Genomic DNA, 71,866 nt, shown 5'->3' on the forward strand with positions numbered 1-71,866 from the left:
CAGAGCACATCTGGTCCATGCATACAGCCACACTGAAGCCACCTGGCTCTCCCCTTACCCTCTCATATTTGGGAGAGAGGCTAGATTCCCAGTGGTCCTTTGTTTTGGTCATATGGGGCAAGTCACAAGACCTGTTTACAGCAGGTAACTCAATTAAAGGATCAACTCAATGCAGCATGGAAATTGGCCACCAGCTGTGAAGAGAAACCAGCCAAACAAGATCCATTCTGGCCTGTGGGTATGAGACTGTGAGATGTTACTTGGTGCTAGGATGCTCCTGAGAAATTTAGGAGTACCTGGGGAACACAAGTTGCTTGACAAGTGGAAACGAGACCCATGTGCAGTGGAGTGGAAGTTACTAGGAGTTCTAGTTCATTGAGTGAAGTCTGAAAACGGTCATTGGGGGGTGTACGGGTTTTACACAGACATCTACGAGCCATGGATGGATGGTCAGATTCTCTAAGGAGTCAGCGAGTCTGGTAACTTGTACCTGGCAAAGTGGGCCTGCCCCTGTATCAGACACAACTATTATACTAGCTCCTGCTGAAGATACCAGTCCTGATTCCAAGTCAGAGAGCATTTATCCCACACAATTATTTGACACTCCATCTGACACTTTTACACCTCCTCCTACTGCAGACGAGGAGTGCCCTATGCCACATTCTCCGGTGCCACATTCCCCCGAGCTAGAGCAACTAAAAGAAGAGGCCACTGAGGAGCCTCTAAGAAAGCATACAGTGCTGCTTCTAAAGCTGTGTCTGAAGACAAACGAAATGAAGTTGGATCCTGTGTGGGGCTCAGAGCCTAAGGGCACAAACTTAGAAGCTAGCTCCTTTGCACAAACATGGTCAAAGAGGGAGATAAGACCTGTAAAAACCTGATGTATGACTCATCCGGTGAATCTAGTGATTATCCTCACTGAGTGGTACACTGCTTAATGACTGCTTTAAGGAGCTGTGCTTTAATTGTGTGTGATATGAACCCAGCGGAAATGTAACTGTTAAGTCTGAACAGTGTCAAGAGTTATGATTAACACCCTCCTAAGTTTGTACCCTCAAACTTCCTTTTGGGAGGTGTGTGGGGGTTTACAGTAACTTTTCTCACTTCTTTCTTTATCCTCCTCTCATGTTCACTGGTGGCTGAGACAGGTGCCCTGACTAGGTGTTGGACCATGTTCTGATGCCCCAGGAGTACTTTCAGAGCAGCATGCTGCTCACCACAGGCCAGGCTCAGAAAGTCTGCCCCGTAGAGAGGACATGCGGGTGGATTCAGAGTAAAACACATGCTGGCTATGGAATATGAATGATCCAATTAACCACAGCAGGTTTCTCAGAACCTGCTGGATTTCAGGTTGCTTAAACTAAATTAGACACGCGACTCCGTATACATGCATACATTTTATTAATCCACATCAGTTTGAAAGCTAAACGGGAAATACAGAGAACTGAGTAAAGATAGGCTATGGCAGAGTTTGCATAGTATAAATTAACGGTTTAACAGGGGATGGTAATACTTTTCACAAAGTAATAGATCAAATCAAAGTCAGGTCCCCCATGACAAGCTGCCACCCAGCGAGGGGACCGGTGCTCCCAAGGGACATGGGATCCTTCAGACAGGCCTGTATACATTTGCCAGCTGGGCTTTTCTCCCTCACAGTGTCTGGGGCTGTGAGTAGTGGGAAAATAGCCACTGTTCCAGCCAGGCCAGCCTTACTCCACTGCCTGCAGACACCACACAACATGCATGAGAACCAGGATTCTGATGGGCTTCCCAGGCCATACACCCATGGCCCCTCCTCCCGCTCTCACCCTGCCCCCTTTGGGGTATGGTGCATGCCCAGAGCCATAGGATTGGAACTGTTCCTGTGATCTATGAGCACAGGAATTGCTGAAGTGCCTGGCCTTCTAGTGGGCCATGCCAGGGGGAGGTAGCTTGTGCCCCCGACAAAACACACAGGCGTTAAGGCCAGGCACAGACATATTCATCCTGATTTAGAGCTGCTTCTAATTGCTCTGGCAAATCCCAGCAGGGCTAACCCAAGGGACTGGTAAGCCTCCCTCTAGTTCAGTATAAATTCAGATGGCAGTCTAATCATCTGTTAAACAATGGGAAGGCCTTGGGTTTACAATCCAGCAGCATTCACCCACGCTTCTGTCTCTTGGCCAAGAAGTGACATCAGCAATGCCGTGTTCTTGGAGAAGCCCCAGCTGCCATCGCTCGTGGCAGGCAGATGTCACTCCAGCCACCTTTTGCCTGGAGTGCTAGGTGTGGAGCTGGTGGGAGGACTGTTCCAGTCTCCTCATTCATAACCACTTATTCATTGGCCCCTGGGGTGCAGCCTGCCAGGGACACCTCAGGCCATGATGGTGCAGATCAAGTCTCTGCAGGCATGCATCACACAGATACCTAAGTCTCTAACGTCAGCTACCGAGTCACCACTTATGTAAGAGGAAAGATGTGTATAAAAGTGTCTGTTACTCATAAAGTTGGCCTGGCATCAGATACACACTCTGCTCAGCCTGATGGCTCCCCATGCCCAATGGCCAGACTGGCAGAACTTCCTTTCAGGTCCAGGCAGGATCATGGTGTCAGGCATCCCTGAGGGACCTCAAAGGGAAAGAGTCAGAGAGGTGCTTATCTGTGCCAAGGCTTTGTTGTTAGCCGCTCCCACTCGCCTGTCCTGCCCAGGTGTTTGCAGCTGTGAGAAGTGGCTGCTGGAGGCACCAGCCTTCTTTGACTTACTGGTGATGGACCATCCATTGACTGGCTCCTTTTTCAGAACGGTGATGTGGACCAATCAGGGTGCAATCCTCACTCTTTACGAAGAGATGAAGGCAACCAACCAGAATACCAGCTGAGCTTCATGTGTCACCTTTTAATAGTCTAATGAGAAAACGGGGTATCACTTTTGTGGCTGTAGCTGCACATGCTCGTGTCTCGGGACATCATGGTTCTGCTAGTCTCCTGAAACCCGGAATTTGGCATGTGGCCTGTTTCAGTAGAGTGACCTCCTTGGCAAACCGCACAAGTCTTTGTTCCATCTGACACTGCTGCTCTTCTTCTTTGCAAAGTCCATCTGAAACCTCTGTTCTCCAGCAGACTTCACTTAGTTCAATGCCAGCAGCATGGGACAGCTGCGTAAATCTCTAATCTCTCTAGTGGTACCTGTTTGTCATCCTTATTTATCCTTAGTTAACTTATGTGTGGGAATTGCTTAGTCCATGTACTTCTAATCAAGCAGAAGCAGGCCTCCATGGCCATCCATCCATCTCCTAGTGACACACTTGGGCTGGGTTTACCTTGAGGAACCTCACATCAAATTGGCTTGTCAACATATAAATTAAGTGTTTTACCTGGTCTTTGAGGTTACCCAGATGCCTCTGATACCTCTGTTCATTATATCTTACGCATGTTCATTAATCAACATTGCATATGTAAAATACATAGACACAATCAGGATACTTTGTATTTACATTCTCCTAGCAACAGCTGATCCCTGCCACTCCAGGGGCTCTGATTCAAGCTCCCATCACCTTTCTATAGTTATGCCAAAAGTTTTCTGCCGTTGCCTCTTGTCAGTGAATTGTTTCCTGCCCAAAGGGCTTGGCTGAGCTGGTGCCTTCCTCTCCTGACTCCTGTGTCCTGGCATATATCACCATCTTACAGCTTCCCGCTGGTCACATTTCCACTCACTGGAAAGGAGCCATCCCACCTTCATAAAGACACCATTTCTGCATGGCAGAGACATTGTTTCTCAGGCAGAAAACCTCTCTTGAGAACTCCTCTTGCTGTGCTGAGCTCAGACTGATGACCACCTTTCAAGCAGATAATGTTGTCACAGATCTGTTGGGTGGTCCCTTCCTGGCCAGCCACTATGACTGTGGTGAGGGACCTCTGTGCTCTGGATTTCCAAGGGGGTTTCAAGCTTCTGGCGCCTGAATGGAGTCCAGCCAGTGCCCCACTCTTGGGATCCCTAGGCATACTCCCAGAGTATTTGGTCCTGCCATGAGGGCAGGGGACTGGACTCGTTGACCTCTCGAGGTCCCTTCCAGTCCTAGAGTCTATGAGTCTATGAGCTCAGAGCCAGGGCTGGATTAACTTTTTGTGAGCCTGGCACCAAACATATTTGTGTGCCCCCCTGGGGGATAATTGTAAAAGGGGCCGGGGTAAAAGCACAGTGGGGCAGGAGCTAGGGTTGGTCTCTGGAGCAAGGGAGGGGTTGGGGTAAACTTCAAGTGCAGCAGGGCTGGGGAGGGGGTAACCAGGATCCCCCCTGCCCCTGCCCACACAGAGTGGGTACCTACCTGGTTCTAGCCCTGTCGTGGTATAATTCCCCACTCTGAACCTTAGTGTCCAAAAGATGGGGTACCAGCATGAATTCCTCTAAGCTCAATTACCAGCTTAGTACTTGTAGCGCTGCCACCAGCCAGGAATTCCAGTGCCTGGTACACTCTGGTCCCCACAAAACCTTGCCTGGGGACCCCCAAGACCCAGTCCCTCTGGATCTTAACACAAGGAAAGTAAACCCTTTCCCCCCGTTGCCTCTCCCAGATTTCCCCTCCCTGGGTTACCCTGGAAGATCACTGTGATTCAAACTCCTTGAATCTTAAACAGAGAGGAAAATCCACCTTCCCCCCTCCTTCTCTCTCCCCCTCCCAGACTCTCCCTGAGAGAGAAAGTAATCCTAACACAGAGAGAAATTAAGCTTTCTCTCCCCCTTCCCTCCTTTCTCCCCACCAATTCCCTGGTGAATCCAGAACCCGTCCCCTGGGGTCTCACACCAGAAAAAAAAACAACAATCAGGTTCTTAAACAAGAAAAGCTTTTAATTAAAGAAAGAAAAAACAGTAAAAATTATCTTTGTAAATTTAAAATGGAATAGGTACAGGGTCTTTCAGCTATAGACACTGGGAATACCCTCCCAGCCTAAGTATACAAGTACAAATTAAAATCCTTTCAGCAAAATACAAATTTGAACTCCTCCCAGCCAAATACACACTTGCAAATAAAGAAAACAAACATAAGCCTAACTCGCCTTATCACCTAGTACTTACTATTTTGAATCTATAAGAACCTGTATCAGGGAGATTGGAGAGAAACCTGGTTGCACGTCTGGTCACTCTCAGAACCCAGAGAGAACAACCACCAAACACTAACAGCACACACAAAAACTTCCCTCCCTCAAGATTTGAAAGTATCCTGTCCCCTGATTGGTCCTCTGGTCAGGTGACAGCCAGGCTCACTGAGCTTGTTAACCCTTTACAGGCAAAAGAGACATGAAGTACTTCTGTTCTATTAACTCTTAACTATTCGTTTATGACAAGCCCATTCTCTTTGTTTCTCTCTGCACTGAGCTGCCCCTCCTCCCACAGCAGCAGGACAGGTTCTCTTCCAGCTCTCTAGGGTGGGTGTTGGGAGTGGGAGGAGCAGGAGGCTAATGTGGTTATTCCTATAACCGGACATTTAGTTTCCAGTCAGCACTGCTAACCGGACACTCAGGTCCCATTTTCTACTGGAGTTTCCAGTCTAAAACTGGTACCTGGCAGCAGGGCTGCCAGAAAAGCCTGAGAGGGGAGAGGGACAAGCAATCATTTTTAAAAGTAAGAGGGCTAAGCCTTAAGGGGAGGGGCAAGTGGTGGGTGGGCTAGGGAGTGGAGAGGAGCTAATGGGCAGGGCCATGTCTGCTGTACTGCCCAGGTAGGTTGGAGACTGTGGGGATCAGCTGACACAGTATCCAGGGCTGGTGCAAGGATATTTTGCACCCTAGGTGAAACTTCCACCTTGCGCCCCCCCCCTGCTCCTGAGCATCGCTTATTGTAAATGTTCAAAAATGAATACAGTGGAGTCACATCTTACGCAGGGATTAGGTTCCAAGGTCAGCACGTCAGAGGAAAATCACGTATAGTGAAAATTACCATAAACTACAGTACACACAGTATACATAGTATACACTGTCTACACTAGAACAGGGGTCCTCAACCTACGGCACGTGTGCCAAAGGTGGCATGCAAGCTGATTTTTTTTTTAATGGCAGGCTGCGGGGCCTGGCCACCACTGAGCCTGCTGCAGGCCTGGGGTTCCGTTCACTCAGCTGCCAGCCAGGGTCCCAGCCGGCGACTCCACTCAGCCTCCTGCCGTTCACCCAGGCCAGCAGGAAGCTGAGCAGGACCGGTGACCGAGACCCTGGCTGACAAGGGGCCGGTAGCCAGAACCCCAGATTGCCAGCAGACTGAGCAGAGCCAGTGGCCAGGACCCCAGACTGGCAGTGGGCTCAGCTGCTCAGCCCGCTGCCAGTCTGGGGTTCCATCCAAAGGCTCCTGCCAGCCGGGGTCCCAGCTGCAAGCCCCACTCAGCCTGCTCATAGACTCATAGATTCATAGACTTTAAGGTCAGAAGTGACCATTATGATCATCTAGTCTGACCTCCTGCACAATGCAGGCCACAGAATCTCACCCATTCACTTCTATAACAAACCGCTAACCTATGTCTGAGTTACTGAAGTCCTCAAATTGTGGTTTGAAGACTTCAAGCTACAGAGAATCCTCCAGCAGGTGACCCGTGTCCCATGCTGCAGAGGAAGGTGAAAAACCTCCAGGGCCTCTGCCAATCTGCTCTGGAGGAAAATTCCTTCTCGACCCCAAATATGGCAAACAGTTAAACCCTGGGCATGTGGATAAGGCTCACCAGCCAGCACCCAGGAAAGAATTCTCTGTAGTAACTCAGATCCCACCTCATCTAACATCACATCACAGACCACTGGGCATACTTACCTGCTGATAATCAAAGATCAATTGCCAAAATTAGGCTATCCCATCATATCATCCCCTCCATAAACTTATCAAGCTTAGTCTTGAAGCCAGATATGTCTTTTGCCCCCACTGCTCCCCTTGGAAGGCTGTTCCAGAACTTCACTCCTCTGATGGTTAGAAACCTTCATCTAATTTCAAGTCTAAACTTCCTAGTGTCCAATTTATATCCATTTGTTCTTGTGTCCACATTGGTACTAAGCTTAAATAATTCCTCTCCCTCCCTAATATTAATCCCTCTGATATATTTATAAAGAGCAATCATATCCCCCCTCAACCTTCTTTTGGTTAAGCTAAACAAGCCAAGCTCTTTGAGTCTCCTTTCATAAGACAGGTTTTCCATTCCTCAGATCATCCTAGTAGCTTGTCTCTGAACCTGTTCCAGTTTGAATTCATCCTTCTTAAACATGGGAGACCAGAACTGCACACAGTGTTCCAGATGAGGTCTCACCAGTGCCTTATATAATGGTACTAACACCTCCTTATCTTTGCTGGAAATACCTCGCCTGATGCATCCTAAAACTGCATTAGCTTTTTTTAACGGCCATATCACACTGGCGGCTCATAGTCATCCTGTGATCAACCAATACTCCGAGGTCCTTCTCCTCCTCCGTTACTTCTAACTGATGTGTCCCCAATTTATAACCAAAATTCTTGTTATTAATCCCTAAATGCATGACCTTGCACTTTTCACTATTAAATTTCATCCTATTACTATTACCCCAGTTTACAAGGTCATCCAGACCTTCCTGTATGATATCCCAATCCTCTGTGTTAGCAATACCTCCCAGCTGCCAGCCATGGTTCCAGCTGCCGGATCCGCTCAGCCTCCTGGCGGCCTGGGTGAATGGAAACCCTGTCAGGGCAGGGGGCTGGGGGTATGTGAGGGGGTGCAGGGGGCTGGCGAAGTGGGGGAGGGTGCAGGTGTTAGGGTGGGTAGGAGGCTGGGGGGGTGGGTTGGGGTCATGAGGGTGATCACACAGGGGGCTGGAGGGGGTACGCCCCAATTCCAGCCCCTTCCCCAAGGCCTCACCCCGCCTCTTTTCCTCCTCCTCTCCGGAGCGGCGTGCTGAGGTTTCTCCTTCTCGCTCCTGTCAGCAAGGCTGATCCAGCTGATCTGCGGCGGCAAGGGGGGGGGGAGGAGGGAATGTAGCATGCTGGAGAAAGAGGTGAGGGAGAGGCCTCACCCAGCCTCTTTTCCTTCTCCTCCCCGGTGTGGCATGCTGCGACTCCCCCTCCCTGCTCCTGCCGGCAAGGTTGATCCAGCTGATCGGCAGCAGGCAGGCAGACGGGGGGTAAGGGGGATGTAGCACGCTGGGCAAAGGGGCAGGGCAGGAGCCAGGATGACTGCAGATGCTGCCACGGAGCCCCAGCAGTGGCAGAGTCAAGCTTCTCTGACCCCACAGGAGAGAGCAGGGGGTGGAGAAGAGTGCACCGGGGCCCCTTTCAACCATGGGCCTGGCGCCATGGCACCAGTGGCACCATTGTAAATCCGGTATTGCGCAGAGCATCTGTTCGGCTACCAGCTCCAAGTGTTGAAACCCGCTGTCATGATCAAGGTCAGCTCCCAGACTGCTGCACTGGGCAGCACAGCATGGGGAGGAGATGAACAGCCCTCTGTGGAGAAAGGAGTGGTTCAGGATTATTTAGTAAAGCTGGACAAGCACAAGTCCATGGGGCCAGCTGTGCTGCATCCAAGAGTGCTAAAGGAGTTGGCGGATGTGATTGCAGAGCCATTGGCCATTATCCCTGAAAATTCATGGCAATTGGAGGAGGTCCCGGATGACTGGAAGGCGAACACAGTGCCCATCTTTAAAAAAGCGAAGAAGGAGGATCCGGGGAACTATAGGCCGGTCAGCCTCACCTCAGTCCCTGGAAAAGTTTTGGAGTAGGCCCTCAAGGCATCAATTCTGAAGCACTTAGAGGAGAGGAAAGTGATCAGGAACAGTCAGCATGGATTCATCAAGGCCAAGTCGTGCCTGACTAACCTAATTGCCTTCTATGAGGCGATAACTGGCTCTGTGGATGAGGGGAAAGCAGTGGACGTGTTATTCCTTGACTTTAGCAAAGTCTCCCACAGTATTCTTGGCAGTAAGTTAAAGAAGTATGGGCTGGATGAATGGACAGAAAACTGGCTAGATTGTCAAGCTCAACGGGTGGTAATCAATGGCTCCATGTCTAGTTGGCAGCCGGTATCAAGCGGAGTGCCCCAAGGGTCAGTCCTCGGGCCAATTTTGTTCAATATCTTCATTAATGATCTGGAGATGGCGTGGACTGCATCCTCAGCAACTTTCCAGATGACACTAAACTGGGAGGAGCCCTTGTTACCAAGAAGGCTAATGGCATTTTGGGCTGTATAAGTAAGGGCATTGCCAGCAGAATGAGGGATGAGATCATTCCCCTCTATTCGACATTGGTGAGGCCTCATCTGGAGTATTGTGTCTAGTTTTGGGCCACACACTACAAGAAAGATGTGGAAAAATTGGAAAGAGTCCAGTGGAAGGCAACAAAAATGATTAGGGGGCTGGAGCACATGACTTATGAGGAGAGGCTGAGGGAACTGGGCTTGTCTGCAGAAGAGAAGAATGAGGGGGGATTTGATAGCTGCTTTCAACTACCTGAAAGGGGGTTCCAAAGAGGACGGATCTAGACTGTTCTCAGTGGTAGCAGATGACAGAACAAGGAGTAATGGTCTTAAGTTGCAGTGAGGGAGGCTTAGGTTGAATATTAGGAAAAACTTTTTCACTCAGAGGGTGATGAAGCTCTGGAATGGATTACCTAGGGAGGTAGTGGAATGTCCTTCCGTAGAGGTTTTTAAGGTCAGGCTTGACAAAGCCCTGTCTGGGATGATTTCATTGGGGATTGGTCCTGCTTTGAGCAGGGGGTTGGACTAGATGACCTTCTGAGATCCCTTCCAACCCTGATATTCTATAATTCTAAGGCCCTCTAGGTGCAGTGCTGACCCTGACCCCCAGCACTCAAACACCCCCCTTTCCCAGAGGTGCGAAGCTGCTCGTTTCCAGTTTACTGGCTTGAGCACGTGGTAGTTGTGAAAGCAGCAGAGAATCCTGTGGCACCTTATAGACTAGCAGACGTTTTGGAGCATGAGCTTTTGTGGGTGAATACCCACTTGGTTGGATGCCTGTAGTGAAAATTTCCAGGGGCAGGTATATATATGCAAGCAAGAAGCAAGCTAGAGATAACAAGGTTAGTTCAGTCAGGGAGGATGAAGCCCTGTTCTAGCAGTTGAGGTGTGAAAACCAAGGCAGGAGAAACTGGTTTTGTAGTTGGCAAGCCATTCACAGTCTTTGTTTAATCCTGAGCTGATGGTGTCAAATTTGCAGATGAACTGAAGCTCAGCAGTTTCCCTTCAAAGTCTGGTCCTGAAATTTTTTGCTGCAGGATGGCCACCTTAAGATCTGCTATTGTGTGGCCAGGGAGGTTGAAGTGTTCTCCTACAGGTTTTTGTATATTGCCATTCCTAATATCTGATTTGCATCCTTTTATCCTTTTCCGTAGAGACTGTCCAGTTTGGCTAATGTACATAGCAGAGGGGCATTGCTGGCATACGATGGCATATATTACATTAGTGGACATACAGGTGAATGAACCGGAATGAGTCTCCTTTCCATGGGTCCAGATGATGAAGATGTCATCAATGTAGCGTAGGTAGAGAAGGGTGTGAGTGGATGAGAGCTGAGGAAGCGTTGTTCCAGGTCGGCCATAAAAATATTTGCATATTGTGGGACCATGGGGGTGCCCATGGTGGTGCCACTGATCTGGAGATATAGATTGTCATCGAATTTGAAATAATTGTGTGTGAGGATAAAGGCACAGAGCTCAGCAGCCAGTTGTGCTGTGGCATCATCAGGGATACTGTTCCTAACAGCTTGTATTCCATCTGTGTGAGGAATGTTTGTGTAGAGAGCCTCTACATCCATGGTGGCTAGGATGGTGTTTTCTGGAAGGTCACCAATGCCTTGTAGTTTCCTCAGGAAATCAGTGGTGTCACAGAGGTAGCTGGGAGTGCCGGTGGCATAGGGTCACGCCAATCGTGTGCTTGGGGCGGCATGCCACCAGGGGCGCTCTGCTGGTTGCCGGGAGGGCGGCAGGCAGGCAGTCTTTGGCAGCATGCCTGCGAGGGTCTGCTGGTCCCGCAGCTTCGGTGGAGCCGTGGGACCAGTGGACCCTCCACAGGCACGCCTGTGGGAGGTCCAACAGAGCCATGGGACCGGCAGACCGCCACCCCGCGGCATGCCGCTGTGCTTGTGGCTGTGAAATGTCTAGAGCCGCCCCTGGACAGAACCTCCAATTTGTCACAAGCGCCATTACTAATAATCAAATGATGGCAATAATGTGGGTGTGGTTCTCATCACCCGAGCACCCTGGGACGTCTTGCTCTGGCTGGCTAGTTTGTCTGATGTTTTCAAAGGATCCCCTGACCCAGGCTTTCTCTTTCCCCAGAACATCAGGACATCCCAGCGGCCTGCATGTGTCTTTTCCTGGTTTATGTGTAGCAGGCAGTGTTAAGATAGCTGTTGAATATGCAGACAGTCAGGGATCCATCCCCCATTTATCAATGGCCTGCTACCCCTCTAATCTCCGCCTAGGGTTGCCAATTTTGGTTGGATGTATTAAAGATTAATTTTTAATTCCTGGAGACTTCAGGACAACCCTGCAGGGTTGGCAACCATATGGACTGTGGGCATATGCTTGCTTCTCCCTTATCTTATCTTATCTTATCTGGCCTGGAGTTTTCTCCCCCAGGTCCATTCTCTGTGCTAGGCTCTCCACTCTCTCCGCTCGGGACACTACATTGGTCATTTCCTTGCATCCTCTGTCCGAGAGGCCTTGTTGCCTGCAGAGGGTCCTAATAATTTGTGTTGCCACAGGGCCTAGGCACCCCAGCCAAGGACCAGGATCCCATTGTGCCAGGCACTGTACAAACACAGGGCAAACAGACAGTCTCTGCTTCAGAGAGCCTACAGTCTAAGGGTATGTCCACAGTACAAAATTAGGTCGATTTAATAGAAGTCAATTTTTTAGAAATCGATTTGATAGTCGATTGTGTGTGTCCCCACTAAGCTCATTAAGTTGGCGGTGTGTGTCCACAGTACCGAGGCTCAGGGCCGGTGCAACCATTTAGGTGACCTAGGCGGTTGCCTAGGGTGCCGGGATTTGGGAGGCACCATTTTCTTTGGCAGTGACTGCGGCGGCCAGATCTTCGGCCGCCCCAGTCGCTGCCGGCATTTAGGTGGAGGGAGCTGGGGCAGGGGAGCGTGGGGAGGGCTGCCTCCAGCAAGTAAGGGAGGGGCGGCACGCAGGGGAACTCCCCGCCCGAGCTCACCCCCCGCCCTGCCTCATCCCAGAACACGCTGTGGCGCTGCAAGCCTAGAAGGTGGGAGAAATGAAGCAGTCGAGGCGGCGTACTCGTGGAGGAGGTGGGGCAGGGGTGAGCTGCTTCATTTTTCCCGCCTCCCAGGCTTGTGGCGACTAAGCTGATTGGCGCCGCAAGCCTGGGAGGCGGGAGAAGTGAAGCAGCCATGTTGTGCTTGGGGAGGAGGTGGGGCAGGGGTGAGCTGCTTCACTTCTTCCGCCTCCCAGGCTTGCGGCGCCAATCAGCTTAAGCGCCACAAGCCTGGGAGGCAGGAGAAGTGAAGCAGCAATGGAGTGCTTGTTCTTGTGCGCGGAGCAGGGGTGAGCTGGGGTGGGGGTGTGCCTCAGGGCGGAGGGTGGGGAGTAGCAAGCTGCCGCAAGGGGAGCACCTCAGGGCGGAGGGGGGAGAGCTGCCATGGGGGGGGCACCTCAGGGCTCAGGCGGGAAGCCTCAGGGTGGGAGCATGGGGGGGCACAAGGTGGAAGTTTCGCCTAGGGTGTGAAACATCCTTGCACCGGCCTTGCTGAGGCTAGCGTCGACTTTAGGAGCATTGCACTGTGGTAGCTATCCCACAGTTCCCGCAGACTCGGCTGCCCATTGGAATTCCGGGTCAGGGCCACCCAGGGGGGGCAATTTGCCCCAGGCACCAGGCCCCGCAGGGGCTCCCACGAGAATATAGTATTCTACAGTATTGCAACTTTTTTTATGGAAGGGCCCCCCGAAATTCATAGATTCATAGATTCTAGAACTGGAAGGGACCTCAAGAGGTCATCAAATCCAGTCCCCTGCCCACATAGCAGGACCAAATACTGTCTAGACCATCCCTGATAGACATTTATCTAACCTACTCTTAAATATCTCCAGTGCCATCACAACCTCCCTAGGCAATTTATTCCAGTGTTTAACCACACTGACAGTTAGGAACTTTTTCCTAATGTCCAACCTAAACCTCCCTTGCCGCAATTTAAGCCCATTGCTTCTTGTTCTATCCTTAGAGGCTAAGGTGAACAAGTTTTCTCCTTCCTCCTTATGACACCCTTTTAGATACCTGAAAACTGCTATCATGTTCCCTCTTAGTCTTCTCTTTTCCAAACTAAACAAAACCAATTCTTTCAGCCTTCCTTCATAGGTTATGTTCTTAAGACCTTCAATCATTCTTTTTGCTCTTTTCTGGACCCTCTCCAATTTCTCCACATCTTTCTTGAAATGCGGTGCCCAGAAATGGACACAATATTCCAGTTGAGGCCTAACCAGCGCAGAGTAGAGCGGAAGAATGAAGTCTCATGTCTTGTTTACAACACACCTGTTAATGCATCCCAGAATCACGTTTGCTTTTTTTGCAACAGCATCACACTGTTGACTCATATTTAGCTTGTGGTCCACTATAACCCCTAGATCCCTTTCTGCCGTACTCCTTCCTAGACAGTCTCTTCCCATTTTCTTTGTGTGAAACTGATTGTTCCTTCCTAAGTGGAGCACTGTGCATTTGTCTTTGTTAAACTTCATCCTGTTTACCTCAGACCATTTCTCCAGTTTTCCAGATCATTTTGAATTATGACCCTGCCCAAAGCAGCTGCAATCCCTCCCAGTTTGGTATCATCTGCAAACTTAATAAACGTACTTTCTATGCCAATATCTAAGTAGTTGATGAAGATATTGAACAGAGCCAGGCCCAAAACAGACCCCTGTGGAACCCCACTTGTTATACCTTTTCAGCAGGATTGGGAACCATTAATAACTACTCTCTGAGTACGGTTATCCAGCCAGTTATGCACCCACCTTATAGTAGCCCCATCTAAATTGTATTTGCCTAGTTTATCGATAAGAATATCATGCGAGACTGTATCAAATGCCTTACTAAAGTCTAGGTATACCACATCCACTGCTTCTCCCTTATCCACAAGACGTGTTATCCTATCAAAGAAAGCTATCAGACTGGTTTGACATGATTTGTTCTTTGACACAAAATTGCTTTGCCCCAGCCCCCTGAATCCTCTGGGCAGTCCTGTTCTGGGTTGAGCTCCCAGTGCCTGATGGGGCTAAAACATTGTCGCGGATGGTTCTGGGCACATGTTGTCAGGCCCCCTCCCTCCATGAAAGCAATGGCAAAAAATCCTTTCTCACCTGTTTTCCTGGGTTACCCATGCAGAAGACATACCACGGCAAGTATGGAGCCCACTCAGATGACTGTGGCAGTTATGAGTACTGTAAACACCACGTGCATTATCCTGGAGTATATGCAGCACCAGAACCTGCAAAAGTAGGCGAGGAGGCAACGGCAGCGTATTGACGAGTGTGATGAGGATATGGACACAGACTTACCTCAAAGCATGGGCCCTGACAATTTGGACATCATGGTGGTAATGGGGCAGGTTCATGCTGTAGAATGCCGATTCTGGGCCTAGAAAACAAGCATAGACTTGTTGGACTGCATAGTGTTGCAGGCCTGGGATCATTCCTAGTGGCTGCGAAACTTTTGCATGTGTAAGGGCACTTTTATGGAACTTTGTGACTTGCTTTTCCCTGCCCTCAAGTGCAAGAATACCAAGATGAAAGCAGCCCTCACAGTTCACAAGCAAGTGGCGATAGCCCTCTGGAAGCTTGCAACGCCAGACAGTTACTGGTCAGTCGAGAATCAGTTTGGAATGGGCAAATCTACTGTGATCAAGCAGCCAATGTGATCACTGAGCTGCTGCTATCAAGTGTAGTGACCCTGGGAAATGTGCAGGTCATGGTGGATGGCTTTGCTGCAATAGGATTCCCTAACTGTGGTGGGACAATAGACAGAATGCATATCTCTATCTTGGGACTGGACCAACAAGGCAGCCAGTACATCAAACCAAAAGAGGTACTCTTCAATGGTGCTGCAAGAACTAGTGGATCACAAGAGACATTTCACCAACATCAGATGGCTGGGAAAGGTACATCATGCTTGCATCTTAGAATATCAGGGTTGGAAGAGACCTCAGGAGGTCATCTAGTCCAACCCTCTGCTCAAAGCAGGACCAATCCCCAGACAGATTTTTGCCCCAGCTCCCTAAACAGCCCCCTGAAGGATTGAACTCACCTTCCTGGGTTTAGCAGGCTAATGCTCAAACCACTGAGCTATCTCTTCAGGAACTCTGGTCTGTTTGAACAGCTGGAGAAAAAAGGACTTACATTCCAGACCAGAAAATAACCATTGGGGATGTTGAAATGTCTGTAGTTATCCTTGGGGACCCAGCCTACCCCTTAATGCCATGGCTCATGAAGCCATACACAGGCACTTTGGACAGTAGTCAGGAGCTGTTCAACTATAGGCTGAGCAAGTGCAGAATGGTGGCAGAATGTGCATTTGGACATTTAAAAGTGCACTGATGCAGTTTACTGACTCGGTTAGACCTCAGCAAAACCAATATTTCCAATGTTATTACTGCTTGCTGTGTGCTCCACAATATCTGTGAGAGTAAGGGGGAAATATTTACGGCGGGATGGGAGGTTGAGGCAAACCGCCTGACCACTGATTACACACAGTCAGACACCAGGGCGGTTAGAAGAGCACAGCAGGGCACACCGCATCAGAGAAGCTTTGTACTCCCAAAGCTTTGTACTCCCAGTTTCATGACTGGCCAGACTACAGTGTGACAGTTCTCTTTGCTTCTCCTTGATGAAAACCCGCCTCCTTGGTTCACTCTACTTCCCTGTAAGCCAACCGCCCGCCCCTCCCCCCGTTGATCACTGCTTGCAGAGGCAATAAAGTCATCGTTTCAAATTCATGCATTCTTTATTAATTCGTCACACAAATGGGGAAATAACTGCAAAGGTAGCCTGGGAGGGGTGGGGGAGGAGGGAAGGACTAGGCCACACTGCACTTCAAAACTTATTTATTGAATGCCATCTTTCTGTTGCTTGGGCAGCTCTCTGGGGTGGAGCGGTTGGGTGCCTGGAGGCCCCTCCACCGCATTCTTGGGTTTCTGGGTGAGAAGGCTATGGAACTTGGGAAGGAGGGTGATTGGTTACACAAGGGCTGCAGTGGTGGTCTGTGCTCCTGCTGCCTTTCCTGCACCTCAACAATATGCTGAAGAATATCAGTTTGATCTTCTAGTAGCCTCAGCATTGCATCCTGGCTCCTCTCATCATGCTGATGCCACCTATCATCTTGATCCCGCCACATGTCCTCACGTTCATTTAGGGCTTTCCTGCACTCTAACAGTGTCTGCCTCCATGCATTCTGCTGGGCTCCTTCAGTGAGGGAGGACTGCATGAGCTCAGAGAACATTTCATCGCAAGTGCGTTTTTTTTACCTTCTAATCTTTGCTAGCCTCTCGGATGGAGATGATATGGGGAGCATTAAAACATTTGCAGTTGTGGGATGGAAAAAAAGGGACAGTAGTCTTTAAAAAGACACATTTTAGAGAACAATGGGTAGACACTTTCACGGTGAACCAAGCTGTTAACATTACATACCAAGCACCCACTGGCTATTTAAAGGGTTGGCTATTTAAAAAGGAGGGGCTGTGGTTTTTGGGTTAATGTGCAGCAAAAACCCAGCTAACCTCCCAACACACACACACCACCAATCCTCTGGGATGATTGCTTCACCCCACCACGTGGCTAACAGGCTTTGGGAGTACATCCAGGAGCGCTTCATTGAGATGTCCCTGGAGGAGTTCTGCTCCATCCCCATACACGTTAACAAACTTTTCCAGTAGCTATACTGGCCGTGAATGCATCCCAAGTCTTCAGGGCAAATTAATAATTAAACACGCTTGCTTTTAAACCATGGATTATATTTACAAAGATACACTCACCAGAGGTCCCTTCTCTGCTCTCTAGGTCCGGGAGCCCGCCTTTGGTGGGTTGGGAGGGTACTAGATACAGGGTGAAAAAGAGTTCCCAGCTGTTGGGGAAAATGGTTTTTCTGCTTGCTTGCTGTGCGCTATCATCATCTTCCTAGTCCCCAAAATCCACATCCCTGTTGTGTGTGAATCCATTGATGGAGTCCGTGCACAGGGCTAGGGTAGTTGTAGGGGCACTGCCTAGAATTGCATGCAGCTCTTCATAGAAGTGGCATGTCTGGGGCTCTTATGTGGAGCAGGTGTTCGCCTCTCTGGCTCTTTGGTAGGCTTGCCTGAGCGTCTTAAGTTTCGCAGCACTGCTGCAGGTTCCTGGTATAGCCTCTGTCCCAGGGGCGGCTCCAGGCATCAGCAGCCAAGCAGGTGCCTGGGGCTGCAAGCCACAGGGGGTACTCTGCTGGTCACTGGGAGGGCGGCAGGCAGGTTGCCTTCAGTGGCATGCCTGGTGAGGGTCCAGCTGGTCCTGCGGCTTCAACGGACCTCCCACAGGCGAGACGCCGAATCCGCGGGACGAAGGACCTCCAGCAGGCAAGCCACCAAAAGCAGCCTACCTGCCATGCTTGAGGCAGCAAAATACCTAGAGCCGCCCCTACTGCCTATGCTATCTACTCACTGGGAGTTTTATCACTGACTTCAGAGGAAGCAGAGATGCCACATCACTGAGTCCGAGAATTCTGGACAGGGAGGTGAAGGGCCAAACTGAGACGCCTAAACTTAGGTGCCTAAATCCATATCTATCTATCCAGCAGTACAAGAGGATAGATAGATAACGTGTCTACTGGCATGGATAAAGTAGGTTTAATAAAAAGATTTGCTCAAGACGCTATTTCCGGACTCAGTAAATGAAGGCTGCAAGTCCTGTGGCCCTGCTCCCCCAGCCAGAGCCCCGCTACCCCACAGCCCCACTCCCCCGGCCGCAGTCCCGTAACCCCACGGCCCCGCTCCTCCGGCCAGAACGTGGCAAGTCCCGCAGCCCCGCTCTCCTGGCCGGAGCCCCGCAACACCGCGGCCCTGCTCCCGCGGCCCGAGCACGGCAAGTCCCACAGCCCTGCTCTCCTGGCCGGAGCCCCTTAACCCCGTGGCCCCGCTCCTCCCACCGGAGCTCGGCAAGTCCCGCGGCCCCGCTCCGCCAGTGGGAGCATGACAAGTCCCGCGCCCCCTCTCCCCCAGCAGGAGCCCCGCAACCTCGCAGCCCCGCTCCCCCGGCCCTAGCGTGGCAAGTCCCACGGCTCCGCTCCCCCGGCTGGAGCGCGGCAAGTGCCGCGGCCCCGCTACCCTGGCCAAAGCACGGCAATCCAAAGTGCCGCCGAAGACTGGGAGCGCCGCCCATCAAATGTCTCCCATTGCACTTGGCACACGGTTCATTGTGATGTGGGGATCAGTAGAATCAGAACATTCAAACCTCGTTACCACCTGGGAATACTAGTTCTTTGCTACGTTCAACCTCCTCTGTCTGCTGCTGTAGGTACACCACAGGGCTCCATCCCAAGAGTCAAGGTATCTCTCCAGACACACCCCAAATCCCCCCAGTTAGCTAGGCGGGGTCTCTGCGGGGATACATTCATGCTCCCATTCCAACAGACTGGATTAGGTGTGTTTGAAAGTTTGGCAGGATGGGACAACTGGTCCCCACCCGGCTGAGTGCTAGTGATAATTCTGGAGCAGGTGTATAGCAGTTAGGGAGTGTATTGGAAATCAGAGCAGAGTCTCATGAGATTGCTGCAGGGTGGCTAGCAAGATGAAGCAGAGGCTTAGGCTGTGTTTTGGCAGATGATGGAGATCAGGAAGGGACCTATGTGAGGGGCGAATTGCCCCACCTACACCAGCTGTAGCAACCCCTGCCTCTGAAACAACTAGTGCTGGCCCATGATGGACTTTGATCCAGGCCTGGCAATGCCTATGTTCCCTCGCCTGCTCTGGACACTTATACAGTGGCCAGGGGTGGCTCCAGGCATCATCACACCAAGCACGTGCCTGGGGCGGCAAGCCATGGAGGGCGCTCTGCAGGTCGCCGAGAAGGCGGCAGGCAGGTTGCCTTCAGCGGCATGCCTGGGGAGGGTCCGCTGGTCCCGTGGCTTTGACGGACCTCCTGCAGGCGTGCCGCCGAATCTGCTGGACAGAGGACCTCCAGTAGGCAAGCCGCCGAAGGCAGCCTGCTTGCTGTCCTTGGGGCAGCAAAATACCTAGTGCCGCCCCTGCTCTGTCCTTCATGCCCTTGGAGATTTTTTCAAATGTTTTGTCATTTCATCTTTTGGAATGGAGTTCGGATAGCATAGATTCGTCTCCCCATTAAGCAATCAGATCCAGTACCTCCCAGCTGGAGCTCTTTTGCGATTCTGGGACTCCATGGTCACCTGTGCTAATGAGCTCTGCATGGTCACCTATACTGATCAGCTCGCCACGCTGGCCAAACAAGAAGTGAAATTCAAAAGTTTGCAGGCCTTTTCCTGTCTACCTGGCCAGTGCATCTGAGTTGAGAGTGCTGTCCAGAGCGATCACAATGGAGCACTCTGGGATAGCTCCCAGAGGCCAATACCATCAAGTTGTGTCCACACTACCCCAAATTCAACCCAGTAGGGTTGATTTCAGCGCTAATCCCCTCATTGGGGAGGAGTACAGACATTGATTTTAAGAGCACTTTAAGTCGACAAAAATGGCTTCATCGTGTGGATGGGTGCAGGGTTAAATCTATCTAACGCTGCTAAATTCGACCTAAACTCATAGGCCTGGTCCACACTAGACAGTTAAATCGATTTAAACAGCGTTAAATCGATTTAAGTCTGTACCTGTCCACACTACAAGACACTTTAAATCGATTTTAAGGGCTCTTAAAATCGATTTCTGTACTCCTCCCCAACGAGAGGAGTAACCCTAAAATCGATATTACTATATCGATTTTAGGGTTAGTGTGGACGGAAATCGAAGTTATTGGTCTCATTCCTTTAATGTAGCTACCCAGAATGCACCGCTCCGGAAATCGATGGTAGCCTAGGACCATGGACGCACACCACCGAATTAATGTGCCCTAGTGTGGACGCATAAAATCGATTTTATAATATCAGTTTTATAAAACCGGTTTTAGTAATTTCGATTTTATGCTGTAGTGTAGACGTAGCCATAGTGTAGACCAGGGCTAAGGGCTTGTCCACACTACAGGCACATCTGACAGCAACGGAGTTGTTCCACATCACTGTAGTGACTCAACCTCTGAGAGGTAGTAGCTAGAGTGACGGAAGAATCCTTCTGCCAACCTAGCCATGGCCATACTGGAGGTCCGGTCAGGGTAGCTCTGGAACGCAGGGGTGTACATTATTCACCCTCTGAGTGATGGAGTTAGGTCAATCTAATTTTTCAAGTGTAGACCAGGGCTAAGACAAGAGACACTTGCCAGACACAGCCAGCCAGATGGGGCCATCCAGGGGAACAATGAGACCATGTTGGTGAATGTGACTGGTCTCAGCAGCTCAACTGCTGGCATGTCATGTGCAGGCATCCCGGCTCAGGAAAGTGAGGAGAGCTGTGAAGGCAGCTAACGAGGTGGCTTTGTGGCTGGGTATGGGTAGCTCCTCACAGGTGCTGCGGAGCCATCAGAGAAAGCACTAAAAGGCTTGTTTTAGAATGTAACAAGGGGCAATGAAGGTGGCAGCACAGGCCAATCAGAGGCGGAGGCAAGATGTCCATAGTGAATGGCACTTGTGTGGGGTGAGGCCATGATGGGCCTTGGAGGTGAAAACAAGCAGCTGGCGCAGAGCCAGTGGAGAGAAATTACCCCTGGGCCCTCCCGCTCATTCACCATTGGCTGGACCCCCCATCCCAATCCCAGAAAATCCCTGGTGTCACCACGGCAGCTCTCATGTTGCCAGGGAGTTGGCTGAAATGTGGAGGAGGAGCCATGTGACTTCCCTGTTCTCCCAACAGCAAGGGCCCAATCCCATCTTGGGGAACCCTGCAGCTGGCAGCAGCTCTCTCCTGGCACCAGAGGGAATCTCCCTGGCTGCTCTGTCTCAGCGGGGCCTCTCCCAGGTGGCTTCCCAGAGTGTCTGCCATGCTTGAGGTTGGGGCCTGGTCTCCAGCAGGGACTGGGTGCTCACAGATCATGCAGCCCCACACTGCTCAGGACGAGTCTCAGTTGGGGAAGGAAGTGGTCAGATAATCTGGCATGTCTTTACCACCTCCACCATGTACCCAGAGATGGGGAAAGTCATCAATAGACCTAGATTAAAAGAGTGAGCAACAAAGTATGCAGTGCTGTCCATTCATGAATGCACAGGACCACGGGTGAGTTAAAGAAGTGAGGACATTCAAGCAACAAGGTGCAAGGGGGAATATATTTTATTGAACCAACTGCAGTTTGTGTCAGCATGAAAGCCTGTCTCTCTCACCAGCTGCAACTGGTCCAATAAAAGCTACTCCCTCCCCGAGCTGGTCTCTCTAACATCCTGGGACAGACACAGCTACAGTGGCATGACATTCAAGCAGTTACTTTAGCAGCAGGTAAGGGGGTTCTTGAGGCCTGGACGCTAGCGGGTCCAAGCAAAGGACAAGACATCCTTGAAGTTATAGAAATGTAGGGCTGGGCAGGGACCTCAGGTCCAGCCCCCAGCACTGAGCCAGGACCAAGTAAACCCAGATCATCCCTCAAAGGGATTTATCCAACCTGTTCTTGAAAGCCTCTAGTGATAGGGACTCTACAGCCTCCCAGGGCTCCTGTTCTCGTGCTTACCTATCCTGAGAGTTAGTTTTTCCTAATGCCTAACTTAAACCTTGCTGCAAATTAAGCCCGTTACTCCTTGTCCTATCCTCAGTGGGTGTGGAGATCAATTGATCACTGTCCTCTTTAGGACAATCTTACAATATTTTTACATATTTCATTTCCCACTTCAGCCTTCTCTTCTCTAGATTATACCTGACTAGTTCTTTCAATCTAACCTCATAGGGATGTTCTCAAAATCTCTTATCTCCTTGTCATAAACAGATAGTTAAGGGTTAATGTCTCTTTTACCTGTAAAGGGTTAAGAAGCTCAGTCAACCTGGCTGACACCTCACCAGAGGACCAATAGGGGGACAAGATACTTTCAAATCTTGGTGGAGGGAAGTCTTTTGTTTGTGCTCTTTGTGTTGTTGTGGTTCGCTCTTGGGACTAAGAGGGACCAGATGTCCATCCAGGCTCTCCAAATCTTTCTGAATCAGTCTCTCATGTTTCAGACTTGTAAGTAATTAGCCAGGCAAGGCGTGTTAGTCTTATTTTTGTTTCCTCAACTTGTAAATGTTTCTTTTTGCTGGATGGATTTTACCGCTGTTTGCTGTAACTTTGAACCTAAGGCTAGGGGGGGACCCTCTGGTCTATAGGAATCTGATTACCTTGTAAAGCATTTTCCATCCTGATTTTACAGAGATAATTTTTACCTTTTCTTTCTTTAATTAAAAGCTTTCTTTTTAAGAACCTGATTGATTTTTCCTTGTTTTAAGATCCAAGGGGATTGGATCTGGACTCACCAGGAATTGGTGGGGGAAAGAAGGGGGATAGTTAATTTCCTCTTGTGTTAAGATCCAAGGGGATTGGATCTGGACTCACCAGGGATTGGTGGGGGAAAGGAGGGGTATAGTTAATTTCCTCTTGTGTTAAGATCCAAGGGGATTGGATCTGGACTCACCAGGGATTAGTGGGGGGAAAGGAGGGGGATGATAAATTTCTCCTTGTTTTAAGATCCAAGGGGTTTGGATCTGTGTTCACCAGGGAACTGGTGAAGTCCCTCAAGACAACCCAGGGAGGGGACGAAGTTTTGGGGGAACAGAGAGTGCCCCAGACACTGGAATTCTGGGTGGTGGCAGTATACCAGAGCTAAGCTAGTAATTAGACTTAGAAGTGTCCATGCAGGTCCCCACATCTGTATCCTAAAGTTCAGAGTGGGGAAAGAAACTTTGACACTCCTGGACTCTCTCAAATTTGTCCACATCTTTCTTAAAGTGTGGTGCCCAAAACTGGACACAGTGCTCCCGCTGAGGCCTCACCAATGCTGACAGTGAGCTCCTGTGTCTTACATACGACCCTCTGTTAATACACCCCAGAATGACATCTGCCCTTTCCCCAATAGCATCACACTGCTGACTCATATTCAATCTGTGATCCATTAGAACCTCTACGTCCTTTGCAGCAGTGCTACCACCTAAGTTCCCTGTAAGATGTGTGGCTGTGCAGCTGCTCAGCAGCCTATTTAGCGCCATGCAGGCACTCAGGAAACCTTCCTGGGGACCTGCTGCGGAGGGAGTGGCCTGAACCTGCTGCGGGCAGGGTGTTGGCAGGAAGAAGAGGGGCTGAGGTGGAGCAAGGGTGGGGGCTATGGGGAAGAGGTGGGGCAGGGGCTGGAACAGCATGCAGCTGCGCAGGGTTCCTAGTGCCCTATGCAGCCGCGCACCTTGCTTATGGGTAAGGACAGCCCTGCACAGGTGGGGCGGCACGGACCCAGATGCAGCTGGGGTAGCCCGGCCGCGCCCAGCCAGGGTGCCCCTCCCCCAGCCCAGACCTGCTGGGGCCAGGGAAGGAGTGCCTATACTGCAACCCCAGCCCTGGAGCTGCCGCAGCAGGGAGAGGCACCTCTTCTCCCTCAGCCCAGGTGCTGCTGTGAGAAGAGAGAGCTGAGGGGAGTCCTCTCTCCCTGCCGTAGCCCTGGAGCAGTGTAGAAGTGCTCGGCTGAGGCTCGTCCCTCTGTGGGGCTGTGGGGTATCCCACTGCCTCGCACTAGTTCGCTCTGGGCCCAAGCCCTGGGTCACGGCGGGCCAGTAAACAAACAGTCAGGAGCTTTGGCCCTTAAGCAGGGGCTGAGCCAATAGTTCAATATGAGCCCTGGCCCTCAGTCAGGGCGGGGCAGCAAATACACAGTCAGGGGCTCAGGCTTCTGAGCATCTGGTGCAAGGGGGAGACTGCGACCTGTGAGTGGGATGGCAGGGGGAATGCAGGCCCACCCGCTTCACTGCATCCCAGCCCGGGGCCCTCGCAGCGGCAGAAGACTCGCTGCTGCGTCAGTGGGGATCCTGACCGCAACACACTGACATTGGTTCTGGCCCTGGGCTACTTCCGGACTCCCGCTTGTAAGGTACCTGTGATTGGCTGGCATCCTTGCCGGTTTCCAGCACCATCGGTTCCTCCGGGTAACTAGCAAAGGGTAGGCTCGGCTGCTCCTCAGGGTTGCTGGCGAGGGGTAGGTGCGCCTGGACTGGCCGTCCTCTGGTAGGCCACAGCCTGCCAGCATTCCTCAACCTGGAGGTAGGCCACAGGCATCTGCCCTCTCTGGCGGCTGGCTTTCAACTGAGCTTTGCAGTGGGGCTTTTCTACATCCTGTCCTGAGCCGTGACCTCGGGGGGGGGGGGGGCCAGGCGCAGGACCCACTGGCTCCGCCCACGTTGGTGCTAGGGAAGGCTCGTCCCTCAGCGGGGTTGTGGGGTATCCCACCGCCTTGCTACAAGCACCCTCTGTGACGATGCTGCCCGTGGGAGCCAACCAATTAGGTTGAACTGCAAACAGTGCTGGGCAGACAAACCCCAGAAGCTGGTGGATATTCCAGTACTTAGATTTACCAATCCAACACAAAGCAGCTTCTACAGTACCTCACTGGTTGCTCAGAAATCCAAACAATGCAGTTCCCTTAAAGTACCCAGCCTCAGGCCTCCGTCCAGACACACGTGAAATATGACGATGATTACTAAAATCTTATTTCATCATATAAAAGAAAAGGTTCTTCTGATCCCAAAGTACCAGCCACACACCCAGGTCCAATTATAACTTAGATCTTACCCAAAATACATGCTTATAGTCAATTCTTGTTAACTAAACTAAAATTTATTAAAAAGAAAAGAGAGTGTTGGTTTAAGCACCAAATCACAATTCACTTTTTTAGTGAAGGATGAAGCAAAAAAGACATTACATTCTTCAGTCTTCTCTGTGTCATCTGCTATTTGCTCTCCTTCTCTGTTAAGTAATGGACCTACATCAGCATCATGTTATATCCATTAAAGAAATTACTAGAAAACCCAGTCTGGAGAGGATATGATGCCTTTCTACAATAGGAAATCACATAGATACTACTAACGAGGGGTCAGATTCTGATCTCAGTTACTTAGTAGTACGTTTGACTTCACTGAAATTACTCTAGCTTTATGCACTTGTAATGGAGATTAGAATTTGATCCTCACACTGTACAAAATATTCACAGGGACTTTTGAAGACCTTTTCTTCTGTATCATGGCTGTGCACTCTTTATACTTGGTTTTGGAGTACGCAAAATTTGAGCATATATACAAGACTGGCAATTGTTGCAGTGACTTCACCATACGTTGCTGGAAGTTCTTAATGTTTGTATGAATCTGACATTCTAAGGAAGTGAAAATTACAACCCAGGTGAACTAAACCCTTTGTTTTCAGTTCATCCAAACTGGTGGGTTTCATTCGGCCCTACCTACTCCTTTGTGGCCACCATTTGGAAATGTAGGGCTGCTTTTGAAGCTTAAGGTTTTATTTGACAAAACCAGTGCATAGGCGAGAGTGAGAAGGGTGCTGTCATAGGAAATCTCTCACGACCTGCGATTATGCCCCACCGCTTTAGGGATAGCACCAGTGTGTGCTGTGGTTTGTGACCCACATTGTGTCCTTTGCTAATGAGAACTGGGGATCCCGAGACTTTATCTGATGTTAAAAATGCTCATAAGTGACTAATCAGTAATAAGGGGTGAACTCTCACCATTTTTGTTATATCTGATTGTTATTACAGCGCCTGAGATCAGGGTGACTCTCTGCTAAGTGCTGTGCACACCTTGGAAGAGACACTGCCTGCAGCAAAGATCTTACAGTTGAAACAGGCAAGACAAGGAAACATTTTTGCCCCTATTCCTGGAGGGGGAACTGATGTCTGGCGAGACAGGGTGAGGCACTCCAATCACACACATAAAGTCTGTGGCAGAGTCAAGCATTTAATGCAAACCTGCTGGATGCCAGCACTGCCTTAGCCACAGCTTGCCCTTCCATTGAGCTGTTATCCCTGCAAGAGCAGCATTTCAAATTTCCCCTCACCGACTGGATACAGAATGGCTACCCAAGGCTTCGAGGCTGCACAGCGAGGATCATGTTCCACCTTCCAGCTGATGCCCCAAGCACCACCAGGGTGGTGTCAACATTAGCATTTCCCCTCTAGCATTTCCCACCACTGCTAGCATGGTGGGGAGCCTGTTTTAGCCCAGCTTGGAGCAGGTCTAGCTAGTGGGGAGTTAAAGCACTGGGGCTCTGTCTACACCCACATCCTGCCCTCGCCAGCACCAGTGAGCTGCCCTGGTGTCAACAGTGGGAAATGTTGGGGGAAAGACCAATAGAAAAGAGGGCTGCAGGGCAAGTGTAGAACAAGCAAAGGGACTGGGCCAGCAGCTGACAGTGCTCAAAGTGGGCAATACCCATGAGAAGTAGCGTCAGGAGAGACACGGCTGGGACCTTGCTTGGGAGATGTGGAACAGAAGGAGGGAAGATGGAAGAATGTGGCATCGGAAGGCTGGAGGTGACAGCAAGAGACAGAGACATTGGGGATGGAGCCATTCCCACTGGCCACCTGCCACGTGTCTGGCCTGGACACAGTGGAGGCAGCCCCAGCGAACCCCGAAGCCCCCGTTAAAGCAAACAAAGTCCCAGGCCCAGAGAGCAGCTTTAACGGGATTTTGGGGGTTCGCTGGATGCAGAACTCCAGGTGTATGGAAATCTAGCAAAAGCTTCTCCATGTCCATGTTGTTGTTACCCTAACGAATGGAGTAGCAATGGCATATTGATAGAAACACTTCCACTTCCAGATCTCCAATGTTTAGCACCACTGCTGTCCTTTACAGGTGAGTGTCTGGTTGTTTATGTTACAAGGCCTGCACCACGCACTGGAGCAGCCACGCAGGACTTGACACAGCTTTCTGAAGGAGCCTTGAAAATGGAAAACCAGCTGGTGCAAAGAAGAATGTGGTGTGCTGGGATCAGGGCATTTTCTGCATCTCCAGGGCTGAGGAGTTTGCACAGAAACCGAGTGCACAAAGCCCTCTGGTGACAGGTCTCCAGAGGGTAGTGTAGGTAACATCCCCCATGGACTTTGACCTGCCTCCTAGGAGGCGCAGTGGGCAGAGATCCCTTCCTGCAGGCCTGAGGGCTTTGCTTTAGCAGGGCTTGCCCCTGTGTACCTCCTAAGGGGCATAGGAGAAGAGCCCAGAGCTGTAGGCCTGCTAATGACCCAAGGGATAGGTGCTGCACTGTTGTATACCCAGGAGGGAAGCTGAAGCAGGTTCCTCCCCTGCAGCCCTCCTGAAACAAGAAGTGGCCAGTGCACATGGACCAGGAACCGTGCAAAGATCAATGAGTGGTGGGGAATGAAAGCGAGTCCCCAGGGAAAGCCCAAGTCATTTACAGTTTGAAGGAAAAGATAAAGGCAGCAAAAAAGCAGAGGTTAGTGTTAGCCATGGGGCAAAGGGGAATATGAACAGCTTCTACAAATATATCAAGGGAAAATACTAGAGTCACGACAAAGAAGGCCCATTAATAAATGAGGAGGAATATTAAATTAATGATGATCCTCAAATGGCTGAGTTACTGAACTATCTATTTAAATCTGTCTGTACCAAGAAAAACAAGGGAAAAAGGCTTAAACAACTAGGGAGCAGTGAAGCGCCTTTGACATAGTTCTAAGGAAAACAAAATTAGGGAAATACTTGGACCAAGTCGCCATGACCAATCAGTGGGTCTGGATGGCCTGGATGCCAGACCTTCCGGAAGCACAGGGGACATTGTGGCAGGTGCCAGAGAGCCAGGTACTAGTTTGCATACAGGAAAGCAGGGAGCTCCAGCGCTCAGGCAGCTCTCACCCAGCACTAGTAAAAAAAGAACAAACAATAGGAGAATGAGAATCATAGGCCGAGGAAGAAGCAGGGTCAAGATGCCAGAGCAGAAGCTGATTGGGGCCAGGAAATGTCAGTGTTTGGAGGGGGTTTCTGATAAAATGACAAAACTCGTCCAAAGCTAGAAGGTGTTTCACACACAGATCCAATGCAAAGAAAACTAGAGCAGTTCTGTCTGGGTCTGTCTCTCTGTGGACTGTGAGTTCTTCGGGAAGGGACTGTCTTTCTGTTCTGTGTCTGTACAGCACCTAGCACAATGAAGAGTTGGCATTGCAGTATCATGGGCAACACTTCATATAAAGTGGAAGTGTCCAATTCAGAGCCATCGGCTCTGCCCTGCCCGGCTCTCCCTGGAGTGGGCTCCAAGAAGAGGAACAAAGCTTTGCAGGGCTAGAGAGTTGCAAGAGAAGGTGAACAGCACTCGCTGTGTCTACCTGGGCTGGTGATTCCTAGATCCCAAGGCCAGAAGGGATCACTGGGATCATCTAGTCTGACCCCCAGTGTACCACAGCCCAGGGAACTACCCCAGAATCATTCCTAGAGCAGAGCTTTGAGAAAAACTTCCAGTGTTGATTGAAAAATTGTCAGTGATGGAGAATCCTACCCGACCCTTAGTAAATTGGTCCAGTGGTTAATTACTGTCACCGTTAGAAATGCATACCTTATTTCAGCCTGAATTAGTTTAGCTTCAGCTTCCAGCCATAGGATGTGTTGGATCTTTCTCTGCTAGACTGAAGAGCCCATTATTCAATATCTGTTCCCCATGCAGGTACTTAAAGAGTGTGATCAAGTCACCCCTGAACCTTCTCTTTGTTAAGCTAAATAGATTGAGCTCTTTGAGTCTATCACTCCAAGGCAAGTTTTCTAATTCTTTAATCATTCTCATGGCTCTTCTCTGACCCTTCTCCAACCAACATCCTTCCTGAACTATGGCCTCCGGAAGGGGTCTGCCCTTCATCAGGCAGCGGTGTCCCTGTGCGTGTTCCTAGCTCCCCCAGAAATGTCCCCTGAGCATGGCACTGAGCTGTGTGGGGCAGAATGCAGGGCAGAGCTGGAGAGGGGGTATGGTGTGCTGGGAGGGGGTGCTGTGGGCCCTCAGTGCTTAGGTCTTGCAGAGGAGAAGGGGGTGCATTGGTGTTGAATGGCTCCCTGGGCTGGATGTAGATGCGCCAGGCCATCCCTGTGGGAGATGCACTAAAGGCAGGTGCCTGGCAGGGGGTGAAGGAGAGTGGACCTGTCAGGCAGGTGTCTAGGGGCAGTTGGGCTCTCCCTCCCCCTGCACTAGGGGGCTGTCCCTGCCTGCAGGCGGTCCCAGCTTGTACCCATACCTGAACCACTTCCACCTCCTTCCATGCAACCCTTCAGCCAAGGAAGCTCCAGCTCCAAGGAAGCTTCTATCCTTAGAATCATAGAAGATTAGGGTTGGAAGAAACCTCAGGAAGTCATCTAGTCCAATCCCATGCTCAAAGCAGGACGAACACCAACTAAATCATCCCAGCCAGGGCTTTGTCATGCTGGGCATTAAAAACCTCTAAGGACGGAGATTCCACTACCTCCCAAGGTAACCCATTCCAGTGCTTCATCACCATCCTAGTGAAATAGTTTTTCCTAATATCCAATCTAGTCCTCCCTCACTGCAACTTGAGACCATTGCTTCTTGTTCTGTCATCTGCCACCACTGAGAACAGTCTAAATCCATCTTCTTTGGAACCTCTCTTCAGGTAGTTGAAGGCTGCTATCAATTCCCACCTCACTCTTCTCTTCTGTAGACTAAATAAGCCCAGTTCCCTCAGCCTCTCATAAATCCTGTGCCCTTATCCCTAAACATTTTTGTTGTCCTCTGCTGGACTCTCTCCAATTTATCCACATCCTTTCTGTAGTGGGGGACTCAAAACTGGACACAATATCCCAGGTGTAGCCTCACCAGTGTTAAATAAAGGGAAGTAATCACTTCCCTCGATCTGCTGGCAATGCTCCTATTAATGCAGCCCAATATGCCGTTAGCCTTTTTGGTAACAAGGGCACACTGCTGACTCATATCCAGCTTCTCATCCACTGTAATCCCCAGGTCCTTTTCTGCAGAACTGCCGCTTAGCCAGTCAGTCCCCAGCTTATAGCAGTGCATGGGATTCTTCTGACTCTGCACTTGTCCTTGTTGAACCTCATCAGATTTCTTTTGACCCAATCCTCCAATTTGTCTAGGTCACTCTGGACCCTATTCCTACCCTCCAGCATATCTACCTCTCCCCTCAGCTTAGTGTCCTCCGTGAACTTGCTGAGGGTGCAATTCATCCAATGATCCAGATCATTAATAAAGACATTGAACAAAACAAGCCCCAGGGGCTTCCACTTGACACTGGCTGCCAACTAGACATGGAGCCGTTGATCACTACCCATTGAGCCTGACGATCTAGCCAGCTATCTATCCACCTTATAGTCTATTTGTAAGCAGAGTCAGGATAAGCTCTACCCTGACATCTGGTGGAAAGAATTTCAGAGAGTGTATTTGCATAGGCACGCCTACCCCATCCCAGGCTGCCGAGCTGTGGGACTGCTTTGTGACAAATGACTCAACCTAAGTTGGGTGGTACTTGCTAGACAAGGGACATGGGTTCCAAAACGCAGTGAATTGAGAGAGACTGGGGACAGGTATCTGTGTCTGGTGGTGCAGTCTCCTTGTGGAGCCAGAAGCACCAGTTCCACCCCGTCCTCTCTCCACTGTGGAATGTCAGAGTTGATTTTTTATTCCCTTAAGAATCCAGATACAGATTACTGAGCTGAACTCACTTTTGGCTAATGGTGTACTAGCACTGGAGTTCCCCTACTATGAGCTGAAATCACTAAGAGTTGAAATCACTAAAGAGCAGAAATTACTGAGCTGAGAGCACTGAGCTAACTAGTGGGGGAGCCTGAAGCTATACTGTGGAACAGAGCAGCTGGTGGAGTGGAGCAGTTTGTGGGGATGGCTGGAGCGGATCACAGGACAGCCGGTGGAGCAGAGCGGCTGGCAGAGCGGAGTAGCTGTGAGACAGGTGGAGCGGCCCACAGAGCGAGCAGAGTCAAGCAGTTTGCAGGGATAACTGGAGCAGCTCACGGGACAGCTGGTGAAGCAGAGCAGCTGGTGGAGTGGAGCAGTTTGTGAGGACGACTGGAGGAGCAGAGTGGAGTGGCTGGTAAAGCGGAGCAGTTCGTGGCGAAGGTGGGAGCAGAACCCATGGAGAGGCAGGGCAGTTGGCCCCGGATCACGTAAGGTGCCCCTTTCTACCCAGGCTGGGGGGAGGGACCTCTGCAGATAGACTCTCGAACTTTGGGTCTGCACTGACCCAGGACAGAGACTTTTGGATTGTGGGACTTTTGGGACTGTAGGTGATTTGGGGGTTGCTGGACTCAAGAGCCCAGGAAAGAGGACACAGTCCAATTTCCTGGGGTGGGTCTTTGCTCACGGTTTGGTCTATGAACTCTAGTTGAGGTGTTTTCCCAATTTAGTGTTTGTTGTTTATCTCATGTAATTAAACCTTTTCTGCTACACCGAGACTCTGTGCTTGCTAGAGCGGAAGCATTGCCTCTTTGAGGCGCCTAGGGGTGTGTGTAAGATTTTCCAGGTCACTGGGTGGGGGCTCGAGCTGGTTTGGCATTGGGTTATTGAAACGGAACCCCTGGATACTGAACCTGGCCCTTGTTGCTGCCAACTCAGAGGGGCAGAAGGGTTACACATTCATCTAATCCATACTTTTTTAACTTGCTGGCAAGAATACTGTGGGAGACCATATCAAAAGCTGTGCTAAAGTCAAGGTATATCACATCCACCACTTTCCCCATATCCACAGAACCAGTTATCTCATCATAGATGGCAAACAGGTTGGTCAGGCATGACTTGCCCTTGTTGAATCCATGTTGATTGTTCCTGATCACTTTCCTCTCCTCCAAGTCCTTCAAAATGGTTTCCTTGAGGACCTGCCCCATGATTTTTTCCAGGGACTGAGGTGAGGCTGACCAGTCTGTAGTTCCCCGGTGTAAGGAGGCGCCCTGGCTCCCTGCCGCGCCTGAGGGGGATGAGCCAGAGCAGGTGCCTCAGTGGGCGGAGTCAGCACGGCCTGTCCCCGTCCCCCGGAAGTCAAGGGGCGGGACAGGAAGTATAAAAGCCCGGCCCCAGCACTCAGTTGGCCGCCAGCCGCTGTAGAGGACAGACGCTGGTGCCCGGGCTCCTGCCTGGCCGGACCTACCACGCGCCCGCTACCCAGAGGAGCGCTGGCCTGACCTGTCTCGCGCCCATTACCCGGAGGAGCGCTGCCCGGACCTGCCTCACGCCCATTACCCTGAGCAATGCTGGCCAGACCTGCCCCGCACCCACTACCCAGAAGAGCGCTGCCTGGACCTGCCTCGCGCCCAGTACCTGGAGGAACGTCGGCCTGACCTGCCGTGTGCCCGATACCCCGAGGAGTGGCCTGAGCTTCCCCACGACCGGTACCCGGAGGAACCTATGGTCTGGGACCCACCAGATGATGCCGGCAAGAACCAGGTACCCAGAGAGGGGGAGGTTGGAAGTAGCCTGGGGATAGCCGACCCTGGTTTGGCTCCGGAAGAGCCTGAACCCATGTCAGTGTGTTGCGGCCAGGATCCCCACTGACCGCAGCGGGTCTTGACCGCTGCTAGGGCCCCGGGCTGGAACGCAGTGGAGTGGGAGGGCCTGCGTTCCCCCTGCCACCCGTAACCGGGTGGCAGACTCCCCCTCTTCCCGCCTATTGCCACTGCTCTGCCCTGACCCAAAGGGCCAGAGCTAATTAGACTTGTGTTTGGTGCCCCGCCCGAACCAAGGGCTGGGCCCCTTTGACTTTGCCACTGCTCTGCCCTGACCCAAAGGGCCAGAGCAGATTAGACTTGTGTTTGGTGCCCCGCCCGAACCAAGGGCTGGGCCCCGTTGACTTTGCTACTGCTCTGCCCTGACCCAAAGGGCCAGAGCTAATTAGACTTGTGTTTGGTGCCCCGCCCGAGCCAAGGGCCCGGGCTGATACTGTGTTTGCTCAGCCCCTGCTAGGGGCCTGAGCCAGAACTATTGCTGCCCGCCCTGTCCAAGGGCCGGGGCATATTGACTTTGAGAGCCCCGACCCAGGCTAGAGGGCCGGGGCTCTACCCTGTTTACAGACCCTGTACCCCGCTCAACACCTGCCGAGGGCTAAGCCTACCCGGACTGCGGCGCGCAAGGAGGCGCCCTAGCTCCCCGTCGCGCCTGAGGGGGACGAGCCCCGACACAACCGGCTTACACCCGGATTATACTTCTTCTCTTTTTTAAAGATGGGCACTATATTTGCCTTTTTCCAGTAGTCCGGGACCTCCCCCAATTGCCACAAGTTTTCAAAGGTAATGGCCAATCGCTCTGCAATCATATCAGTCAACTCTCTCAACACCCTCGAATGCATTGCATCCAGCCCCATGGGCTTGTCTAGCTTTTCTAAATAGTCTTTAACTTGTTCTTTCACCACTGAGGGCTGCTCACTGTTAAGATAAGTTCCTGTTTGCATCCTAAAACTTGCCCATACCGGTATTGCCCTGGCCTCTTCCTTTGTCAGTCAGTGTTAAAGGCATTCTGAACTATATGCATTTCCTCACCTTTTGGGGGCGAAGCCAGACTTTCAGGCACCTGCTCCCCTACTTGGTGTAAACTTTGCTTGTACCTATCAGAAACGAACACACACAGTTTTTGGGCCCCGTCCCCTATGACACTACTATGATGTCAAAGTGTGTATTTTAGGCTGGTCTGCCATGCGCAGGCAGAAGAAGAGAAAGAAAAACGAATCCTGTGTACCTTGTGCACACCCGTAACCGAGCCTGATCATCTCGAAGCCTCTCTCAGCTCACGTGTTTTAAGCAGAGTTTCTACGTTTGCCGGTCGTTATGAGTTGGTTTGTATTCGTAAGTATTGGTTATTACTAAATGCTGCATCCGTGTTTATAAATATTGTTTACTGCATCTTTGTTTGTAAATATTGTTTAATAGTAAATACTTTAGCCATTGTATGTTTTAAGTTCCATTAACCCTATTAGCTAATCATACGCTGCTCCCCTACCCCTTGTAACTATCCCCAATAAAACTTTTAATTAACTAATTTTAGTTGTGTGCGTGCCTGCAGTTTGCATCGTGACCCAGACCCTCCTTGCATCCCTTACCTATACAGTCTATTGTCATGTGCAGCCTGGTAAATAACAGCTCAGCATTTTTCTTTCGCCCCTAAAAGTACGTGGCAATCTACATGGCGTCACGAACAGGATGCACGGAGGTTGGGCCATGCCCATGGCACACTGCAGATCGTGCAGATAATGAAACTGAACAGTTCCAACATTTGCAGTTTCACCTTCTTACTAGCCAAAATTCGACTAATCCAAAAATAGAATGGATCTGTTCTCTTGGCTCGGGCAAAACTCTAAAAGGTTATACTGTACCATTAACCCTGGCAGATATGGGATGCCTCCTTCGGTGCCACCCGAGCTTTAGGAGTCAGCCAGCCGATTGTTCCCTGCAGCCTAAGTGCACGGAGACTGTGGAAAACCTCGGTCCTGCAGATCCCTCTCAACTTTGGAGAGAATGTAGCCGCATTGTTAAAAAATCTGGAGGCACCGTTTCCAATTTAATTCCCCCACCTCGGGTAATACCTGCTGATCCGGCACATAAATTATTATGCCAAATGATAAAAGAATTAAATTTGATTAAGAAAACCAAAAAATTGCGACCCGATGAATATAAATCTGAGGATATTTCCACCATCCTGTTTAGCATGATATGCAAGACCCTCGATCTGTGTTCTGTCCTCCATGGAGGCACAATGTTTGCAGCTAAATAGGCAGCCCCAGGCTCTCCTAAAGGTAATAATGAGAAGAAGACAGAAAAGGTAGAGCCCATCACTACCCCCCCCCAAGTCCCTCTCGGAAAATTTTGCCACCCCCCATATGAAGCTCCTAAAACTCCTCTGTATCCAGCTCTGCCAACAGCCCCAGAATTTGCAGAATCTGAAACCGTAGCAGAAGCTTTGCCTATTGCAATAACTAAAACTAAAATAGATGCACAAACAGGCAACACCACGCAGGTTACAGAGCTGCGAACACGTACTAAGGCCGAACTTAAAGAGTTTTTAAAGGAAACGCAACGAAAAGCCGACAAGGCACTCATGGTTTGGGTCAGGCGGCTAGCCTTAGAACACGGAGCAGAATTGGTGGACCGCGAGGAGGCCGGCACCTTAGCCAAAACAGCCAATTGGGCACAAGGCTTCCCGGGTCACCCTTTATTAAATAATCGCATTTGGCCACTTACCACCCCGGCAGCTGCCATTTTAGCAATGAAAGGCAGTTTTAAAGGATTATATATCCCTCCGGGAACTTTAGTTACTCCATACGATCTAATATGGGCAATTGCAGGAGCTTCCATAGCCCTGTGGGATCCAATACAAAATCCACTTAATTTAACTATTCAACAGCAATTGGTGGCCACACCCTTTATACACGTTACTGATCCCACCCAAATTCCTGTCTCAGCAGAGGCTATTAATTTGGCATTAGAAGCTGCCCCTGGACCTGACACCGGTGCCATGCTGCATTTGCATGCGGCCGTTCGCAGACCCATCTTAACGTTATTTGAAGTGGTTAGTAAAATTAAGTTGTTACTGCCACCCCCGCCTGTTGTTCTCCCAGTTGATTCACCACCAAAAAACCCTCCAAAAAGTCAGTTTAATCCCCAAAAATATCCTGAGCAAACTAAAGCTGAATGGGCACTATTTGGCTTCCTTCTTAACAAAGGGATCCCCAAAGAAGCCCTGCGTAAAATGTCAAACCAAGAGCAGCAAAATGTAGCCGAACAGCTAGGCTGGAAAAATTGGGAGGACTATGTTAGGACAAAAAACGAATAGGGGCCGGATGCTGCCCGGCCCAAATTAAAGATCCCACAGATGAATGCCCATATGCCACCCTGTTGGTTAACGGTGACACCCCTACTTCCTTTTTATTAGACACTGGAGCTCAAATTAGCGTTATTGAGCCCAATGTTCCCCACTGTCCTACTGGCTCCTTTATGTTTGTTCAAGGTCTCAATGCAGTACAAGAAAAACCCGTGGTTTGGGTTAAAATTGCCCACGGAAAATACCTAAGAAAAATAAAAGCCTTGTTGGGATCAAAAAATCTGCTAGGTGTCTCAGATATTAAAAAATTTAAACTGCATGATCAAATTCTGCAAGCCCTCCCTATAACCGTAGGCGATCATTCCCCCTATACCCCCGAAGTAGTTAACTCCCAGCCATGGAAATTTTCCCCTATTCCCACAAAATCCGAAGGGCTTCCCCTTATTGAAGCTTTGCTCACTCAACTTCTAGAAGAAAAAAAAAATAGAAAGGGTCACTGCATCCACCTTTCTGTCCACCGGTTGGGGTATTCCCAAGCCCGGCAATCCCTCTAAATATCACCTTGTCATTGATTACAGATAAGCTAATAGCCGTGTAAAGCCTATCGCATTTTCCAGCTCTGCCACCATTCCCGAAATACAGCGGCAACTAAGGGTATGTCTACATCTACAATTTTGCAGCGCTGGTTGTTACAGCTGTATTAGTACAGCTGTATAGGGCCAGCGCTGCAGAGTGGCCACACTTACAGCAACCAGCGCTGCAAGTGGTGTTAGATGTGGCCACACTGCAGCGCTGTTGGGCGGCTTCAAGGGGGGTTCGGGGAACGCGAGAGCAAACCGGGGAAGGAGACCAGCTTCGCCGCGGTTTGCTCTCGCGTTCCCCGAACCCCCCTGCAAACCGCAGGGAAGGAGACCTGCTTGCTCGGGGATTCGGGGAACGTGAGAGCAAACCGCAGGGAAGGAGACCTGCTTGCTCGGGGGTTCGGGGAACGCGAGAGCAAACCGGGGAAGGAGACCAGCTTCGCCGCGGTTTGCTCTCGCATTCCCCGAACCCCCCTGCAAACCGCAGGGAAGGAGACCTGCTTGCTCGGGGGTTCGGGGAACGCGAGAGCAAACCGGGGAAGGAGACCTGCTTGATTACCAGAGGCTTCCTCAGGTATGCTGGGATACCTGCTTATTCCACGGAGGTCAAGAAAAGCACTGGTGTCTACACTTGATTACCAGCGCTGGATCACCAGCGCTGGATCCTCTACACCTGAGACAAAACGGGAGTACGGCCAGCGCAGCAAACAGGGAGTTGCAGCGCTGGTGATGCCCTGCAGATGTGTACACCTCCTAAGTTGCAGCGCTGTAACCCCCTCACCAGCGCTGCAACTTTGTGATGTAGACAAGCCCTAAGCGATGCAAGTAATCAGTGGGCATGTACTCTTGATTTAAAGGATATGTTTTACCAAATCCCACTCCAGGACACACAAGGAATCTTAAACTTTGCTTTTAAGGGCGTCCAATATAAATGGAAAGTTTGCCCACAGGGGTTCTGTAATTCTCCTGCACTTGCATCGAGTCTCAATATCACATTACAAAAGGTAAAACCCCTACAGGATGTGTATGTGCTAACTTATGTAGATGACATTGTCATTTGTGGGCCCAATCCACAAGCAGTTCAAAGTACCACCCAAATGATAATTGATGCATTAGAAGCAGATGGGTGGCAAATTAACAAAACAAAGAGCCACCTGCAGGCCAGCCAGCAATTCTCATTCTTGGGACTCCAATTCACTCCCACCACTCACACCCAAGCCCCAGCCAGTGTATTAGACCCTTGGACAGAAGCCCCTCCACAAAATAAATGAGAGCTTCAGCAGCTATTAGGTCTCCTTAATTATCATCACCAATATATCCTGGCACAGCTAATTTTTAACCTAGAAATCCTACAAAGCTCTCTCTCTTCTAAACGCTCCCGGGAAGTATGGAACGCATCAGCACAACAAAGCTTAGAGAAACTAGCTGGCTGGTTCGCCTCTAACCCCCACCTTGCCGGTTTTAATTCCCAAGAACCTCTCAACATCAATTTGTTTATTACAAAACACCATGTAGGGTTCACTGTACTGCAACACGGTAATGCTATTTACAATTGGGCCCATCGCCTGTCTGGACCCCAGTACAACTATGGTCTAGTGGGAAAAATGCTACTGGCTGCATCCAGTGCGCGTCACTGGTCCCAACTCCCTATCCCAGGTACCCTGTCTGGACCATGTGTTCATTTAATCCCATGGCTTACAAGTACCCCTCCACCAGAGTTTCATGGCACTACTCGCACCTGGCAGCTTCTATGTTTCCAGGTTGAGGTAGCTTGGCAGGCATGGACCCTAACTCCCAGCGATAACATCTTAGCCCCCCCCCCCCCCCCTTCACCAACCATTATGCATTGAAATAAAATATGATCCCTGGGTTGTGTCTGACGGGGGCACCTCACCATCCCCTAGGGCAGGAGTTCTTTGTTCCATATGTAATCACTTTAATGTGCAGTTGCTGCCCCCCTCCTGCTCCGCACAAGAATGCGAGGTGCAGGGCATTCTTTTAGCTGCCCAACATGTTGCTAATGCCCACTCTGCCAACAAGCAAGTTGTTTTAGGTATCGATTCTCAATTTTGTTTAGATATTTTAATTGAACAAGCCTCTCCCTCAGCTTTTGTTAAATTGTGGGACCAAATTTTTGCCCTAATTCGTAAATTCTCTCACCCTTGGTTCGTTACGCACTGTCCCTCCCATCGACCAGACTCTAACCCCCTGCATTCCAGTCTTGATCAAAGAATGAGAGAGGTCTCCCAAGTTCATATGGCAAATCCCGCCGTACAGGCAGACCCGCTGTTGCGCTGGCTCCACGAAGAATGGGGACACTTACCACCCACAAAATTGTACGGCCTGCTATCTAGCTTTTCTAACCAAAAGCCTGACGTTAGCCGCAGTCAGTGCGAGCTCATTGTTCAGTCCTGTTTGCAGTGTGTGCAGGTAAAAACTATGAATCGTCCCCGATATGAGCGCTCTGCATACGCTGCAGAACACTTTGCCCCAGGTAGTACGTGGCAAGTTGACTTAATAGGACCCTTGCCAGGTGCTCTTCGTTTTCCAAAAGCCTTAGTTACTGTTGATCTGGGGTCTCGACAAACCTTTTGTGTTCCTCTTAATAAAACCAATGCTGCTTCTGTCGCTGTGGCTCTTAAGCAAACAGCAGCTGCCTGGGGCACTCCCACTGAAGTCCAAGCAGATGGTGGACCACCCTTTACCAGCAAAAGCATTGAACAGCTCATTTTCGGATGGGGGGCTTCCCTTCACATCCATACTAAATATCATCCTCAAAGTAATGGTGTGGTAGAGCGAAAAATCGCAGTCTTTAAAACTATGTTGCGAACAGCAAACCCCAACCCTGATTTTAAAAACTGGAGCTCATTTTTACCCCAGGTACTTATCGCATTCAACAAAAGTTACTCTCGCTGGCCTCACATTTCACCTACACCTAAGCCACCTTGGTCCCCCATGTTTAACACCGGCCAACTGGTTTGGCTTACAGAACCCCAAGCCTCTGGCCATCGAAAACCTATAAAAACCACCATTCTCCGGGCCGGCAAGTACCCTAACACCTACTTAGTGGCTACAAGTACCCCCGGTAACAAGCTAGTTCATCATAACTGGCTCAGCAAATGTAGTTCTTAATAAACAAACTAATGCCCCTGAGCAGGGCTCCTATTATTCTGTTTTACAGGTTATACTGCCCTTCCTCACAACATCTTTGCCCACGGAACCCTTAGGAGAAGGTGGACTACAAACATGGTTCGCCGCCTACTGGGTGCAGGAGGTCTGCGGAAACCAGTTCCTGTCAGCGCTGAATCCAGAAGATTGTCTTGTTTGCTCTACTCAGTTCTCACCTAAATATCCATTACCCTTTCAATTTGTACCTATAGTTTATAATTTTTCTTCATTTAATTTATCTAATGTAAATTGTTCTTCCCCCTATGTGCAATGGGCTGCTTCTAGTGTTTGGAATAATTGTTCTTCACAATTTAATTCTTATGTGTTTCCAGTTCTTAATGCTTCAGGTCGAAGTGATCATAGCTTTCCTTTAATTGATAGTATTAGAGTTCCAGCATCTCATTGTTGGGTTTTTGTTAGTAATAGTTTAACCCCAGCCCCTACTTGGGTGGATACTTATTCTAATTGTTCTATGTGAAGTTTCTCTTATGCTAATACCTCCCTAACTAAACCCACTCTTACTTACACCTACCCCCCTCCCCTTAATTGTTCTTATCATCTTAATTATAACATTCTTTTTGGAACCTTCTACACCTCCATAACACATACGTATCTGTTCCATGCCCAGCATATGCATCATGCTGAGGCTGCATGTATCAATCGTGCATCCAGCTTTTTCTCCATGGACAATAATAGGTGGAGCCATACCACAATTTCTTCCTTAAGACTTGGTCATTTTTGGATTTGCGGTAATGTCGCATTTGCTGTGCTTCCTCCCAACCCCCGGGGTATATGCACCATTGGCACCCTGTATCTACAGGGAGGAGGTATTTATACCTTGCCATCTAGCCACCGATACCGTCATAATACCCGCTCATTTTGGACTCGTTTGCAAACAGCAGCTTCCTCCCTCACCTCCTCTGTTGTTAGTTTTAACCCTGTCGGTTATATGATGTTACGTGATCAAGTGCTGTTTCAATCCCTTGCTATTGAAATGCTTGCTAATACTACGGCCAAAGGCCTCTCCTTAGTTAATCAGCAGTTAAATTCCCTTGTTCAGTATAGTATTCAAAATAGATTAATGATTCAATATTTGTTACAATCTGCTCATTTTGTACTAAATTTGCTGAAGTATATCCCGAGTTTGCTGATAAATGTTGTGTTTCTTTGCCTCCTATTTCTCCTAATCTGTCCTCAATTGTTAAAGACCTGCAAAAGTTGAGCTCTACTGTCAAAGAGTCACGAGAGTCCTTCCAGTTTTGGTCATGGCTCGATTGGTTTGGCCTTGTGCCCTACAAATCCTGTTTCCAATCCCTGTTTGTGTCCCTTCTGGTTGGGCTCGCTCTTCTCTGTCTTGGATGTGCCTTCATTAAAGCCTGCATTCACAAGTTTGTTGCCTCGGCCTACATCGCTTCCACCCCCGAAGCGCATCCCCTCGTAGGTGGGAATGAGGAGTCGGACTCGGAAGTTTAGGTTTTTGGCCAAACTATTTCGGCCAGGGCACGGGGGCATGTTAAGATAAGTTCCTGTCTGCATCCTAAAACTTGCCCATACTGGTATTGCCCTGGCCTCTTCCTTTGTCAGTCAGTGTTAAAGGCATTCTGAACGATATGCATTTCCTCACCTTTTGGGGGCGAAGCCAGACTTTCAGGCACCTGCTCCCCTACTTGGTGTAAACTTTGCTTGTACCTATCAGAAACGAACACACACAGTTTTTGGGCCCTGTCCCCTATGACACTTCTATGATGTCATAGTGTGTATTTTAGGCTGGTCTGCCATGCGCAGGTAGAAGAGGAGAAAGAAAAACGAATCCTGTGTACCTTGTGCACACCCGTAACCGAGCCTGATCACCTCGAAGCCTCTCTCAGCTCACGTGTTTTAAGCAGAGTTTCTACGTTTGCCGGTCGTTATGAGTTGGTTTGTATTCGTAAGTATTGGTTATTACTAAATGCTGCATCCGTGTTTATAAATATTGTTTACTGCATCTTTGTTTGTAAATATTGTTTAATAGTAAATACTTTAGCCATTGTATGTTTTAAGTTCCATTAATCCTATTAGCTAATCATACGCTGCTCCCCTACCCCTTGTAACTATCCCCAATAAAACTTTTAATTAACTAATTTTAGTTGTGTGCGTGCCTGCAGTTTGCATCGTGACCCAGACCCTCCTTGCATCCCTTACCTATACAGTCTATTGTCACGTGCAGCCTGGTAAATAACAGCTCTGCATTTTTCTTTCACCCCTAAAAGTACGTGGCAATCTACATGGCTCACGTCCTCCCCCTAATGTACTTCCCTGGGTTGCAGAGGATTGCAAGGGTGAATGGGAATCAAGAAGATTTGCAGCCAGTGGGAGCAGGGGATAGACCGGAGAATCACACTGTCACCAGGAAAAGGCAGGTCTATGTGATTGGGGACTCCTTACTGAGAAGAATAGACAGGTCTGTAACTAGAGCTGATCCAGAGAACAGAAGGGTGTGCTGTCTGCCAGATGCTAAGATATGGGATGTGGACATGAGCCTGAAAAGGATCCTAACAGGAGTGGGAAAGAATCCATTGATTGTCCTTCATGTGGGAACGAATGATATGGCTAGATTCTCGCTAGAATGTATCAAGGGAGACTATGCCAAACTGGGGAAGACACTTAAGGATATCAAGGCTCAGGTGATCTTCAGTGGGATTCTGCCTGTTCCTAGAGAAGGGCAACAAAGGTGTGACAAGATTATGGCAATCAACAGATCGCTCAGACAGTGGTGCTATAAGGAGGGCTTTGGGATGTGTGGCCACTGGGAAGCATTCATGGACAGAGGACTGTTCTCTCGGGATGGACTTCACCTGAGTAAGGAGGGAAATAGACTTCTAGGATGGAGGCTCGCCCGACTGATTAAGAGAGCTTTAAACTAGGAATCTGGTGGAGATGGTTGGGAGATGTCCAGGTAATCTCCACTCTGGAATTTAACATTGAGAGAGAAGAAAACAAGTAAGAGAGGATACAGCCATGGGCAGAAGAATGGACATAAGAAGGAAGAGTAGTTTAGATACCAGTCTAATAGGTGATACTGGTGGTAGAATGTCTGTGCCTAATCGGGTAAAGAATGTCAGTGAAGCCAAAACAGCAAAAAATAAGATGTCTATACACTAATGCGAGGACCCTAGATAACAAAATGGAGGAACTAGAGCTACTGATGCAGGAAGTGAAACTGGATATTATAGGGATAACAGAAACATGGTAGAATAGTAGTCATGACTGGAGTACAGGTATTGAAGGCTATGTGCTGTTTAGGAAAGACAGAAATAAAGGCAAAGGTGGTGGAGTAGCATTGTATATCAGTGATGAGGTAGACTGTAAAGAAATAAGAAGAAATGGAATGGATAAAACAGAGTCTGTCTGGGCAAAAATGACATTGAGAAAGAAAGCTACTAGAGCCTCCCCTGAGATAATGCTTGGGGTGTGCTACAGACCGCTGGGATCTGATTTGCATATGAATAGAGACCTCTTTAATGTTTTTAATGAAGTAAACACTAATGGGAATTGTATGATCATGGGAGACTTTAACTTCCCAGATATAGACTGGAGGACAAGTGCTAGTAACAATAATAGGGCTCAGATATTTCTGGGTGTGATAGCTGATGGATTTCTTCACCGAGTAGTTGAAGGACCAACAAGAGGGGATGCCATTTTAGATTTGGTTTTGGTGAGTATTGAGGACCTCATAGAAGAAATGGTTGGAGGGGACAACCTTGGTTCTAGTGATCATGAGCTAATTCCGTTCAAACTAAATGGAAAGATAAACAAAAATAGATCTGGGATTAGGGTTTTTTATTTCAAAAGGGCTACCTCTAAAGAATTAAGGAAATTAGTTAGGGAAGTGGATTGGACTGAAGAACTTGTGGATCTAAAGGCGGAGGAGGCCTGGAATTACTTCAAGTCAAAGTTGCAGAAACTATCAGAAGCCTGCATCCCAAGAAAGGGGAAAAAATTCATAGGCAGGAATTGTAGACCAAGCTGGATGAGCAAGCATCTCAGAGAGGTGATTAAGAAAAAGCAGAAAGCCTACAAGGAGTGGAATATGGGAGGGATAAGCAAGGAAAGTTACCTTATTGAATTCAGAACATGTAGGGATGAAGTCAGAAAGGCTAAAAGGCATGTAGAGTTGGACCTTGCAAAGAGAATTAAAACCAGTAGAAAAAGGTTCTATAGCCATATAAATAAGAAGAAAACAAAGAAAAAAGAAGTGGAACCGCTAAACACTGAGGGTGGAGTGGAGGTTAAGGATAATCCAGGCATTGCCCAATATCTAAATAAATACTTTGCCTCAGTCTTTAAGAAGGCTAATGAGGAGCTCAGGGATAATGGAAGGATGACAAATGGGAATGAGGATATGGAGGTAGATATTACCACACCTGAGGCAGAAGCCAAACTCGAACAGCTTAATGGGACGAAATCAGGGGGCCCAGACAATCGTCATCCAAGAATATTAAAGGAACTGGCACATGAAATTGCAAGCCCATTAGCAAGAATTTTTAATGAATCAGTAAACTCAGGGGTCCTGGAGGTTTTTCACCTTCCTCTGCAGCATGGGACATGGGTCACTTGCTGGAGGATTCTTTGCAGCTTGAGGTCTTCAAACCACAATGTGAGGACTTCAGTAACTCAGACATAGGTTAGGGGTTTGTTATAGAAGTGATGGGTGAGATTCTGTGGCCTGCTTTGTGCAGGAGGTCAGACTAGATGATCATAATGGTCCCTTCTGACCTTAAAGTCTATGAGTCTATGAGATCTTATTTGTGAAGACCAAGGCAAAAACAGCATTGAATACTTCAGCTTTTTCCACATCCTCTGTCACTAGCCTCCCCCATTCAGTAAGGGTCCCACACTTTCCCTGGCCTTCTTCTTGTTGCTAACATACTGTAGAAATCCTTCTTGTTACCCTTCACATCCCTTGCTAGCTGCAACTCCAATTGTGCTCTGGCCTTCCTGATTACACCCCTGTTTGCTCGAGCACTAATTTTATACTCCTGCCTAGTCACCTGTCCAAATTTCCACTTTTTGTAAGCTTTCTTTTTATGTTTAAGCTCACTAAAGATTTCTGTTAAGCCAAGCTGGCCACCTGCCATATTTGCTATTCTTTCTGCACATTGGGATGGTTTGTCCTTCCCTTGGCTTCTCTTCTCCACTCTTTTGGGGTTAGTTGGAGCGGTTGTGCCCGGCTGAGCCCTGTTAGTACTGGGTCACAAGACTCCTCTGCACAGAGGAGTGCTCTAACCATTGGACCACTCCCAGAGCCAGCAGCAGAAGGCTGGAGTCCTGCTCTGCATCATTCTGCTGCTGTCTAGCAAACAGCTTGTAACTGCCTGGTGAGGCATGTGTATGCATCCAGGTCCCCTCTAGTGTGTGAACCAGAGCAACACCAGCAGCTGCTCTGGGAGCACCAGAGGTGCAGCTGGGCTCTGGGCGTGGAAAGCCATCAGTTCCTCTGTGGGCCATGGTGGTGGCACTAGGTGGATTGTTCCTTGTCAATAAAGAGCTGTATCTAGGAGCCTGGAGAGTTAGAAACCTGTAGAATCTGCTGGTGCTGCTGTAACATACAGCCAAGCCAGAGGTCCCTACGCGGCTCATGGGCACTCGTGTGTCATGTGCTGACAGGTTGGAACCGAAAGGCCTGTGAGAGAGCCTGGCCCATTGGGGGCCTGCAGCATAAGCTAGGGCAGGGGCCACAAATGAGCCTGTGACAGAGACACAAGAAAATGATCTGTCATGTTCAGCATAGCTGTGACACCCTGGGTGCAGCAGAGTGTGTCTGGCCTCAGACTGGCACAGAGATCAGCCTGCCCTAGACATGGGCACAAGGCCCTTCTGCACCAACCTCCCACACTGCTGGCCCCAAAGCTCACTCTTTTGGTAGTGAGTGAGGTGTTGGGGGCTCCAGCCCTGCAACTGGGCCCTCCATGCCAGGTGTCCTGGGCCAGGCAGGCCCTGCCCTGCTCTGAGCACATGGCCAGCAGGGCACTGTGGCGTGGGGTCATTATATTTTGAGTGGTGGTGGGGAGAGGATGGCCTCAGAAGAGAGGCCCTTGTCAATGTTTTATAGGCCCAGCACTCTCCAGGGGGTGTTTACAGGACAGTAAATAAAAGCAGTCAGCCAAGTGACATTTGTGTTCTGCAAATGCGATTATTATGCATGATTAGCAGCCAAGCACACTGAAAAACCCACGCAAGCAGTGAGCGGGAGCCCCAGCCTTGCTTGGCCCTGAGGAACGGCTCATGAGGTGATGCCTGCACTGTGCCCTGGCACCAGCACCTGTTCTGGCTGCACCTCCTAGGGTGCATGAAAGCACAGCACTGGGTTCTCCTGCTGCTGGCAGGGAGCTCCCAGCACTGCCTCCACCCCAGCTGCCAGCTAACCCTTTCTCTAGGTCCCAACCCCAACTGCCTCCAGCTCCCCCTCTGCCTTCCTCGTGCCCCCCCCATCCCTTCTTGGCCCTTCCCTCCTGGCTGTCCCAGCCCCTCTCCTGCACTGGACCCCATCCCACTCCCTCCTGCTCTGTGGGACCGGCTGGGACAGATGACGAGTTCAGAATTTATTTTACAGCTGCTGACCCTGCTTTCCAGCCAAATGCATCCAAACCTACTTTTTAGCTTTAATTATTTATCTGTAACCAATTTGGCAGGAAAACCAATTAAAAGAGTGGGTGATTAATGACCTGCTGATTTGCACCAGTACCTAATTTCAATGTCTATATAATATACAAGCACATTTTGGAGATGCTTTGCCTGCTTGGCTCGGTCCTATAGGCCTGGAGCTGTGCTGAGTGATTGAGCAGTTCAGAATTCACAGCCCAGCACTCTGCAAAGCTAGCAAGGCTGGCTGAGTACGGGGGCTGCCTCCTGCTGGATGTGGGGATGCCTACGAAGGAGCAGGTGCTGCCATCCAGGCTGGCCCTGCCCTGGAGGCCTGCTCACTGGCAGGAGCAGTGCCCTTACCAAGGAAGCCCCTTGCCAGCACTTCTCAGCCAGCGAGGACCTGAGCAAGGGGAATGAGCAGACAGGGCAGGGCGCAGTGCTGACTGCTGGGCCAGCTGCACAGTGCACACTGGAGCAACTGCTATCTGGGCTGGAGTCAGACTGGCCACTCACCTCTGCCTCCTTGTGCACTGCCCCCAAGTCTTCCCAGTGCAGGCAGGGCTGTCATTCAGGACACTGTCCTGGAGGAGCCATGGCCCCCTGGGTGCAAGGAGACCCAGTTAGAGATGTGAAGGGCATGTTAGACAACCTCCCCTCACAAATAAATTTATGTTGGATATTAGGAAAAACTTTTTCACTCAGAGAGTGGTGAAGCACTGGAATGGGTTACCTAGGGAGGTGGTGGAATCTCCTTCCTTAGAGGTTTTTAAGGTCAGGCTTGACAAAGCCCTGGCTGGGATGATTTAGTTGGGAATTGGCCCTGCTTTGAGCAGGGGGTTGGACTAGATGACCTCCTGAGGTCCCTTCCAACCCTGATATTCTATGATTCTATGATTCTATCAACCCTGGGCTCAGCCCTGCCTTGCAGAGACTGGCTGGTACTGGCAGACTAGTCTCCATGCAGGGCTCACACTGCCACTGGTTAGGGTTGCCAGGTGGCTGGTTTTCGACCAGAACACTGTGTCAAAAAGTGACCCTGACAGCTCTGCCCAGCACTGCTGACCAGACCATTAAAGGTCCAGTCAGTCACAGTGGCTGGCTCCACATGGCTCCCGGAAGTGGCTGCCATGTCCCTCTGGCTCCTAGGTGTAAGGGTAGCCAGGGGGCTCTGCACACTGCCCCTGCGTGCAGTTCAGGCACTGTTCTGAGCACCAGCTCTGCAGCTCCCATTGACCAGCTCCCATGGCCAATGGGAACTGCAGGGTGGCACCTGGCATGGAGGCAGTGCTTGGAGACCCCCCTTGGAGTACTTGCACCTAGGAGCCAGCAGGACATGTAACCGCTTCTGGGAGCCACCTGAGGTAAATGCCGTCCGGAGCCTGCATCCTGAACCCCCTGCCAAACCCCAACCCACTGCCCCAGTCTGGAGCCCGCTCCTGCATCCCAAACACCTCATCCCTGGCCCCACCCCAGAGCCTGCACCCCCAGTTGGAGCCCCCCCCCCACCCCTACCCCCTACCCCATCCTGGTGAAAATGAGCAAGTGAGTGAGGGTGGAGGCGAGTGAGCAACAGAAGGAGGAGGGATGGAGTGAGCAGGGCGCAGGGGTTCGGAGAAGGAGCAGAGCAGGGCCTTTTTGGAGGGAGCTGACCATCAGGTGCCTGGCACAGCTGAGCTCAGACCCAGCAGCAGGTCCCAAGAGGTAACCCAGCAGCACAGCACCTAGCCCGGTGAGACATGCTTTCCAGAGCATACAGGTGCTTCCGGCAGATATTGTGAGGACTCCAATGTGGCCATTCCTGCTGCTCATATCCCCTGGACCTGGTCCAGCTGTTACAATCACTCTGTTCCTGTGGGCTGGCTACGAGACACCTGCAGGCAGCATGGGGCTGGCTGCTTCTCATAAGCACAGTGACAGGCAGCGAGTGCAGGAAAATGGAGCACTAGCCCCACCACCGCTCACCCCCCTTAGCTCACCACCCCTAACACTGCGGCAATGGCTCCCCTTGGTGTGATCTCAGCACAAAGCCTGCCCAGATGTGAAACAAGCATGACCTGAACATCCCTTGGGGTGGGGTCCTAGCTCTCAACGCCGGGTCCAGCCCTGTCCCCGACTCCCAGCACAGGCCCAGTAACTGGGGCCACCAGTGGGGAAGATATCCTGGGTCATCTGTCTCCCAGCTCCGTAGAGCCCAGAAGACATGGCACTTGGGCCCCAGGACAGTCTCCTGGAGAAGTTTTCTATGCACTCTCCCCTGTCCCGTGGAAGGAGCCCAGTGCAGGGAAATTAGCTCACTAAGCTGCTTCCCTGCAGGTATTCAAGTCACTTCAAATTGCAGAAGGGCTGAGCCACTGGAGCCCCAGGAACTCATCTCAGTGTGATGTGTAGGGGAAGCAGAAGACACCCTAAGGGCAGGGCTGGGGTTTGGAGGCTCTGAAGGATTTCTCAGCACTGATTTCCCCAGGGAAAGTAATCAGGGCAGAGGGCCCATTCCAAAGGGCTGGCTGGGATGGACAGAGGCTGGGGCTCTCTCCTGCCATTCCCATGGCCTCAGCTTCCTGCTGGTATGAGGCACTGACGGACATAGTGGGCGCCCCATCATGTGGGATGTTCAGAGCTGGACTGGGCAGATCCCTACAGGACATGCTGCCTGGCAGGACATTTCTGTCTTGCTTTGTAGAGTTCCATGATCCCACTGCACACTGGTGACAAGAGCTGAAAGTCGGTTCAGTCTATGTGCTTTCTCCTTGTCTCTGGGAGGCTGAGCCGTAGCCTTGGCGGGTAACCATGGGGACAGATACGGAAGGAGGCACCATGGCCAGTGAGAGGGGCAGTGTTGAGATAGGAATGGTAAATCCATTAATCTTTAGAAATACAATTCACTGTGCAAAACAGAAAGGGAAAAGAGACACCTCATTTATTATCAGGTGCATTGTGAGAGTCAGACTCTTTAATTATCTCACCAAATTCTACAGCCCATTCATCAAGGTGAACTGCCAAACTGCCGAGATTACCACCCATGTGCCATCTGGGGAGAGCTGCAGAGGAAGCCCTGCTGAGCCAGACCCCTCCCACACTCACCCTCAGCAGCACTTCTCACTGGCAGCCAGGCCTAGCTCCAGGGCTGGGGTTCACCTCTGAACAGGGCTGCTCTCCATTCTCCTACAGGACCTCAGCAGAGCCTTGGAAAGGAATTGCCCAGAAGCATCATGTCATTGCATTTGGCCTGCACAGGGGACCAGCCAAATGCACAGTATCTCACCGCAGCCTGCTCTCAGACATGTTGCACTACACGTCTTTCTTGGGGAAGGGACTGAAAACAGGACAGTGCAAACTGGTATGGCAAGGTCATGTTGCACCTTGTCACCCTGAAGGAGGTGGAGAAATTGCACAATATAACTTCAGTGCAGGAATAGGACATTGCAATGCATTTTGCAATGTGGATGCAGGGCATGCAGCATGGCACCTCAGTGTGGGCCTAGGACATTACACCATGGGACCCCAGTGTGGGCCTGTGACATTTTTGTAGGTTCATATTCCAAGGCCAGGAGGGCCCATTGTGACCATCTAGTCTGACCTCCTGTATAACATAGGCCAGAGAACTTTCACCAAATAATTCCTATGGCAGCTCTCTTAGAAAAACAGCCAATCTGCACTGAAAAATTGTCAGTGATGGAGAATCCACCATGACCGTGGTAAATTGTTCCAATGGCTAATTTCCCTCATTGTTAAAAAATTATGCCTTATTTCCGGTCTGAACTGGTCTAGCTTCAAAGTCCAGCCATTGGACTGTGTTAGACCTTTCTCTGCTGGACTGAAGAGCCCGTTATTCAATATTTGTTCCCTCTGTAGGTATTTACAGATTGTGATCAAGTCCCCCCTTAACTTTCGCTTTGTTAAATTAAACTGATTGAGCTCTTTGAGTCTGTCACTACAAGGCAGGTTTTCTAATCCTTTAATCATTCTCATGGCTCTTCTCTGACCCCTCTCCAATTTATCAACACCTTTCTTAAGAGCGGGAACCAGAACTGGACACAGGATTCCAGCAGCAGTCACATCAGTGCCAAATATAGAGATAAAATAACCTATCTGCTCCTACTTGAGATTGAGCATGCAAAATTCCTGGTGGCATCTGAGTGTGGGCCTGGGGCATTGCTTCATCCCTAGCATGCTGACTGTTTTCACAAATACCCCTATGCTGACAGCAGCACTAATGATTTCTGGAAAGCTCCTGATGGGAGGCGTACCAAAGATCCTACCCCAAGGAGCTTACAGACCAAGTTAAAGAGATAGTACCAGGAAAGCCCTTAGACCCAGGGAGAGGGGCTGAGTGAAGCACGGGCATGAGTGAGATCCCTAGACAAGGCACCCCATGCCAGCAGCCCTACCCTCCTCATATAGTTAACGAACACCAGCAATAGAGAAAGGGGAAGAGTCTTCCCCCTCAGCTGGCAGGAGACCACAGCCACTGATATCCCCATTCCAGCCCTGCTGTGGGGACGGGGCGTATTCCAGACATGGGCCCTTGAGGAAGAAGGCCCTGCCTCTGACTTGTGGACCAGCAGGGGTGGAAACACCTTAGACTTCATATGGTCCCAGTTCAGCACGGTGCTGAACTCAGCACACGACTGCCTTTGAGCACATCGACTTCAAGGGGCTACTCACATGCTGAAGTTTTGGCCTTGGCTTCAGGACCTTGCTGGGCTAGGGCCTAGCCCATGAGCTCTCTTCCTCCATGGTCTGTATTTCAGTAACTGGGTCAGTGGTCATGTACGCGTAATCAGGGTCTGAATGAACTCTCCCCTGACAGCTAGTTGGGGAGGGTGAGAGACTTTAGGAGCAAGCTGTATTTACATGAACACACCTACTCTGCCTAGGTATCTAGCAGACAGGAGCTGTGTAGCTCCAAATAATCAACCTTGGCTGGTGTTGGGTTACAAATCAGTTTAGTATGAATGTAGAGGTAGTGAAATGTAGCTATCAATGTTGTTATCTTCATTTATGACTAAAGAGGAACTGAACTGTGTTGACCCTGTCCTGATTGAGCTGAAAGGAATTCATTAAGCCAGGGGCTCAAATGCCAGACCCCTATAAGAGTAAGGGGGTGGTAACAGGTGTTCTAGTCAGGAGATGGTCCCAGTCTGGTTTAACCTAGTCCTCCCACTGTTCAAAGATAGAGCTAAATAGGCTTTATTAGGACTCTTTTTTATTTTAAGTACTCAATAAGAGCTGAAATCACTTGAGATGGGGCAGTATGTCTGCCAAGCCTACAGAGAAAAATTGCTAAGAGACTTATCTACAAAGGTCACAACAGAGAGTCGGGTGGCAGCAGAAAGTGATTGATGGGTGACAGGCAAAAGTGGCAAGCTGGTGGGAGTGGCCAGCAAAAGTTGTGAACAGTTAGCAGCTGGCAGGCCAGCTGGATAGTGAGGAACAGCAGCTGGCCAGTCTGAGCAAGAACTCAGATGGCAGAGCAAGCCAAGTGCCTTCTTCCCCAGGTTGGAGGTGAGCTCACACAGATGTGCCTCTGAACACTGGGTCCTCACTGACCAAGGACAAGCACCGTGAGTGGGGTATGGTGAGGGAGCAGAGAGGGGCACAGTAAAGGAACTTTTGATCGTAGAACTCAAGAATATGAGGCAGAAGACACAGCCCCATTGATTCTCGGGTGATGTCCTGCTCACAGCTTTATGATTATGAATCCTGCTTGTGGCATTTTCCCTAATTAATGTCAGGTGACTCTCTTCATTTCATTAAAAGTTTTTTTTCTATGCTCAGACTCTGTGCTTGTGAGTGGGGAAGTATTGCCTCTCAGAGGCATGCAGGGGTGGTGTGTAATTTTCCCAGGTTACTGGGTGGGGGTCCGAGCCAGTTCTGTGTTGTATTGTTGAAAAGGAACCCTTAGATATTGATCCCAGCCCTGGCTGCTGCTGGCTCCACCTGGCAGAAGGGTTACATACATATTCACATTTCTCTGTTCCTTTGGAGATGGATCCCCCTCAGAAGGGGCATTGATTGCTGTGTGTCAGAAATCCAGGCCTACCCTTGTAGGAACATTGCCTTCTTCAGGATTCCTTCTTTGCAAAGTCTTATTTATGGAGAAGTGAAGCTAATTTGTATTTTTCATTTCACCGAGCCTTGAACAGTCTTTACGAAGCTCAGCTGTGCAGAGGACACCTTAGATTACATTACCAGATCAGTCCCCTGGAGACCCACATGCACTGAACACAACAGTGATAAAGGGGCCCTGAGGGAGCCCATATAGGATGTCCTCAGGGCTGATGATTACACAACAGCCCCACCCAGAACCTCCACAGAGGAATGGATAGCACCCCTGGGAGCAGTGATGAGCTCCCAAAATCCTAAGAACTGGTTCCCTACCAGGTGCTTGGTGGCACTTCGGTGGTGGTGGGGTGTGTGTGTCTTCACTCGCTCCAGGTTTTCGGCAGCATTTCAGCTGCAGGTCCTTCACCCGCAGTGAGTGAAGACACTCCTCCCCACCCCCTCCCGTTTCCGAAGTGCCACCGAAGACCCAGTAGGGAACCACGCGGTGAGTACAGTACAAGCCCCACGTGCCTGTCTCCCCACCCATCCAACCCCAACCCACGTCCTTCCCCTGACTGCTCCCCTCAGAACCCGCAAGTTTCTCCTTCCCCTCCCACTGGGGTAGCAGCAGCAGCTTGGGGCTCCAAGGGCTATTTAAAGGCTGGGGCTCCCCTGCTTCTGCCGCCCGGACCTTTAAATAGCTGCCGGAGCCCTGGGGGAGCGGTGGGGCTCTGGTGGCTATTTAAAGGACTAGGTGGCAGAGGCAGCTGAAGCCCCAGACCTTTAAATAGCCCCTGGAGCCCCCTCCTACCTCTGGGGGCTATTTAAAGGGCTCGAGGTGCCCCTGCTTCTACTGCCCTGGCCGTTCAAATAGCTGTTGGATCCCTGGAGTAGTAGTGGGGCTTTGGTGGCTATTTAAAGGGCCGGGGTGGTAGAAGCAGCGGGAGCCCTGGACTTTTTAAATAGCCCCCACAGCCCTACCCCAGGGCTCCAGCAGTGGGGTTCTGGTGGCAATTTAAAGGGCCTGGGGCTCCAGCCCCTGCTGGGAGCCCCAAATCCTTTAAATTGACCCATGGGGAAGCCAAGCCACCCCTTTAGCAACCGGTTCTACACCGGCTTCCAAATTTAACAACCAGTTCTTGCTAACCGGTGCGAACTGGCTCCAGCTCACCACTGCGTGGCAGGAAGTAGTCTCTGACCTGGGCTCTGCAGCAGATCAGACTGGCCTGCAAACTATGAATCTATTAGATTACATCTACAAAACTGGGTCAGCATCACTTTGGGATCGATGGTTGTAATGATCTACCTCTTGGTGTGCAGCCTACTTTAAATTGTCCTTTTTTGCTTCTCTATCTCCCTGCAGACACGTCTGATGTTCACTGCCACGCCTGGACCTCTCTTGGCATCTGCTTCCCACTGGGCACATGTGTTCTGGATTCTCTATCCCATGGGGTAGAAGCACCCACCCCAGCTAGCCCCAGGAAGAGTCTGTGCTCTGGAGGACCAGGGGCAGTGGTAGTTTAGGGGATTTAATATGAACAAGAAGAACAGGTTTAAAACAACAGATGAGTGGGCAAGAGAGAGCTTGTGAGGGAAAGCAGGAGAAGCCAAGCACAAAATGACTCTGTATGTCTGCAGTGCTGTTGGAGAGCAGTGGCGATGGTCCAGGATGTGAGAGAGACAAGCTCAGGGAGGGAATAGCTGCTTTTGGATCAGCTGCTGGTGGTGACAGAGACAAGCTTTGAGCCACACAGAGCTCTGCTTCAGGTCTACAGCTCTTCTTCTTGGAGGAGCAGGGGGTTAGTGTCTGTGTGTCTCTGTGAGTGTGCGTGTGTGTGTGTGTCTGTATGTGCATGTGTGTCTGTTTAGTGTGTGTGTATTTAGTATGTCTGTGTGTGTCACTGTGAATGTGTGTCTGTCTCTGTGTGTGTCTGTCTGTGTGTGTGTGTCCCTAGTGGGACTTGACACGCTGAGAACACAGACGGATAAGGGCATGACCTCATCATGATCCATCCCCCAGCTCCATGTGCTGTGTCTGCGGCCAAGTCATGTGCTCCTCAGGGCAGGATCGTGTGTATGTTGTGAGTCTGTAGAGAGGGTGGCACACTCCAGTCACTGAGACAATACTAACTAACTAGAAGAGCCCCATTCTTTGTCATCCTCGGGTTGGTTAGCTGTGTCCCCAAGATGAATGGCACTATCCATGCCAGGTCCCCTGTATTATCTCTCTGTCCTCATAGGAACTGGCTTTCACTGTAGTCTGCCATCCAGTTCTCAGTGCACAGGCTATGTTCCAATGCAAGGCAGGGCAGTTGTCCGGGGAGTCACAAGCATGGATCAGGGATGAGCATTCACCTTGGAACCCTTGAGAGCAGCAGAAGCACTGAGAAGGCTCACACAACAGTTTGGAGAGGAACATGTGGGTGACTTTGCACCATCCCCAAAGCTTCTTCACTTCCTCACATCCTGATGAGACCTCCAGTTTCATGAGGGGGAAAGACAGGTTACTGACTTGACAGGTGTTCTCTGGATGGCCGCACTGACCCCTGTAAGAGTGAGAAATAATCAAAGAGCCTTTCACAGGTGCAAGATAAATTGCAATGGCTGCTAGTGTGCCACTGTCACAGACAGACAGAGAGATCAGTCTTCCCCAGGGATGAAAGAGTCTCTCAGTAATAAGGAATCAGGCAGTCTCTCTGGTATCTGCCTGTCTCCAAAGGCTTTTGTCACAGCTGCTGGTGGGAAATTTTCTGAATCCCAACCATCTCTTTTTACTAATAGCTTCTGCAAATGGAAAATTGCTCCAGTTAACACCAGTAGCCCAGCTGCTAGGGGATGAGGCTGCAGCATTTGACCTTTATCCTGAGACACAAAGTCTAGCCCCAGAGGCAGGATGGATGGAGAGTTTCTGGAAAGGGCAGTGAAGATCTGGGCACCCAACTGGCTGGACATGGCCAGATATCAAGGTCTTGTCCTGACAAATCCCCCATAAGGAAAAGGAAAGGGAAAAAAGTGTCACTTAGGTTTGTCCCTGCTGCAGAAGAACCCACTCCTGTTCCTTTGAGCAAAACAGCCCAGTGTTGTGTCCCGGCTGAGGATACAATGTCTGCAAACCACCTGCAATCTCTGCAAACTCCCTGTGACCAAGGCAGAAGGAACTCCTCCCCATCCCCCCATCCCTCAGAGCCCATTAGCACAGCACTTGGTCCTGACTGCTCAGAGCAGCAGCAGCGGGAGGGAGGCAGGTTCTTCACACCAGCCAGCTGTGCCAACAGTGGACATTGTCCATGCACAGGTGCCACGTGTTCCTTGGGGTGTCGACGCAACAGTGCTGCTGCCTATTCTGTCTGTGAGACTCTGCATCCTGCTGCCCTGGCATCAGAGGGATGAGCTGAGACTGTGCCATGGAAGCTAGCTCAGCCTTGCAGACAGGTTCCCATGAGTATGCCAGGCCCTCAACTTGGCAGCCAAAGGAAGAGCAGACCTGACTTCTGACTGCAAACATTCCTGCTGAAGCTGTTTGATAGAGCTGCAAAGCCAGCTGGGAACAAAAGCTCCCATCAGCCCCCTCCCCACTGTACATCTCCTCCCTCTTGGCTAAGCAGGGACTAGCTTTCTCATAAGCCCCCTCCCCATTGCACTTCCTCTTCCCCTTCTCTTGGGCTGTGGCCACGGCCAACTAAGCAGAAGAAGGTCCTGAACCAGGAAGGGGCCAGGCTGTGTTTGGGAGCAGGAGTTGCCCGCATGGCAGCCAGGAATGGGAAGATGCACCAGGACCTGTGGACAGAGCTGTGTGTGGAACGGGCTGTGACTAGGGCAGGTCTCTGAGGCTTATGAGGAACAGCTTGGGCTGGGCAGGGAGCCAGGGCAGAGGGCCCCAATGAAAGACACTGAACCTGGCATGGAAACCTGTAAATGCTTATTTGCTTGAATAAAGCCTGGACTAGAGGGACACCCCAGGCACTAGCACTGAAGGGCCTCGACTCTGGACTGGAAAGCCCCAGGGACCCAACCAGGAACCACTGCTACCTGCTGCTCACTTGGAAATGTCACTGTTAAGCCTCTGCACCTTGGGTGTCTGCATCCTGCCTTACTAAAAACCTTTCCCTGAGCCCTGGGCCTGAGTGGTTAGTGAGACCCACCAGGGCAGGCTGCAAGGCTGAGCAGCTGAAGCACCTAAGTGCTTGGCTTTGAGACCCAGCACACTCAACATGCTATGGGCAACCTAGGGGTTTGGGTACAGAGTAACCCCTATAATTACACTGCCTTCTGAAGGTGTGAGAGCCTCTCTTGAGGCAAACAGGCTAAGGCCCATCTGGAGTTCAGATTGGTTCCTATAAATGTTACCAATGGAGTGGGTGGGAAGCCAGACTTCACCATGCTCACTCAGTCACAGTGTCGGTAAAAGGGAACACGCTATACCGACAGCACAAGTGTATCACATGAGCCAGCACAGCGAGGAGAGAGAGGAATGCCTAGACAGACCTCAGAGGCTTAAAACACCTGCACATCCAGGGACATGGAAGCTTAGATTCCCTTCCCAGCAGTTGGGTGGGTGGCTGTCAGTCAGCCTGACCGGATCTGTGCCTGTAACATCCTCTGCCCTGACAGAGGCTGGCACCATTCGCTCTCCAGCTCCCACCTTTCCTGAGACTGACTACTTCCATCAGCATGGTCTTGTGGGTGAGGGAGAGGGTGTGGGACTTGGAATGGTCTCTAGGGCCCAGAGGTTCAAAGGACCTATGCCATGGCTGAAGCAACTGGGATGAATGGACCCCAGGTGGTGAGGAAAGGCTCAAGGGCAGAAGTCAGGGCTGCTCTCAGGGTCTCTGGTCTCATGCACCCTCAGAGCTGTTGTTGAGGGAGCAGCAGCAAGGCCTGGGACAAAGAAGTAGGACTTGGAGCCTATGAAGTGGCATGGTCAGCTGGTTATGTTGCCTCTGCTGAGACTCTGAGCATGGGGCAGGGAGAGGGCTGATGGAACCCTAACCTGCCTGTGCCCAGAAGGATGACACTGTCTGTGACATCCCAGGCCCACTGCCCAGCTACACCCCAGGGTGACACTGTCTGTGACGTCCTAGGCCCACTGCCCATCCTACATCCCATTGTTAGTATAACCCACACACCTTCTGGGTGTGGTGTTCTGTCCCATCCAGTGGCACCAAGACCATTCAGAGAGAAAGATGAAATGAGTCTGCTCTAAAGCCTTTGCTAGCAGGCAGCTGGCTTTTAGCTCATGTGTAGAGGCTCATGCACTGAGGTCCCAGGTTCAATACCTCTCAACTATGACCAGACCCTGGTCGGCATTACATTAGCACCTTTGTGGTTCATAAAGAAAGGAAGGAAGGAAGAGTGGGTAGGTGGTTTGTGTTTAGCCTAGGACTAATCAGGCATGTCAAGGCTGTATTTGTGTGAATTCTTGGACTGGGGACTCTCTTACCCATTAAATGACAGGCTGGGAGTGAATCTTTAACAAATAGATCTTTTCTCTCTACTGTTTCTAAGGCGTTTGAGTTAAATAAGTATTCATAAAACTGAACGAAGTAAAGAGGGTTTTAAACAGATTGAATAAAACTCCCCATCCATCCTGAATGCTCAAGCTCCACTCCCTCGGTCCCTGTGATGTTGGAAACCCACCAGGTCTCCAGACATCCATAGAGTTTTCCACAAAAAACCAGAAACAGTTTTTAATGTCAGTATAAACGCAGGGAAAAATCATCCCAATAAAACTGCACAACCAGTCTTATTTCTCTTCCCGAGGACAAAACAGCCTGCGTCAACATTTTCAGTCACTGCTGCTTGTGACCCATGCGAATGCAGGCCCAATATAAAGAGAAAGATTTTTTTTTTGTTTTACTCTTGCTTAACTGGAAAGTGGCTCAAATGATTTTGCTCATCTTTTCCATATAATGTCAACTTTGGGCTGCAACCAAACAGGGAAAATTTCAGCCTAATGGAATTTGTTTGATAAAGTCTGAAATGGGAACAGAATGGAGGCTGTATAGAGAAAGCTACAATAAAACACAGGCCAGGTTTTCCCATCAACTTGTGCTTGAATTACAGGGGACAAAAGGTCAGAACAAAAAGTGAAAAACCACCAATTCCCCGAAAGGCTCCTAGCTCAGAAACACCTTTTCCAATTACCCTGGAACTCTCCACACACCAAATTGTCCGATGGGCACAACGCATGCAGGAAAGTGTTAGATGGATGGAAAAGGAGCAGGGCTGGCTCCAGGCACCAGCCGAACAAGCTCATGCTTGGGGCAGCAGATTCTAAGGGACGGCTTCCCTACAATTCATATATATATATATATATTTGTTTTGCCATTTCGGTTGCCCTGTAGAGGGCGGCAGCACAGAGGAGGGGAGCACCTCAGCTGAAGGAAGCCCTAGCCGCCCCCTCTTCTCTCTCTCCCCGTTCCCTCCCCTTCCCTCTGCTAGCTGGGGCACGCACCCCGCTGCCCGAGGCACGTCTGCAGCACAGGGAGTCCCCCTGCACCCTGTCTCTGGCTGCCCTGCAATTGTTTTTTTTTGCTTGGGGCGGCAAAAAAGCCAGAGCTGGTGCTGAAAAGGAGGAGGAGGAGAGGTCAAGATTAGGCCAACAGGAAAGGTGGTCGACAAGGAGCCAGGCCTAGGAGTGGAGGGTTTGCTGGAGAAGAGCTGACTGCTGGTCCAGGCTTGGATATCGCCATGTTGCTTCCCCCATTGGCCTACACACCTGATTTGCTGCCCAGCAATGTGATGCTGCCTGTCTGAGAATGACAGCCACGCCCCATCCCGGATACTTGAGTGATGATCATGGTACCCAAACCAGGGAAGAGAGCTGGAGGGGTACTTACAGGGCCTTGCAGGACTCTTTGTGCTGAAACCAGAGATGGGAGCCAGGTTTGTGAACCTAGCTTTGCTGTGCATTACTCACTGGCTGCAAACATTTTTACAGTGGCTTTGTTTTGTCTTGGTATTCAGCTGACTTGACCATGAGATCGTCTTTGCTTTTCCTGCAGTCTCCTGCCTCATTCTCTACACTCCTTCCTCCTACTGCAACAGATGAGGCCAGGGGTCTACAGAGAGCTGCACAACCCTGATTCACTCTTGGAGTAGGGCCATCCTGTGCAGTGAAGGATGCAGGGCTCCTGTGGAAAAATAGTATTTGATCTTGCAATTAAAGACTGTGTCATAGTGTAGACACACACAAGGCCAAGTTAAGGTTCCACAGGCAACCTCCAGGCTGGTATTTCCTAACTTTTGAGTGCTTGATTTTGCAATCTTACCATTCTGACAACCTAGTTGGGTTTATATATATTTATTAGGTTTTAAAAAATCCAAACTGACAAAACAGAAATCCCATCATGTGGCACTGTATTGATCCCCACGTGGGACATCAGCAGGGTTGGAACCTTTAGATGCATCACACAGACCTCTGCCCACAGGCTAATGGAGTGACTGATGGCAGTAGAAGTCTGTTATCTTCTGTGTGGGCCAGCTCTAGAGGGGGATGGGACACACTTTGCCACACTTTGGGTTTCAGAGCTATTCACTGGCACAGAGGAACTGGGAGAGACAGGAAACCTGGGCTTTATTCCACATTCTGAGAGCAACATGCTCTAGAGGTGATGAACGCTCTGCTCCTGCTTCCCTGCCCAAGTCTGACACGTCCTGTACCAGGTCCCTCCAGACTGTCCTTGTCCCAGTCTGAGTCCTAGTTTCCCCTTCTCCCATTCCTCCTCAGATCCACATCCCAGGCCCAGTCTCACATTTGTCTCCAAGTCCCCATCCCCCTACTCTCCCTGGCCCTTTGTCCCAGTCTCACCCCATACCAATCTGCCTCCCCTCCCACCCACCCCTGCTCAGCTGCACTCTCTGGTCAAGCTGCTTCCTCCTTCTTTGCCCAGCCTCACTGCCTGGGCATAGTGGGGCACTGAGGGCCCACGACAGACAGTCCGCCTGATCTCAATTCCAGTGCCCCAGACCACGGCGCCTTTGGAGGACGATAGCAGGGAAAGTCCTGGTCAGCCACTGCAGCCTAGGCTGGAGCATGCACGTCTTTCTGTGGGGACATACAGCGGCATTGGCAGTCTGAGCTGTGAGGGGCTGGAGCATGCTCAGTGCAGAGGGAATTGGCTGCTGCATTCTAACAAGTCTACTGAGCATGTACAGACAGATTTTCAGAGGCTCTTAACTCAGCTCAATTTGGATAAATTTTCCTTGGAATGGCAAAAGGCTCCTCCCTGACACCAGGGCAACCCTATCCCCACTCTGCTGCCCCCAAGTTACAAGGCCCTGCTCCAATGCAAGGAGGCATTACAATGTAAGATTCTTTTCAACATGGATGAAATTTCATTTTGACAAATGTCTGAAATTTTCCAAAAAGATTCAGCCTGAGGCAAACTGATGTGGAAAATTTCAGCCCGAATGGTATAAGCTGGACAGGGTTATAAGTAACAGAGAACAAGGTCTCATAATGGGAAACATCAGGCAGCCTTACTAGAGATCGTCATTCCTTTTTGAATCCTGCTAAATTTTTGGCCTCAGTGATGTACTGTGGCAGGGAGTTCCACAGGTTCATTATCTGCTGCATAGTGCAGCATTCCCTGCTGTCAGGGTCCGTTGGGCTGCTTTTCCGTTTCATTGAGCCTCCACTTGATTTTGTGTTATGTGAAGAGAGAAGAGGGTCCGTGCTTTATCTAGAACTGTACAGGTTTAACCTTGCTTGCTGAACTGGCGCTGAACCCGGTTTCTTATTATCTGCACTTGCTACTAATGGGTGTTCAGCACCAGCTCAGCCGTTCCACTGCCAACCCCCAGTGGCTCATTATTTACCAGCAAAAAGGCTGCTATCTGTAATAGACACGGTGAATCACACGCACAGGCTTCCTGTGTCCATCACTTTCATGCATGCTCTCGCACAATCTCCCTGCTGTGATTCACACACACACAGTCTCTGGCTCACAACCAGCCCCCTGCACACACCTGATGCAATGTACCCCCCTGCTCCCCACCCCCTCCCTGGCCAGTGTCTGTCAGGCCTCCTCCTCCCCACCCCTGTTCTGATACTTGCTCCTGTCCAGGAGCATTGAAAGGGAGGTAGGGAGGGCTCCCAGAGCCTGCGACCTGCACTGATGGTGCTGACCTTCCAGCCATTCCAATTAGCAACCCTCCGAGCCTTGACTGCCACTGCAGCACTGGGAACATCACAGCCCTGGCTGGGCCATTTGGAGAAGGCGATGAGGTGATAGCTATGTCTCTAACAAGGCCTCCTCCAGAGATGACAGCCCTTGCCAAGCCTGAGGGGCTCAGTGAGTGAGCGTGGCCAGAGAGCCATAGCCCTGCCCCCTACTAACAGCTCACAGCACAGCCCCTACCAGGCACAGCTTACAAACAACTCTGGAAAGACAGGAGCCTGCAGCCGGGCACTGTGAGTGTGTGTGTGTTTGGTGGGGGGCCCTGTAGCTGCCCAATCCTGCCTGTAGCAGGGGATTCTTTGAGAGTGTGTGTGTGTGTTTGGCGTGGGGGGTCCTGTAGCTGCTGAGCCCTGCCCCCCACCCCAGCAGGGGGCACTGTGACAGTGGGGAGCCTGTACCTGCCCTTTCCTTTGCAGCAGCAGTGGCTGTGCAGAAAGGGAGCCCTGTGGGTTTGGAGCTCTGCTCTGTCCTCGCTATTGGAGACATGACTTGCTGCTGCCTAGGATGCCCCCAGCCCCGCCCTTCCTGGTTAGTATCAGCATTTGGACCAAGCGATGTTGTGGGGCTTGAGTAACTGATGTGCAGGCTGTGAGTCAGGTGTCTCTCCACATCCTTGGGCTGGAACGCATCAGAGCTGGGCAGCTGAGTAACTAACTGTGCTGGGTTGTATTTGCCCCTGTCACAGCCTGAGGGGCTCCCTCCTCCTCAGTTAATATCCTGGCAATTTCAACAAGCCAGAGATGCTGCCGTGGGGTGGGGGGAAGCTGCAAATTGGGAGTGAGATGGGCTCCCAGCCCCTTATATGGCTCAGCAGCCTGTGCCCCTGAGAGAAAGCCATTTGCCATTTCCATTGAAACCCTGTGCATGTCAGATGTACAGCTCCTGAGGGTGCAGCAATAGTCTAGCAGAGCCAGTGCACTCCGCGGGCAGAGAGAGTCATGTGAAAAATGCTCTCATTCCCTCTTAAGATGCTTGGAAGCAGCCTGAGGGCTTTAGCACTGTGCCGCTTTGGTTTAAGTTTCTCTAATGAGGTTTGCCTTCTATTACTGTCAGGGAACATTTTTCATTGTTGAAGCCACTGTAAATGCAAAGCCTTAAAAATGAGTTTCCATTTCAGATCTGACAGCTCAGCTGCTAATGTAAAATAGAGAAAAACCACAGATCAGGCTGCCTTTTAGTGCAATTAGCCCTCCAAATGGAGCAATTTACATTGGCACACTTGTGTATCTACCCGCAGAAAAAAACTCATTACTTAAGCTCAGACCTTTATGAACAGGAATGAGAAAAATAGCAAAAACACACAAGGGACGAGGTCTCTGGGATACACATTCCCCTTCCAGTGCTGCTGCTCCTGCTGCTCTGTGTGTGTGTGTGTGTGTGTGTTAGGGTGCACTGCTTTGTGTGCACCTTGCTATGTTGTGTGTTTTTCAGTGTATGGGTGAGTGTATGAGGACATGTTTACTGGTGTGTGTGTGCTGTGAATTTGTTGAGCGGGAGGGGTTTACTAGTATGCTGTGCGTTTGTTGGCATGTGTCTACCAATAGGTTGTGCATTTGTTGGGGGAGGGTGTGTATTTACCAGTCTGCTGTGCATTTGTGTGTGTGTCGGGGGGTGGGAGGGGCGGGAGGTTGCTGGTATGTTTGTCGCTTGGCAGCATGGATGTTCCTTGTGTGCCGGTCGGTGTGGTGTGTCTGTTTACCAATATGTTGTGCACTGTCAGGGGCTGGGTGTGTGCTGCTCTGTGCATTTGTCAGTATATCAGTTTAAATGTTCCCAGTGCCAAATGTTCAGCCATTCTTCATCTGCCACAAGTGTTTACAAATTAGAGTAGCTCATCAATTCTTTATTTCCTCCTGTAAGTTGCAGGCAGCCCAAACAGGTCCCTGGAACTCCCAGCCCATTTTGCTATCTGCCACCTGCATGCAGAATTGGGACTGCAGCTGGGTCCCTGGGAAACAAGGGGAAATCACAGAATTACATTCTTGGAGGATCTGCACCCTTGTGTCACAACCTGCCTTTGCAGCCCTCTCTCTGCTGTGTCCGTTCAGAACCTGCATCTTTAATAGACACCCAAGGCCACACCACCGTGGCCCCAGCTTCCTGGCTGCGCTCGGAATGAGATATGGTTTTCCTGGCTTCAGAGCTCTAATTCACACACACACAGCCCTTCTCCCCCTCTCCCGCCCCCTCTTCCAGCCCTCTCGCTAATGAAGTCAGCACAGTTCTGTCCAGGAGGGCTGCACTCCCTTGTCTTCCAGAGATTCTCTGAGAGGACAGACCCTGAAATATAATCCAGTCAAAGAGAATTCTAATGATACCTTGGAGCAGTTATTAACACTATGTACAGGAACAAAATCATGCTGCCCTGGCCATGCGAAACAAACAGGGAACGGACAGAGAAGCATGTCACAGGAGTGGGCACAGAGGACTGGGGTGCTTTGTTACAGGGAAAGCTGCAGACAAGGCTGGGTAGAATTGAAGCCAGTTCAGTCAGACCCTGCAGAGTGGTTTTAAGCTGGTCAGCATCTCTAATTCCAGCCCCCGATACAGTCCCCCCAAACCCACCTCAGCCTGAAAGCCTCCCCCCCCCCGCACCCATGCCCTGCCAGCCCTCCTCGCCTCCCTTGGCAGGTTATGCATGGTGCTTGGCCAGGAGATGTGGGGGGCCCTGGGGAGAAGCTGTGGTTCTGTCACCCTGCTCTCCTTGCAGGCAGCTGGCTGCCTGGTGAATTGAATACAAGCGCCCCAGGAAAATCAGCAGCATCCCAGGTTTGCTGTGACAACGGAAAGGCCTGGTCAGCCAGCAGCTGGTCAGGGGTCACAATGGGAGGCTGTGGAGAGTGGGTTCCAAGAACAGCTCCTTGCTGAACCATTGCAAGTCCCCTCCTGAATGCCACCAACCCAGGCCATGGGAAACACAACAGCATCAGGCTAGCAAGAACCAGGAGGGCTGTGAGCGTGCCTCCAGATCAACCCCAATCACGGCCGGAGAGCTGGGGACTTCAGCAATGGCATGTGCTGGGGACACAGGGAGGAGGAGATGGAGGCAGAGGGTGGGGGAGATGCTGCTATGATGAATAAGTCCAGGAGAACAGAGAGAGGTATGTGATGGGAGCTGGGACCCTAGACACAGAGAGCTAGGAGACACAGATTGGGGTTTACACAGCCCAGGAGGCGATGGACAGTCACTGGCATTGCTGAGCTGAGTCCAAGCATCTGTGGGTGCCTTGCTGGTTGGTGGCACCTGCCGATTGCTCAGAGACATGTGCCTCCCCATGTGCTTCCAAGCAGCAGGGCAGCAGAGCCATCCATGGGGGGGATGAAGTAACTTTGGGTCCCAGCCCAGGGCAGACACAGCTGGCTGTCATGGGATTTCCAGAAACCAGGCAGAGGCAGAACAACCCCGAGCACAGGCAGCGTCACCTGTGGGGAGCACCCTAAAGGGCTGATAGAGAAGTGTAAGAGTGAAGGGCAAGGAGCCGCTGTAGAAGGTCATGCCACCACTCCCGAGGAAAGCCAAGGCAGTGGAGCAAGCTGGGCAGAACCCCATGAACACCAAGGGATCCTGAGAATGGCCCTGCCTGGCCCAGGCTCACACAAGATGGTGCCCCTGAGCACGTTACCCAGCAGCAATATCCACAGCCTGGTGACTGCATCAACAGCTGACTCAGTTCCAGGTACACCATGGGGCCAGCTGAAATGAAACAGCCCCAGAACCAGTGTGCAATGCCAGGCCAGACTGTGTGATCAACGTGGCTTAGGCCAAGGGAGACAGGCAAGTGAAAATACAGAGCCGGCAAAGCTAGACCATGCCGCCTGGAATGAGTCGCCCTCTCAACAGGGAAAGCCCCTCCCTCCACCCTGGATCTGATCAAAGCCCAGCAACACAATGTCCAGCCAGGCAAGAACATGCCTCAGGACCAGGCACTCCATGAAGACAGCAGGGGTTCCTCCAAGACGAAGGGTCCCTGGAGAGGTCAGATCCATCAGCCAGCTATAGTCCAGCAGGCAGTTCCCCACAGCCCCCAGCACTGCACTGCACAGCAGGGAGATGCCCAGCGAGGGAGGGGCTGGATAGCAGCCTGCCAGGGATCTGTCCCAGGCCCTTGGGAGGAGGACTCTGACACCTGTGCCAGCCTTTTAGAGCTGCTACATGGCACATTCCAGCAGGAGATCTGAAAGCGCTTTACTAATTACCATTATTCTTATGAGTAGCATTAATGTGGCATCTCAGTTCCCCAGTCATAGCCCAGGACCCCACTGCACCAGGTGCTATACAAGCACAGAATAAAAATGGTCCTTGCCCCAGAGAGCTGACAATCTAAGTTTCAGACAGGAGGATGCGGCCAGACAGATGAGTGGGGGAGGTCTATGACAAAGTGGGAACGTGCTATAATATTTTCATGATGATTATGTGTGCCTCAGTTTCCCCCTATATTTTGCATGGCTACCCAGCGAGCAGAAAAGGATATTTGACTCAGGGCAGGCTAAGAGTAATAGAGGTGTGCATCAACGCCCTGTCTGGGTGGAATGAATAAAGTGGTTATGTAACTGGCTGAAACTGTCCCAAATCTGGGTCCAGAGAGACAATGCACACTCCAATGACTCCTGGACTGACACTCCCGCAGGGAAGCTGAGCAGAGACCCCAACCTGGTGTGAGGTGGGGGATAAATAGGCTGTTTCAGGAAGAAACTTGAGGCTCTCTCAACTGGGAACTAAGGAGCGAAGTCAGAGAGAGCCTGAAAATGAGGTTCCCTACAGCTTGGCTGGGCTCTGGACTGAATGGAATGGATGAGGCTTTAACTGCGCTACCCTAAGGATTCCCTGGGCTGTATACCAGCTGACTACTAAACCGGACTGTTCTGAAAACATTGCCCAAGTGTCACTGCAAATACTTGGTGAGGTGCATTGATCCAAGGGTGTGTTTCAATTGGTCTCACTGAACAGAGGGAATGAAGCAGTGGGGCTGGAGCCCCGGAGGTTCAGTCTCAGGAGGCAGTGAGGTCATGTGGCTGACCCTGGGGGGAGAAGGAGGCCCCTTGGGGGTCTGGCACATCAAAGGGGTTCCTCCAAGTGCTTGTGCCAAAGTTGGGGGCTTAGCCCCAATCATGACAGGAGCACAAGGAGAGAACAAGACAGTTCTGGTCAGCATGATAGGTAAGTTCTGCCCAGCACACCAGCAGCCAAATGTAGCATCACAGCCAAGGAGAGTTCTGAGAGGGATGTGGAGGTAGTTTTGTGGCTGTTTGCAGTGGGCCCCTCCCAGGCTGAGGGACAGCAGGGGAGGAAGCCCAAAGAGGCTTCTCTATAATTGTAACAAGGGTGATGCAGGCTGGCATGATGGGCTGATCAGAGGGGGGCACCAGCAGCTCACTAGTGAATGGGAGATGGAGGGTGGGGATTGACTGTGAGGGGAACACAAGCAGTTCATGTTTGATGCAGTAGAGCAGGAGGAGGCAGGGAAGGGTTCCACAGAGAGGGGTGACATGGTCAAAGCAACAGGCTAGGGAAAGGACCTTGGCAGGCGGCAGCGTTTGGCACAGCTCTGAGTCAGGATTGCTGGGGGGTGTAGTGAGGAAGGAGTTGGGAGTTTCGGAGTGGAGGGAGGCTGGGGAAGGAGTTTGAGGGCAGAAGTTGGGTGGGGAGGGTGCAGCACAAGGCTGGAGGAAGGACTGCATTTGCAAATCTGTGCAGGATTGCGTTTGTCAAGGCCAGAGAGGATGCTGTTGCATTAATTGAGACGTGAGATGATGAGCACCTGGATGGCAGTTTTAGATGGGTGGATGGCCAGGAAAGGCTGTATTTTAAAGGTGTGATGCAGACAGAATCTGCAAGACGTAGGCATAGCCCGATGTGAGAACTGCTGTATTAATTTTGATGGAATATTTGGGCCCAAAGAGTCAGAGCTGTTAATGTGACCCAGTAACTGTCCAGCACTAAACAGGATTAAACAAGGGTCGGGGTTGGCTACTCAAAGACCCCAGCTCGCTATGTACCATGGCAACACCCCATTAAACATCCTGTTATTGAAGATACAGCAAAGGAGGAAAAACAGTTCCAGCGTTTGAAATGTGAAGTATTAAGTCAGGCTGTGTGATGAACTAGGAACGTTCTTAATGTTTTCTCTGAATACTGTGTTGGTGCCTCAGTGTCCCCATGACAGTTCTTAAGTATCTGGCAGAGCAAAGGGCCAGTGCACCTAAATGCCTGGCACTCTGTCTCCTAGCAACTGATGGCCTGGGCCCCTCCCCTGCAAAGGTGCCAGCTGAAGGTGTTGGAGACAAAGAGATCAGGTGACCTCCTGGCCCAGGAAAGGAGCTGAGCAGAGAGGAGGGGCTGGAAGGGGTTGTTAGTCTGGAGCTGGCTGGGGTCGAGGAGTGAAGTGCAGAACCGGGGGGTCTGGTTCACTGCCCCCCAGAATGGACCTGGCTGAGGGGTCCAGTTCGCTGTATCTACAAGCTCTGTTTTAGACCCTGTTCCTGTCATCAAATAAACCTCTGTTTTACTGGCTGGCTGAGAGTCACGTCTGACTGCGAAGTGGAGGTGCAGGACCCTGTGGCTTCCCCAGGACCCCACTGAGGCGGGCTCGCTGTGGGAAGCGCACGGAGGGGCAGAGGATGCTGAATGCTCCAAGGAGAGACCCAGGAGTTGAAGACGTGTGAGCTTCTTGCCCTGAACAATTCTGCTCCAAGGGAGAGGAGGCTCCCCAAAGTCCTGACTGGCTTGGTGGGGAGCAGCTCCAGAGCATCGCCCGGTGACTCCGTGACAGGTGTCAGTGTAACCACATCCCTGTGTCCCTTCCCCTTAGCTGGAGAGTCTTTAGAAGGAAGAGCCCCTTGCTGGAGTCTCTTAGATGGTATCAGAGATGGGAATAACTGGCCTTTGGGAGAGAAGAGACGTTAGCTGGGCTGGAGCTGGGCTGAGCTGGAGCTGTTGTTGTCCCTCATGTGAAAGCCTGATCATGTTTTCTAGACAACAAAACAAGCCAAACACACACTGAAGGGGAGAGATGAGAACAACGAGGGCAGAAAATGCAGCTTCTGGCTCTGGTGTTGACTTTCACTCCCAACCTCGTGGCTGGCCACTCCGAGGCCTGGCAAACCTGTACTAATGTTGGGCTGTCTAAGACAGAGTTTCTCAACCCAGGGGTCATGTCAAAGATGGTGGAGTTGGCTGGGCCTAGTTCCCCACATTGCGACCTGTTGCACGGGGTTACAGTGCTCCTCACATCTGGCCCGGCTGTTCATCTCTCATGATGATAGAGGAGCTAGAGAGGCCAAATTTGAGTGAGCTCATGTGCCAGGTTCAGTGCCACTAACACGAGTTTAGTATGGCCAGCACCCCTTTAGGACTTAGGAGGCCAGAACAAAACTGAAGTTGCAACGCCCGGAACAGGAAACGGAGTCCGTGCAGCCCAGTGGAATGGAGACACGAGGGAGCGGTTGGTGTCATGTTCTCCAGCAAATATCAGCCCCCAAATGTACCCCACAACCCACAGCCAGACAAAGCTCTGTCTTCCAGACCCTGCCCTGCCCCCAAGCCTGGGCCCTCATTGTACCCATCCCCTACAGTCAGATGACTTGCCTTCTATCATACCACATATCCTGGTCCCCAACCCCCCCAGTCTTCTTCACTGCAACCCCAGCCCCTTTCCCCTCAACTCATTCCCCCAGCCTCCCCACTGTACTCCCAGAAGTCAAATCCCCCCACCCTTTTACTCTCTACCCCCCAAGAGGCTGTGGAGAGCCCTGTGTGTTTTTTGGGGAGCTATTGCCTCACTGTTCCTCCCTCTGGCTCGTCTAACCCCATATCCTTCCCCCAGCTTTGCACTGCACACCTCCACACCTCTGCCCCCAAATTCCTTCTCCAGCCTACCCCAGAACCCCCATCTCCTTCCTCACTACACGCCCAGGCTCCTTCAATCTCCTCACTTCACCTCCAGATCCCCAAATCCTGCCCTTACTCCCATAGGGGGTATCTCAACATGGGGGTGTACTTTCTGGGGGGTATCTCGACTTGCTGCCGCTTCCTCAAATAGCTGGTGGGGGTGGTTCCCCAAATGTTTACATCTGGCTGAAGCCTCTAGAATCTTAACTCCGATGTGCTCCTGCCCCAGGTGGGCCCCTTTGGTAGTGGGGGTATCATGTCTGGAGCATCTTAGGAGATTCCTGGGTGGCAACAGGCTATCAAGATAGATAGGTTCTGAGTCCAAGCAGGCTGGGAACCACTATGTGAGGGCATCACTTTTAGCTGCTGCTTTCTGGTGACAGGGTCACAGCTAAGCCAGACTGGTATGGGCCAGAAAGAAAAGGCAGAGCGAGTGGAGAGAGAAGTAAGGGTGGGAAGGAAAAGGACACATGGCGGTGGGGCACAACAACAAGAGTTCACATCCTGGAGGGTTGTTGGGGTTTCACTGAAGTGGGTGGCAGTGACCATGTCACCTGGGCCCCTTTCTCTGGCCTGGCCTGGTCTGGGCATCTCAGGACCAAACACCCAACAGTGTCACGGTGGATTCTGGGGCACCAGGAGACTGTGAAGCATGGTGGTGAACCTCACTCCTTCCTGGTCTGTCTTCCAGTCAGCCCGCAGTCACCTTTGCCTCCCAAAGTCTCTTGTTGAGGCCCCTCAAGAAGAGGGGTGGGAGGAATAGCCTGGGCCCTCAGTATGTTGCTCACCAATTAGGCCTAATTGCCAACATACCAGTTTTGGTCCATTGATTTCCAGTCCCATGCTTCCTTGTTCACAAGCCCTGGGCCTCGCACAGCCCTTGCATGACATCAGGAGACCATTTTGTTTTCAGTCAGTCTGTCTGTCTGTCTTGCCTTTGCACCTTTTCCCATCAACATTTGTTGTTGTAGGTTGTTGTGACATTTCATAAACCTGTAGCCAATTCCCATAGTTGGGCTCACCTGGGGTATCGGCCCCAGCTCTCACGGCAGGGCCTAGGGAGAGGGCTGAGCTGAAGACAGCACCCAGGTGGCAGGCAGGAAGGTGGTATTGTCCCCAGTGACTGAGTAGGGGAGCATGTCACTACGCTCATTTGGCAGATGGAGACATCCCGAGGCCCAGCAAAGGAGAGACCTGCCCCTGTCGCCCCGTAGGGCGGTGGCAGAGCCAGGACTATAAACCAGGTCCCAGTCCAGGGCTCTGTGCATAGCCCCATCCCACTGAGGATCTCAGAGTGCGTCACAGACAGCTGTGACTGCAGCCCTCCAGGGAGGAAAGTGAATGGCTGCCATGAATCATCCCCACTGGCTTCAGCTCATTCCTGCACTGAGTCTGAGCGCTGTGCCTGGCACTGAGCTTCAGATGTGCAGGGTGTGCACAGGCACTAACAAAACAAGGCCCCTTCTCCGGAAAGCTCAGTCTTATAGCAGCTCAGTGGGGTAGAGAGGGCACTGTAGTCCCAGTAAAGAGGGGGAAACTGAGGCACGGGGTAGCCAAAGAGACTTGCCTCAGATCACACAGTGAGACAGTAGCAAAGTCATGAGAGACACCCATCGAGACACTGACCCCCAGAGACAGCCATGCACACATACAAATGCACCCGAGTGCCACATACTCACATCCCCAGAGAGTCACACATAGATTCCTGCAACCCCACTAGAGTTGCCAACTTTCTAATTGCACAAAACTGAACACCCCTTCCCTGCCCCTGCCGCAAGGCCCCACCCCTACCCCACCCCTTCTCTAAGGCCCCACCCCTACTCGCTCCATCCCCCCCCCATTGCTCGCTCTGCCCCACCATCACTCACTTTCATCGGGCTGGGGCAGAGGGGTGCAGGCTCCAGGAGGGAGTTTGAGTGGGGAGGGGACTCTGGGCTAGGGCAGGGGGTTGGGGTGCAGGAGGAGGTTCAGGGCGTGGGGTTCCAGCGGCGCTTACCACAGCTGCCTGGAAGTGACCGCCAGGTCCCTGCAGCCCCTAGGCAGATGGGAAGCCAGGGAGACTCCTTGCCCTGCCCTCGCACCCACAGGCACCACCCCCGCAGCTCGCATTGGTCACGGTTCCCAGCCAATGGCAGCTGTGGAGCTGGCACTGGGGCAGAGTCAGCGAGTGGATCCTCCCTGGCCTGCCCATGGGTCTAGGGGCTGCAGGGACCTGGTGACCACTTCCGGGAAGCCGCACAGAGCTACGTAGGGAGACTGCCTTAGACCTGAGCCTCTGCTGTGCCCCCAACCGGACTTTTAATGGCCTGGTTGGCCACGCTGACCAGATTCCCTTTTTGACCGAGTGTTTCAGTCGAAAACCGGATGTGGTGGGGGTAGGTGAGGGGCGCAGGGCCCATAGCAGTCAGTTGAGGCAGAGCTGGGCAGGGTAGTGGGGTGGGCATTATTAATTATTAACCCTTCTCTTTCTCTTTCTCTAACTGGCAATGCTCTCCACCCCTCCCCATCCCCAGCAGGAGGAAAGTGGTGGTGGGGAGGCTAGGTTAACCTGATGGGCCTTTTCCCATCCGCC

The sequence above is a fragment of the Gopherus evgoodei genome, chromosome 8 (assembly GCF_007399415.2).
Source record: "Gopherus evgoodei ecotype Sinaloan lineage chromosome 8, rGopEvg1_v1.p, whole genome shotgun sequence".
NCBI lineage: Eukaryota > Metazoa > Chordata > Testudines > Testudinidae > Gopherus > Gopherus evgoodei.